Source organism: Cryptomeria japonica, chromosome 4, assembly GCF_030272615.1.
Source record: "Cryptomeria japonica chromosome 4, Sugi_1.0, whole genome shotgun sequence".
Lineage (NCBI taxonomy): Eukaryota > Viridiplantae > Streptophyta > Pinopsida > Cupressales > Cupressaceae > Cryptomeria > Cryptomeria japonica.
In genome coordinates this window covers 236,727,465-236,788,412 of record NC_081408.1, presented here as the reverse complement: position 1 = coordinate 236,788,412, position 60,948 = coordinate 236,727,465, and the positions used below count along the sequence as shown (strand labels likewise).

Below are 60,948 nucleotides of genomic sequence, written 5' to 3'. Positions count from 1 at the left end.
CCCTTTTATTTAAATAATTTTATACTAAAAATAATTTAAAGTTAATATTATGAAAAAATATTTTTAATAAAGATATTATAACGTAATTTTATTTTATTTAGAAAAAATAAAATAAAGTAAATAAACAAAATATTAAGAAAATAAAACTTTTAAAAGCATGTATTACCTTACTTATTAAGAAAGAAAATAAATTTTTACCCTCCACGTGCCTGAAGATGCTTAGGCAATTTGCATGTGAAGTTAACGTGGAGGAGCTAGAAAAAGGTTGAGATATTTGGCTATACCTATTTTACACTTCCAATTACATTGGGGCGGGAAAAAAGAAAAAACTGGAGACTTTTTAACATGGAGTGAAAAGGGGGTGGAGAAGTAGGGCATATGAAAAATGTTTTTATGTGCCAAGTTGATCAAATCCCAAGCCATATATTGAAGCCCACAGAGTGGATTCTCCACGGAAGGAACTGTCTATGACAGATTGCAAGAGGCTTTCATGCATTTGGAGAAGGCATTCAAGAGTTTTTCTTGAGGATATAGGCGATTAATGTATGCTGAGTCTTTCTTTAATTGTTAGTGTAATTCTATTAAGATCCTGGTTGTTTTGTTTGATTTATTTATTTATTTTTAATTGTTCTATTCGGTAACCATTAAAGAATTCCAAATCTTTCATCCTAATCCTCTAAAAAATACTTTCTTGAGCCCAATCGATTGATATGCTTCACTAATAGGTAGGGTTCCATTGTTATTAGTGGATAATTAAGTGAATTCCTTGACCAGAATTCCAAACTCATCCTTAGTTAAGAAAATGACATCAAATTTAGAATGCAAAATCAAGTGGTAGGGTTGTTTAAGTCTCTCCTTTCCTCTCTTCCTGAGTAATACTTGGTAACCTTTTTAAGAGCATTACAGGCATTAATTCTGGCAAACATGCCTGCAGCTCCCTTTTCGTTCAATCTTGAGGTTTAAACCAAGTTGTTTATCACCAAATCAACATCATATAATTTGGTTACTTCACAATACAGATTAGAGATGTGTTAGCAGCACTGAATACTATTAGCATTTTACTTTTTATTTGGACTTTGTTATCCATTGATAGAGCTCATCCTCTATTGTAAATGTCACAAATACAACATAAAAGTTTACTTTAACCATCTAGAATATCATGAAGTTGGTTAAAATTTACCTCAATCAATTTCCTGTACACATTTTAAACAAAAATCCATCCATTTGACAGTGCTAAATGCATTAGTGTCAAAGCTTGAATTGATTTAAGAAAGTAAAATGGGTTTGAGTTGATTTAAGAAAGTAAAATGTTCTTATTTGTTGCTTTTCATTTGAAGAATATTTTAGTTTAGGTGTGAATAAATGGAGAAACTTAAGACAAAGGTGCAAAATTTGAATTGATACTTCATAGAGATTTCCAAATGGATCTGCATCATTGCTCTCTATCAATTCACTCATTTACTTTACTGTACGCTAGAGGGTTTAAAATTAATTTGGTAGCAATGTCCTATTGATTTAAATATGGAGGGCTAACTCTAGGTTTCATTACCACTTTGTTCTGGCCAATGAACTTCACCAACATGTGCGTTTAGTTGATATACACAGTTCTGGAGTGATATTTCTCCCAGCATCACTAGAGAAATCAACCTTTTGAGTATGCGACAACTGCACGTGTTTCTTTAAGGAAACAATATGTTTGAGTTATCTGATTTAAAACATCTTTGCAATTTTCATAGATATCTAAATTTTTTTTTAATCTGTTTTGCTGACAAACCAAAATTCTGGGTGAAGTAGTGTGCAGGCTTGCAGAAAAATCTGCTCGCATATGCTTGAGTTTCTTGCAAAACTATTTCAGTATATTTATTCTTCACCTTTTCCCCTTTCCAAAACATATTGAACTTTTGATTTTGGCCAAGGCATGTGGAATTTATGATGGTTTAGTGCTGTCCTATTTCACGGAAATCAACAAATTGAAAATTGTTTTTATTGAAAATACGTAATTTTAATAGACATAAGAGTATTACAGTGAAATTTAGAGAATCTATTGGTTATTATTACCCCTCCATCAATTTTTAGAAGGGATATATACTTGGGAGATAGAAATTGAAGATGTTAAACCCCCATCTCTTATATCCGGTAGTAACGAGTGGATTGGAGAATTACATTTAGAATTGGAATTGTTTTCTTGGTTAACTACCTAGTAAATACTTTTATCTTGGGACAGATTATTTGAGCTACTACCAGTATAGGCTTGTCTACTACATAATGCATTATCCATCTTTTATAATTTAATGATATTGTAGTGAGATGATTGGCACACTCTATGCTTTAAACATTAATGACATTGATTATATGCATGGGTGTGTTACTTGATCCCACAATATGTTTATCAATAGGCGTGTGCATTACATATACATTACATGAGCATATAGGTATGCTATCTTAATAGTGATTCACATAATGGATTAAATTCCTTCATGCATGTGACCACACCTTGCTAGACCATTTGTAATGGGTCGGGCTTCTCCAGTGGAGTAGCACAGGGAAGCTTATTGCTTTGTGGCAGGGTGGATATCACCTTGATGATTCTCTCTCTCTCTCTCTCTGGTTATGAAGGATGAAAATGGAAGGTGTTCAGTGATGCAAGTGTTAATGAAATTACTATCTTGTGACCTGCTGATTGACATAGTATATAACTCTTATAAATTGTTATTCTGCTCTTGCAAATTCTGAGTGTGTCATCATGAAGTGTGTTGCAGTACTTATAATATAAAATGTATTTTAAAATTATGTCAAATATAGTAAATGCACTCGTGGGAAGGGAACAGAGGAGGGTTTGTAATGCAAGTGTTAGTACATTTTCTCATCATACGAGCTACTGATTAATATACTAGAAGATTCTTATAGATTACTTACCATTCTCTTGCAGATTTGGGTGTAATTCATGATGATATATGTGAGCACTTGTAACATAAAAATATTTGTTTCTTATAGTTATGCTAAGTGTGGCAAAATAGAATTGTACGAATTGTAATGTTTAGAGAATTGTTTTATGAATGTTTTTGAAAAGATATAAAAAATTAGCCAGTAAATAATTTCTTTGAATTTGGATTACATATGCCTTACTCAATAATTACCATAGGTTTTTAGTGATTATGGGGTGGATGTTACATGAAGTTACAATCCATCGGAATGTAGTATGCTTATACATAAGATTTACTCTTAAAAAGCCAAAATAAACTCGCTGTTGTAGATTTTTTTCCATTCATGTTTACATGATCAAACTATGATAATTGATTTGGATGAGTTATTAACTTTCGTTCAACTATATCACAATAAATTATTAGTTTGCCATGTGGAAAAACTCTGTTGTCAATCCATAGAGCTTTACTAGAAGAATCTATCAAGCTCATTGGTTGAAGATCTTTATTACATGGTGGTTTTGGCTAACTTTTGTACCCCTGGTTGATAATGACTAGAAAAAATTAACACATTTTTTTAACTGTTTGTCTTGTGTATCACACTCCCTTGGAAAGATCATGGAAATAATTCTGCTCTAATAAATTTTTTTTTTTTTTTTCCGTTGAACACTATTATGGATTATAAATTTTATACCATCTTTTAATGATATGCTTTCTTGTCATTTTATTATGAGAAACAAAGAAGCCTTCAAAAGAGGAGCTTGTAACGGTTGTTTTTGTGTTGCTGGAGTTAGCTCATTTATTATAAGTGGGCATTTGATTGGATTTTGGTAGAAGGGATTACACTTTTTCCACCAAATGCCATGGGAGGTTAGCAATCTTTGTATATGACTGCATTTTTGTATAGCCAAGAAAGTGGAAAATAGAAGATATAACAAAACTGTGATGAAGTGGGAATATCTACATAGCCATATTAAATTATGTTATAGATTTCTTTTTTTTTTGATGTTATCATATTGGATGCTATAAGGTACCCTATTAAGATGCAAATCCAATATGTAAGATAGAGATAGAAGCATAAGTGTGTTAGCAAAAGTACCCTATACAATAAGATTTTGTGCCTTTATGGGCATGGATCAAATACAGTAGAGAGGTACTTGAGCCATATCAGAAGAGCCATATATCTATTTGTTTTTTTTATTCACTCAGGGTATCCCCGCGACTCAGCCCAGCGACACTACTTTCCCATTATGGGGCGAGCTGAGGCGAGGCTAATTCCTGGAGATGAGCTAAGCAGCCCATCAGCCAAGCCCATCAGTTGAATCCAAGCCTCAGAGTCGAACCCGAGACCAATGGGGAGCAAACCCATGGTCCAAGCCAACTCTGCTACCTGTCCGGGCTGAAGAGGCATATATCTATTACTGTAGCACATGGAACCAATTTCTATTGAAACCTAATTTCAGAGGGCTTCTTTTGTGTTTCTAGAGTTAGCTCAGTTAGAAGTGTGCTTTTGATTGATTTTTGGTAGAATGGATTACATTCTTTTCACCAAATGCCACTGGATAGTGATTTTTGTATGCAGCTGCAAATCTATGTTTTACTCAGACCCTTAGTCCTGTCAACTACCAGGGATCTGAAATTTTGTCCTTTTATAAAGCTTCCACATCAATGTACTCCTTGCCTATCTACTAGCAGAGATCTGAAACTTTGTGAACTTTAGTCCTTTTATGAGAAATGAATACATTAATAGTTAATTTTAATAAAAAAAATTGCAATTAAATATATTGGCCAAGGACATTGGAGTTAATTGTAAACCTAATGTCTTTCTTAAAGAAGTTGAAAAGGATAGTTTAGCATAGTGCTGGCTTTTGTTATAAGGAGTTTAAGTACTTGTAAATGCAGTTGTTGTTTCTTTTTATTTTTAGCTAGGAATTAAGTTATAATTTAATAAAAGTAAAGGTAGTTTTCCAAATATGGGTGAATGGTTTTGTTCTACGTTGCATGGACATGGACATGAGGTATGTATATGGAAATGAGAATCATATTTATAATATGTATTTAACAAACTCTATGTAACACAAGTTTATAAGCTATTGGAGAAGATTTTCATTACTTTAGAAGCAATTGCTTCTACTGCGTTGGATAACTTCAGAGTAGAAGCTAAAAAAATGGTGGTATCCCTTGTTGATATGGAACGGGCATTTGTTCCCCCTCAACACTTCATTTTTTTTTAAAGAAGGTAATTTGCTATGCCAACATGAAAAGCATTAGATATTTAAGGCAATTGGATAATGCATTTTGTCCTCTGTTTTAAAGCCCTAAGAATATGTCTGGCATTGTCAGCAAGTGTGAACTTTGTTTTGAATATTTATTAGCCTGTTAGGCGTATGCATTTTATCATCATTTATGTTATTGTTTTTTTTATATGATGGGGAATGCGAGACGTTGGTGTACAAACAATTTTTGGGATTTTGTAGTTTCATATTCAACCAAGCTATTTCCATTGTAAATCATCTTAAAAAAATCCATGCAAATTCTGTCGTGTTATTTTCCTGTACTACATTATTCTATTTTCAATTTTTTTTCTAAGGGGTTGTGCTGAATTGGTTACATCACTGTGTCCTTATGGGAACTCTTGGACTTATGTGATTGACTTGTAGTGTGATATACATCATGTTGCTATAGGAGCTAATTATTTGTCTCATTTGTTAACATTGTTTCTAATTATCTACAATAATTTTTCTACTTCTTACATGAAATGCAACTAATTAACATTTTAAGATTATTTTTGGAATGGCAATTACGCTAGATAGGCAACGCAGGGAAGAAGAGATGAAAAATCGAGCTTCCAAAAAAGGCCATGATGCAGAGCAATCTTTGCTTAATAGGGTCAGTATTTTTTTGGTATCATATATTGCATGTGTAGGTATGTGCTATTATCTGATACCTAAAACTAATCCATGTTTTTTCTATAGACAACAAGTCCTCAACCTGGTAGCCAACAAACAGGTGGAACCTTAAAATCAATGAAAGATAAGTCCAATCAGGCAGATAAAGATAAGAAGGAAACATCTGTATTGCAAACTGCTGGTCCTGATGGAGAGCTTACAACAGGTATTCAACTATGTGTCTATTGTTAAGTAGGAGGTATTTTCCATTGGTGTGTAAAATTATTATATTTATCAGCATTCAACTGTGTAGTTTTTGAGTCAAACTTATTGACAAGATGTCATGAATAGTGGTTCACATTAACCTATCTCGTATGAGAATGAATAGTCCACTTAGCACTCATTGCACCTAGGTGATTCTCATAGGGATGAAGCATTGAGACTTCTTGGGAGATCAACCTTCCCAACACAAGATCAAAATATGCTTAACCATGGAGTGTACCCCAAGAATAAGCCCACTTAGCTCCCCTCCCATCTGCAAAATCTTCAGCAAGCAAGAGATTATAAGTGTAGTTTTTCTTGAATGTTTTTTATTGGATATCTAAGAAAGAGAGAAGTTCTATTAATGTCCATGGATGACCAAAAGTAGGCTACCTTATTTTTCTACTCCAAAAGTAGGTTATAGGGATACAAGTCTAGTTTTTCTATGATGATTTTTAGTGGATATGGTAAGAAAGAAACAAAGAAATTATATTAATGTCCATGTATGACCAAGTAGGTTAACTGGACTCAAGAGTACAGCAGTTACTACCAACACATGTGGTCAAGAAACTAGTACAAACAGACAAGAAGGGGCAACAAGAACATGCTTTGGAAAACTAGATCTGCATACAAAGTATTTGAGTTCTGATATTTTTACCTCATTTTTGTAAATTTCCCTTAGCAATCTAGTTCTGGTAGGTTGGGGCTTGTTTACCGCATTCTTTATAGAAGTGTGTATTTATGTACAACTGTATGAATCAAAGTAAATTCTCCATCACTCTTGTAATCTGCATTTAGTTTCTTATTATACACTTGAATTTTATTTAAGATTTCTAAATAAGAATGGTGATGTCAGGATATTTGCTGAAGAAAAGTGCAATTTAAACAAATGGTTGGAGTTGGCGGTGGTTTGTCCTGAATGAGAAATCTGGAAAGGTTTGTTGCATTATATATATGCAATAAAATTATCAATTGTTCAAATGGAAGTCATATATCATATGTGAATTGATTTTAACTTTTTATTTGCAGCTTGGTTACACCAGAAAGCCAGAAGAAAGGCATTTTTAGAGGAGTCATTAATTTTTTGGTACAAAATTGCCAAGGAATCTTTTATTGTTAAATAAGAATTTTGCTTTAAAATTTATCAATTTCTGAATGCATAACCAATCGAAAGGCTAAAATATTATATGCATTTAAGTATTTTTCTATGTAGGGTATTGAAAGAACAGTATAATTTATACAAAATGTGTATGTAAAGCTCCCAAATTAAATTTGTTTTCATTCTAGTGGCGGTTGATGATTTCCATCTTTGAAAGCATTGTCAAATTTTTGCTAATTAGTAGTTATAGTTACCTTTAAGTAAGATTTCCTGGTTATGCCAACATGAAGGGAACAATTGGATTTGGAATTGTAGAGTCAAACTACCGGGATTAGTTTTGTGCAAGTGTATATTCTCATATTAGCTCTATTGATCACAGGTGCACTATGATTGTGTGCGTGATCAGTAACTACGGCTATGCCACTCTCTTTCTATTTTTAATTGATTGTTGTGTGTTGTACATTAAAACAATTCCTGCCATGTTTTTCTTAGTTTACTGGTTTGAATGCAAATTTGAGTGCACCAGTAAATTCCAGGAAAATCCATTATGCAGATCTATATTAACATTTAAGTCTACTATGTTTTAATTTCTTGTGATTGTAAGGACTTTTGGTCCTTTCCTGAAGTTCCTCCTGCGATACAAAGATTGTTCTGTAATTGGAATCTTTAAACTTCCTAATCAAATAAGTGTAAAAATTAGACAGGTTGACTCTTTTTCAATAATATTTTTGGTTGTTTATCTATTGCGTAAACTGTGTCTTAAGTATTTGTTTTTCCTGATTGTCTAGGATGCACCGTGTACTTTTTTAATAATTTAATGTCTTTCCTAAGTTTGCTGGCATTTGTTACTGAATGAACATTTTTCATTTTACAGGAATGTATTATCGAGGAGGTAACAGAAGATGGTACTTCTGATTCTCCAGCTCCAGCCAAATCAAGTTCTAAAGACTCAAAGAAGGCAAATGGTGCTCATGCTGTAGCTGTAAGTCTGGCATTCAAAATCACCAACAAGGTTTTATACAAAACAGTACTAAAAGGTGTGTTTCTTTTTGGGGTTCATGTTGCAAACAGGAGATGCACATACATGTAAATTCAATTGGCACCTTGCAGATGCATATACATATAATTCTTCTTTATTGTTGTCTCAGATCACTTACTGTTATAACAACATTCACACAAGCTATTCTTTTCCACTCTCATTCACTGTCATGCTTGCTAGGGTTTATAGATTTTACCCTATCCTTGTTGCTCAGACTGTCTATTAGGCTTGTGATATAGTGCACTTGTAAACCTGATTGTCACAATTTCATAATGACCGTGCCCCCTTGGAGTTTGGTCTTTTGATGCAAAATATTGTCATTGTCTTTTCCTTGCAGCTGCTCATAGAGTGACCTTGATATTGTCTCTTCTCTTTTCTAAATCTGAAAATGATTCTTACCATCTCTTTTCTTCTTAAAAATCTGAAAATGACTTTAATTTCCTTCTATAATGTTTATATTCTTAGTTTCTCCATTAAACTATGGCTTGCTACATTCTCATACTTTAAGCTCCAAAATGCTTCAATCTTTGTGTATTGCTGCCATCAAGTTTAGGACTGTCACAAAAGGCTTTTGAAATCTGAAAATCACTTCTTTTTATGCTGCTCTTAAATCCGAAAATTGTTGTTTTTAAGAGGCTTTTTGAAATCTCAAAATCATTGTTTTTAAGAGGCTCTCAAATTTGAAAAATCACTATCATAAGGGGCTGCTCTCAAATCTGAAAATCACTTTTTTTTATAAAGCTTTTAAATTTGAAAATCACTGTCAAAAGGGGACTGTCAAAAGGGGCTGCTTCAAACTTCGGTGTTTTTTGGGATCACTTTATTGTATCCTTTCTTCAATCTCAATATGCTGCAACTAATCTTTCTTGGTTGTAACATTAGTGTTTTTAATATTTCACTGTCCTTTCCTCACAGGGTTTGAAGTTGCTCATATTTGGATCTTCTTAGCTGTGAGTGCTTTTGTTCTTGAGGACTGCACCTTAATCATAGTCCATCTTCTCTATGAGCATTATGGACTGTGATTTTGTCAGAATCTTGTCTGTAGACTGTGATACTTTTTAGTAATCTCTTCATATGCCCTCTGTGAGCTGCTTTCAATCATGAAATGCTCCCTTTCATGGCTGTTATAACAATCTTATTTGTGTATGCATGCTCACTGCTTTGATGATAGACAGCAACAAGGCTTCTTTGCATGACTGGGAATGTTGTAGCTTTTTGTTATTCAAAGGTTGTAGCCCTCTGATTAGAGTAATCCATCCTCTACTCATGACTGTGTTCCAGTTCTTGTACTATGTCTAATACATTCTTTCACTTTGTATTGACTATCCTCCTGATTGTGTTTGCATATTCTATAGTTATTTGCTTCGTCAAAACAGTAATGAGGTCTTTGATGTTTTGAAGATTCCCTCACTGTCTTCTGAGCATTATGACTGATATTTTTCAGCTATAGACTGCAACTATGGTTTTTACCCTTGTCTTTGTCCCCTTTGTGTTTGGGTGATCATTGACTCATTGATGAATACAAAGATTAAAGGCACTCTAAAATTAAAGGCTTGTCTAGTACATGTCAAAGTGCAAGAATTAGAATTCAAGGAGAAGATAAAAAACATGAGTAGATGGCAAAAAGGTTATGGAATAAGAGTGTTTTTTCCTTTGTCCATTTAAAGTCAAGAATTTTGCTTTGCATGTGTCAAGCACCATGACCCTACGGAAAAAAGATATTAGCGAGTGATAAACTACTTTGCAAACCTTCTGAATTCAATAGAGATTGCCTTCACTTTGTCATTATATGGGAGTCTCAAAATATTGTTCTAAGAGAATGGGAAAGGGTTAGGATAAGAGTCTTCTTGAATTACAAAAGCTTATTGGCAAGCATTGGTTCTAAGAGTGTTCTTAAATGAAAGCAATTTAATTTTGTTAATTTGTTTGACTCTCACATGAACTCACAATTCAACTCTAGTGTGTATGATGGATACCTTATCATTGCTATCATATGAATATTTAAAATTTCCCTTTATTTTAAAATGACTAAAAAAAACATTTATCCTCAAAATGTGTACCCTTGCCTCTTCCTATCCCTATCTTAGAGACTCGGTGAAACTGAAACATAGGTTTATTTTGAATTCCATGGGTTATTGTTTAGTTGTCTTGTAAACCTAATGTCTTTCTTAAAGAAGTTGAAAAGGATAGTTTAGCATAGTGCTTGCTTTTGTTATAAGGAGTTTAAGTACTTGTAAATGCAGTAGTTGTTTCTTTTTATTTTTAGCTAGGAATTAAGTTATAATTTAATAAAAGTAAAGGTAGTTTTCCAAAATGGGTGAATGGTTTTGTCCTACGTTGCATGGACATGGACATGAGGTATGTATATGGAAATGAGAATCATATATTTATAATATGTATTTAACAAACTCTATGTAACACAAGTTTATAAGCTATTGGAGAAGATTTTCATTACTTTAGAAGCAATAAAGACACATGATGGGATTGAAATTCCCCAATTCATTTGTCAAGGATACATGAAAACCACTTATTATTCCCTTCATCAACTTTGATGATGCGATGATTAATTATCTTGCAATAACTTTTTATTTTTATCATTCCCTTCATCTTTGTGTAACAAGGAGAGTGAAAAAAAACCACTTATTGCAGCTTTGAGACTGACAAGAGGCTATCGTGTGCCATGGTTTGTGAGTGTGTGCACATAGTGAATAATGAGTCTCAAGTTAGAGGAAGAACTTACAAACTTCTTCCACATCAAAATCGTGTGCCATGGTTTGTGAGTGTGCACATAGTGAATAATGAGTCTCAAGTTGAGGAAGAACTTACAAACTTCTTCCACATCAAAATTCAATTTATCTGGAAGAAGGTAATGCTTTCTTTGGCACATGCTCTCAAGCAAATAGGATTTCACAAAAGCTAGTTAGTGAACTTGATTTGAAGGCTACAAATCACCTAAATCCATATTCCTTAGGGTAGTTGAAGCAAGTAGGATATATCTCAATCACTAAGAATTGCAAAGTTAACTCTAGATTCAATCCATAATTTAGAAATGAGGTGAATGTGGATGTGTGAGGTATCATCTTTGGAAGTTATCATCTCTACATTGGGGATGTTCTATAGTTTAGGATTTAGGATGAAGAGTAAATATATGTTACATTATATTAGCAAGGACTTCACTCTTAGTCATATGGGTAGGTACAAAATATCCATCATGAGTGCTTTTTAAGCCAAGAGGCTACTCAATTCTACTGGTAAAAAGAGGAAAAGGGAGTGGCTTAAATCAAATTAGTATGTTAGACAAACAAAGAAAAGAAGAAATAATTGTGTTTTCTATTATGATTGTCTTTGATCTTTTATGACAACAAAAACTCTGTCTCTGCTCTATTATATCCCTTTGTATTGTTATGACTGTATTCACTGTGCATAGCTTTCCATCATTGGATTTGCTCTAATCATTGTGGCTTTGACTGATAATACTATCATTATCTTTAATTTGCATTTTGTTGTTCACGAAATGCCCGTACTCTTACCATACCATTGTCTCTGATTTTGCTGCTCTGTGAATTCATGACTGTTTTAGCTTCTTGTATCTCTTTGTTGATGATGGCCTCCTTAACATTGTGTCTTTGATGTCTCCATTAGCTCCATGAATATGTTGCCTTTTCTTACTCTTATGACTACTCATTGCTCTTATATTGATGAACACCCCTTTGTATGTGTGCTTTACTGTGTCAAGAACATGTTGTGGTTTAGACTGGTAAGGGCTGCATTTTAACTATTTTCACTGTTTCAAGGCATGAATGAATCCTCTAAACCTGGGACTACTTTTGCATCTGTTCATAGAAGTGATATTATTGTTCTTTTCAGTGTGCCTAGATCTGTCTTTTGATCTTTTGATATGATCATCTCAATACTACAAACTTAGTGATTTGTCAAACTATTCTCTGCATTACTTCTAACTATTCTTGTGGCAGTGATTTATTCTTTGAACGATATGCTCATTATATCTTTTGACAATCACTATTCCCTGTGAATGCCGGTCTGTACCTGCTTCTCATTGATGACTGCAAAAGACTGCCCTTTGCTTATTTATGATGCTGCTATTGTGAAACCCGATTATGATTGTACTCTTATGAGGGTTTTGAATCTTAGGCAGTAGGCTTATCACTGTATTTAACAATGACTGATGGTAATAACCTTATTGAATGCTCCTTTAAATCAATCAGTCATTGCCAAACATGTTATCTTCTTCTTTTTACTAGCTCACTGTTATGAGTCCATGATGCCTTATGTTGTTGACTATATCCAATGCACTGTTCTTCTCTTTAGTACGATGATCAAACCTTTCCTTGACTGTAACACTTGTTGCATCTATTCATCACTTTCACTGGTTATTTCTTGATCATGATTTGCCTTTGGTGCTGACTATGTTATCTCCTTATATGACTGCTATTTTTGTGTATGTTGATGTCTTTCATTCCTTGGTTATCCCAAGAACTTAATGGCTGTCATATATTGATTCTTGGAAAAGATTTTGAGGCTGATCATTCCTCTTGGGTGACACTCATAATTGTGACAGTTTGACAGTACCACACTCTGTTATTCACAACTTTCATTCCATGCTATATTTGGAAAATCTCTCTGGTAGAGATGTAGAGAACTAGGATTACAAAAACATATCCAAAATATAGCCAGATCCAACGGTTCATTTGAGAGTTATTCCCCTCGTACTGAGACCCATTTTTACTATCATAAAGACTGGTCTGTTAGTAAGGGTTTCATGACAGTTTTCAGAAAAACCAATGGATCTCTCATTACAGAAAACGACATGAGTTCAAACTTGCCTCAAAAGAGAGTTAAGACACCATGGTAACCAATCCAAATGATTAGAAGACCGTTCCAATCCACCTATTGACATGAATAGGCAGAACAAATTGAGAAAACATGTCTAAACCAAGTAATGAACAACAAATCTGCAAATTTAACACAATGTATATTCAAAACTCTATGGAAATACTTTTGACATGAATAGGCAGAACAAATTGAGAAAACATGTCTAAACCAAGTAATGAACAACAAATCTGCAAATTTAACACAATGTATATTCAAAACTCTATGGAAATACTTTACAAAAAATTGGTGATAGAGACATGCCTCCTTTATTCTATTCCTGCCCCTGTTGCAATCCAAACATGGATTTTATGCAATTCAAAACACTTGACTATCTCCTTCTGCAGAAATTACAAGACAGTCAGAAGTGTATATATTCCTATCCTTCCTTGCACTCCCTCTAACTTGTCTCTATCCCTCACATTCAACCGTTACTGACTTTTATAATGTTCTTGGCAGTTTACAACTGCCTTAACCATCCTCAAGGACCGAATTCCCTTGTTTGCAACCTTTTTTTTGCAATTTTAGCAACTTTTGAGAATGTTGCTTTGACAACTTTTTGACATGATTGACATTTTGCTACAAATGGCCTTAGAACTTTGTATAGACACCTTTAACATCTTGGAATGGACCAATTATGACCTTTTACAACACAGTTACCCTTTCATTGGTACATTTACACATTTTGACTCTTTTGTCCAAAATAGGACCTTAATGGACAACTTTGACAATTTCATTACATTGCTTTATCAAATACATCAAAATGACTTTGAATGACTCTTAGTACATCAAGAATGACTTAAGAACTCATAACATTTCATATCGATTTCCTTGTATGCTTGTGTGCTTAGGTGCCTCTACACCAGGAGGTCATCTTGGAATGACTAAAATACACATGGATAAAATCCCACAAAAATGAATAAAAATTGTTCATGAAAGACTTCAATATTTGATACAAATGCATGACTATGTCATACTATTTGCTTGAACTTATATTGAGATTATCTGCTCATTGACTGTGAAGATGCCTCAAGAAGCTTTTTCATCTGCTATATGCCCTGTTACTTTGTCTTTATGATATAGAACTATCATCTAACAACTTGCCTTGCCAATATGACTGCTCTTAATGCTTTGGGTTGTCATCATGCACACCATTAATGGATCGTGTCTTCTTTCTTGAGGTCACTGCTTGCCTGGAATTGTCTTTGCATGCTTTTGTGATTAAGAAATGCTATTGATTGATGGTCATAAAGCTTATTCACTGCTTTAACAGTCTTTCGTTTGTCTTTGGTGGCTTTTTAAAAGCTGATCTAATAGCTCTTACACAAATTTAGGCCTCCTTTCTACCATTGCACACCTCTATCTATGAGAAATATCTCATCATGTATGTGTCTTATATTTAACTGTCTTTGATAAGACTGTCTTTTGGTCTTTTTTATGAATCTTTGCTCCATATTTCTAGAAGACTAACCCTAAAGGGTTTCAAGAAGAAATCTTACAAACTAATTAAAAACTTCCTTTCATTATGACTGTTACAAGCTGTCAACTCAACCTACTTGCCTACTTGCAGTGTCTTGGTTGACTTTGAGTAATGGATTCCATTTGACAATCTGTGTTCTTCCATTTTCTTGTAAAACAGGTCAAATCAGTAACCTTATTTGATAATATTTTAGTTTTTGATGACCCTGAATATGGAAAGAAGTTAGCAGAGGAGATATGGGGCAAAAAACAAAGATGTGAGTCAATCTTGTAACAAGGTGTTTATCATTGTATTGAGACTGATGTTCATCGATATCCTTTTATTCCCTTATTTTGCAGGTTTTCTATGAGGCATTGACTGGACATAGAGTAAGCTGGAAAAAAACCCTTCAATTTCTAAATCAACGATATTCAGAATCAAAGTAGACAAGCAAGAATGATTGTCAACCCTACATTCTACTTATAGATGAGCTTGATCTTCTTGTCACAAGAAATCAATTGGTAATTCTATACTTCGCTGGGTTTTTTTTAATTGTAGATATGGAGAAACCAGCTAGAAATAGAGAATGAATGAGAAGCTTTCTATTTTTAAACCCATAACTCTGCAAGTTACATCAATTGTATTTTTGTTTCCATGTGGACTATTTTTTGTATATGACATAGAATAACCAAATTCTAAAATATCTATTTCTCCTTTTTAGGTTTTATACAATATATTTGATTGGCTGACTAGAGCTCATTCTTAGTTTTTGAATAAGGGAAAACAGGTTTTGATGGACCCCTGAAACCCATTACAACCAAAAGATCAAAAGATATACATTAAAGCGCATCAAAACGCAAAAGATAACAACTTAGAAAAAGACAACTGACAATAAAAAAAACCAACAAACTAGAAACAGCTAACAAAAACAAACAGGATCGAGAGAGGGAGCCCAAAGTTAGGTTAAGTTCTGAAGCATCTCAGCTACTTCCAGCTCCAATTGTTCCTCAATTTTCTTTCTTTGGCTTTGCATCTTTCTGGTGCTCGCACACGTTCTTTTACCAACCCCATTCTCCTTATCCTTAGGGGTATCTTCCTTCGCTTCAATGAAGCCCACCGAAGCCTTATCCCCATGGTCATTCTCAAGCTTATTGATAAGAGCCTTCATACTAGCTGAGGCGGCATTAAGGATCTTATGACTTTGCTCACCAATCTTTTTGAGCGTGTTCTCGACTCCTTCAAGTCTTTTTTCAGTAGCCCCTGCTCTGTTCTCCAAGTTAAGAAAGCTATTCCAATTAGCATTGATGATCTCCTCTGCATTACTAATAGCTTTGGTGAGCTCACTGAGACAATCTAAGAGTTGAATTTACCCGAGCCTATAGCTTTTAAAGTCTCAATTTTTCTGGCTTCCTGGGCTTGCTTGGTGTTAATGCCAAAAATTTCCTTTTGCATCCAATGGAGCACCTTGTTGAAGCTATTTGTGTCGTTATTGATGCAGCGATCTATATCCAGGTGTTGATCTTCTTGGGTCTTGTCTCCAACAGGCTCTAAATTCACCTCAAGACCCACCTCCCCGACATCAGAGCTATGAGCTTCTTTCATGGCCGTGTCCTCCCCCATCAGACCCTTATCCTTAGAGTCAGTTGTGAGAGGTGATCGATTCTTGGTTCCCACGTCCTTAATTTTAGGAGTTTTCCTTTTCTGCTTCTGGCTCGAGAGGATTTGGACCTCCTCGCTCTAGGTATCCATGTCGTTATTAGTCTCATTATCCTCTTCGTACCAGCTATCCTCATCCTCCCCTCTCTGCTTCCTTTTGGCCGACCCTTTATTCTGTAGCTCATGCCTTATTTTTCTTTTTTTTTCTAGCTCGACCCAGCAATTTGGGGGTCATCTTTTGCCTCAGCTTCCATGTCATAGCCATTGTCTTCCTCATCATCCGAGTCGTCGAGATCCTCTTCCAACTGAGAAACCTCAGCTATGTTAAGATGGATGGTAGTGTTCTTGATTTGATTATACAGAATCACCATCAAACCCTTATGTATTGTTGGATTGGTATTGGGGTTGGATATTGCATCCTTGATCCCAGCATTTAGGGCACAGAAAAGATAATATGGAATGAAAATTTTCTCTTTATACCGAAAGTGGTTTAGAATGACAAAATGATAGCTATAAACCCTAGTAAATCTACCATCAAGAGTGAGAAATTCCATAATAGAAAGCAAAACCCTTCGCCAAATTAGCTTAATTACTTTTGGTGAGTAGTAGGTATGGCTGCCCTTAACCAATCTAGCTTTCTCCTTCTCATCCTTTAGAAATTTCTTTACGACAACATTTGAAATCTTCCTATCCCTATAGAACTTGATGTCATCCATCGGAAGACCCGTAGCCTCAGCGGTCATAGTTTCAGTCACCTTGACCTTCCTAATGCCTATGGTCAATGTACCTTTATTCCAACTCTTCTTGAAAATTCTCGTAATTTCGGGTCGTTTCTCTTGCATTCTCTCCATGAAATTAGTCATCTTGGCAGCTTGGAGTACTGCCCAAACTTGAGGACGGTTCCTCCATTTTTCAATAGTGATAGCTTTCATTCTCTTGCGGTTTCCCCCCATAATGCTATTGATGTCTATCAATTATCAATTCCTGCAAATACCTTTCTTCGCAATGAACTTCCTGTGAGAAACCATTAGAAGTCTGTGGAAATTTCTAATACTTCTATTCGATAGGGAAAAAAGCACCCATAAAGCATGCAAAGTGATCCTGCAATTATTACTGTACCTCCTTCTCGTTTGCATACAAAACTGACTCCTGTTGCCACGACCACCGCTATCACCTCGAGGAATGATTTCAAATCCAGCCTTGCTTACCATGAAATCTTTCATAAGTTAAGATATCACGTGCCGCACAAGGGAGCTCCCCCTCGCAATTCCAAATCATGATTTGCTCTCTTCGTAGTGCCTCATTGGCAGCTCAGTCAACACACCTATTGGCCTCTCTATAAACATGGGAAATGTGGCATTTATCAAACCCCTGAAGAAACTCCTTGTCAGAATCTATGATGTTTTTAATTGTCCACGAGGGTTAGTGTTTACCAAGGAGGCAATTAATAATGTTTTTAGAGTCTCCTTCCAACCATAACATTTTGACACCCAAATTATAGGCTAATTTAATAGTTTGGAGGGCGCCCATGGCTTCCGCTAGATGATTAGTCTAAATCCCCAAGGGATAGGCAACCACCCCAGTACAAAAGCCAACACCATTCCGGATAACTCCACCACAACCAGCAGGTCCAGGGTTCCCTTTAGCAGCACCATCAAACTTGGCCTTAAACCAATCATTAGGGGGAAAAGACCAACACCACATACTTCTTTTGATTTGGTTGATGTTGGTGCCCATGTGGGCTAGGATATTCCAGCACTTGAGAACATCAAAGTCCTCTCTATTATTACAACAATGCTCACCCCTAGCCATCACATTCTCAACACAATTATATTTTATCTTGGCCCACACTACTTCAGAGGTATTAATATCATTTCTGAATATTCTGTTATTCCTCTCTTTCCATATACCCCAAAGGATATGAGCAAAGGAAAACTTCCATAGATTTCTAATGGTGGGGTTATTGGTAGTATAGTGCGAGCTTCTGAAACAGTCTTGAATGTCCTCTGGGAAAACCCAATTCAACCCCCAAATTTGAAAAAACATCCCCCAGATAGGAAGGACAAAAGGACAGTGTATAAACATATGGTTCACAGATTCCTCATTATTAAGACAAAGATAGCATCTGTTAGGGATACAAAAGCCCCTCTTTCTCAAATTATTAGTAGTTAGAATCTTATTTTGCAAAAGAATCCATAAAAAGATATTGATTTTAGGAGTCAAACCTAGAAACCATGCCTTAGCCTAGCAAGGAGTAGGGTCTTGGGATTGAGCCAACAAAAAGACAACGGATGAGACCTAATAAGTCCCTGAAGAGGTCCCGCTCCACACCATGTGGTCTTCCCTTCTGGTATTTAAGATAGCATGGTTGATCACTAAGTTTTCTTGCTTTAGGTTGGGATCAGTTGAGTCGAGGTCCACCCACTTTTGATCTTTTCAGTATTCAACCTAGCACCGAATTTCTCCTTATAATTCTGGATGAGCATCTGAGAGGCACCCTTATTAAGAGGGGCTCCTCCAATCCGAGCATCATCCCAAAAATACACTTTCCTGCCATCACCTATGGCCCATACATTGCCTAAACTAACAACACCTTTAGCCTGGATAACGCTTTTCCAAATGAAAGAGCCACTTGGTATCTGATCAGATACAAGGAAATTTTCAATGGTGGGAACCTCCCGTAAGTACTTAGCCTTCCAAATATCATTCCATTCTCCTTTTCCTTGATAGGTTCTACATATTTGTTTGGCAAGAAGAGTTATGTTCAAGGTTTTGATGTTCCTTAAACCCAGACCCCCCTTCTTTTGGGGTTTACACACATTATCCCAGGCAATTAGAGTCATTCTCTTCTTCTCCTCAACCCCAGACCAAAGGAAGGCTTTCTAAATTTTCTCAATAGCTTCAACAACTTTTCCAAGGATTTTGAAGAGGCTTAAAGCATACACCGGAAGACTCTAGAGAGAAGATTTTAAAAGTTGGATTTTCCAGCTTGACTAGGAAGGGTACCTTTCCACCCAGCCAACTTTCTACTGAATCTATCCATAAGACTATCCCAGAACAGCTCCGAAGGTTTCATACTCAAAGGGAGACCAAGGTAGATAGAAGGAGGCTTACCAATTTGGCGCCCAAGGATCTGGGCCATCCTCATCTATTTGTCCTCCAGGGTGTTGAAGAAGAAAATGGAGCTTTTCTCCTAGTTGATAGTTTGACCCGAGGTTGAACTATAAGTATTGAGAAGGTTCTTCAAATTGGACACTTCTTTGATAGATGAAGTACCCATTAAGATGGTATCATCTACAAATTGTTGATGGGTACAGGCTCTAAAACGAGAAGAGGGGGAGATACCACAAAGAAGCCCTAGAGAAACATATTTGCTATTAAATCTACCCAGACATTCAGCCATAATGATGAAGAGAATAGGGGATATGGGATCCCCTTGCCTGATGCCTCTAGAAGTTTTGAAGAAGGGGGAAGGCACACCATTCACAATAACAGAGAAAGAAGGGGTCGAGATGAGTTGATCAATCATCTGAATAAACCTAGCACCAAAGTCGAAAGCACCAAGCACCTTACCCAATAAGCTCCAGTCAACACGGTCATAGGCTTTTTATAGATCCAACTTCATTAGAAAGCTTTGTTTTTTCGAATCCACCAACGAGTGAATGTTTTCATGGATATCAATGATAGAGTCAAGGATTTGTCTGCCAGGAACAAATCCAATCTGTTGGGGCAAAATGATCAAAGGAAGATTCCTTAGCAGTCTACCAGTCACCACCTTAGAGATGATTTTATAGAAACAGTTGCATAAGCTTATAGGACGAAATTTATCCATAGAGTCAGCCACCGAGCATGTGGGGATCAGAACCAAGAAAGTAGCATCGAGTTCCTTTAAGATAATTCTAGCCCCAAAAAACTCCTGCACACCTTTAACCACATAAGTTTTGAGGATGTCCCAAAAGGCTTGAAAGAAGAACAACGGAAATCCATCCGAGCTCGGGGCTTTATTACCATCAAAAGAAAAAACCTATTTTCTAACTTCCTCCTCAGAAGGGATGGCCACCAAAGCCTTGTTCTGAACCTCATTAATGATTGAAGGAATGTTCTCTAGGAGGGCACTCTGGGAGTGACCATTCAGACCACTATCCGCGAAGAGAAGGGAGATGAAAAAGTTTTTGGCTTCCTTCCCAATCTCATCGTCTTTCCTCGTTTCAATTCCCCCAATTCTCAGCTTAGAGATTCTATTTGCAGCCTTGTGTTTCATAGCAGTCATATGGAAGAATCCGGTGTTTATGTCCTCAGATTTAAGCCATAGAGATCTAGACCTTTGTTTCCATAATTCTTCTTCTCTTCTGATAACCTTATGGTACTTCACAAGCACTTCATTTTCCTCCCTAATTGATACTTCATTGTATCCACTAGTTTAGATTTTATCCTGCATTTCATTGAGTTCTAGTTAGGTTTTGGACTTGGCAGCAAATAGATCCCCAAAAATCTCCTTGTTCCATTTTTTAATATTGTCTTTCACGTTCCTTAATTTTTTAGCCATTCTATACATAGCAGTACCTTTGACATCAATAGACCACCACATCTCAATGACCTTCTCAAGGTTAGGGTGGTCCAACCACATCCTTTCAAATCTAAACGGGAAGTTTCTTTTAACAATTGTATCAACAACAAAAACCATAGGGAAGTGGTCAGAACCAATCCTAGAGATGGTCGATAGGGAGCAGTGATAATGGTTAAACCACTCATTAGAAATAAGGGCCCTATCAAGTCTGGCTTGAATAAGATCTTCCCCCGTCCTCTTGTTCGTGTCACGGAGAGGGGTGTTGAAATCCCTCGTAACAATCCACATATCCTCCTTATAAAGAACCCGAATGGCTTCCAGCTTCTTCCAGAATTTACTTCTGCCTAGTCTATTATTAGGGGCCTAAATATTGGTAAGGAGTGAAGAGGTGTCATCCCCTATGTGCTGAAACCTGATAAAAGCCAAATTGCTATCCTTCTTGACAGGCTCCCTAGAAACTCGCCTTAGATTCCAGAAAATGGCAATGCCCCTAGAAGCACCATTAGAGCTACCACCAAAAACTTCCCCATCCTTAAAAATCTTTATCTTTTCTACTTTATCTTGTGTCATTTTAGTTTCTTGGATAATAACAATGTCTGGTTTATGTTCTCTGACTAAATTTCTTAGAACATCCTGTTTATGTGGACTATTCAATCCACGAATATTCCATGAAATCATTTTCATTTTCTAACTAGGGAACATACCTCATGGATGGTCAATTGAGTACCATCCGCTATATTCTTGCTTGCCTCTTGATCTCTGATCTCTCTTGCTTTTTTCCTCCCAGGAGGAGAGGGGTTAAAACCCGTGTCGGCTTTGGTCCGGTTTCTTGTCTTGACTGAATTAGCCCGAGGGGTATATTTTGGCCCTTTTTTTCCCCCTCTTTCGATCCGCTAGTTCACTTGTCTGGGAATCTTCCTCCTGAGTATTCTGGGTGGTTCTTCTGGTCAACATCTTCAACCTTAGCCCACTTAGCACTTATATTAAGCGGTGAGATCGTTGGTGACTTTTGGAAGGTGGATTTCACCATCTCCACCGATTGTTGAGATTCTGATGACAAGATTCCTCCAAGTATCAAACACTTACGAGCTTCCTCATAGCCAGTTCTAGGGTTGTCTTTGGTGGTGTTTTCCATAATGTGATTCAAATCTGCTTCCTCCTTGTCCTGTAACACCACCTGTATTTCTCCATCTTCCAGGTTATCACTTCGTTGATCTTCCTGATTGATAGCTTGTTGTTTGCTATCGTCTTTTCCTATTTGATCCTCTTTACTATCTTCAAGCAAAGGTATTTCTGGGTTTTCCACATTAATATTATCTTGTTGTTCTACCGTGTCAGGGATGATGACACTCTAGGCCTCTTCAATCACTTTTTGTTTTTCAGAGCTCTCAGGTTGCTTATTGCATTGCCTTTTCTTTCTTTTCTTTCTCTTTGATAACCTGAAGAGAGCATTTCCTTGCTGTATGTCTCGATTTTTTGTAATAAAAACAAGTGAAAGGGACACTTTCATATTCCATTGGTTGGATCCATTTTCCCAATCTGGAGTTAATCTCAATGGATAGGGGAATGTCTGTGCCTTGCATAACTCCCACACAGATCCTAGCAAAGGTAAGTCTTCTTCTAGCAACTGTGATAGGATCCATAGAAAGGAGTTCACCAAAGGAACTAGCAATTCCTTTAAAGACATCTTCCACCCAAAACTTTAAGGGAAGGTTCGAGACTTTGACCCAAACTGGAGCTTGTACAGGAAAGGATTCATTTGGGTCCATCTTAAGCGTCCATTTTTACAAAGCGAGCTTTGATTTACCGATCAGCCAAGGGCCATCACAAAGCACCCTTGACATTTCTTCCTTACATGAGAAAGCTATAGATAGCGCCCCTTTGGACATAGCAGTGATCTCCACTTGACCTTTAAGCTGCCATTTGCGTTTAGCAAATGCCCTAACAATATCAATATTTGGCCTCAACCCAAAATTTTTCCAACCAGTTTCATTGCCATAAGGTTAATATTATGCTCAATAACAGGGTCTGGAATTTCAATAGCAAATCGACCTTTTTCTGGGTCTGAGATGTTACGAACTGGAGGGAGCAAGGACTTTCCACTCGGTTTAACACCAAATAGAGAAGTCCAAGACCGACCGTTGTCCCTTCGAACAAGCCCTTGCCTTGGTATGTCTCCAGCACGTTATTTTCCATTTTCTCCATCAGGATCGATAGGCTTGTCGCCTACTTGTGGGTCCCCATCCACTGGGTCCTTTCCATTCGGCTCAGAGGAATCCGGGTAGTCCTTGGAATTGTCCTTTCCTTTCTCCTGTTGGTTCGCCTATCCATTGCAGGGTTTCCCTCCCTGCCCTGAATTCAAATCTCCCTTCTCTCGCTCCTGCCTGGTTCGCCTGCACATATGTAGTATTGTTATATATTAGAGCCCATTCTTAGTTGATAGTCATTGATAAACAAATTTCAAACTATTACTTGCACCTACAACATAGATCATAATAAAAGCACTGTATTTAATTTGGATTGCTGAGATGTTGATTGTTATTTGGAATTTATAATAGGTATAGTAAACACAATCTGCCAAAGAAATTGCTTCCATGTATAGAAAGTCTTATGGGAATGAAAGGATTGTGCTTTGGCCCCTATTCTTATTAGCAGCCGCAGGAGATTATTTCTAGTCGTCTAAATGAAATTGAGGCATTTGAAAAACAGGTTGTTGAATTTGTTTTACGGAAGGTATGCATATAGTAATGAATTTATTATTGATACACTCTGCATAATAGGATTAAGAGCTTTGCTAGGTTTTTGTAAGAGATAAGTTGCTTAAACTAATGCAATTTTTTCTTGTTGTATCATCAAAACATATTTTAAATAGTTTCTTTCCAATTGAACTTTTGGATAAACATGTATTGCACGTTGCAATAGTTTTTGGAGATGCTCGTTGAGCATTGGAGCTATATAGAAGTACTACAGAGCTTGCCAAATTTAGAGTCCAACAGTTGGATGCTCCTTAATTTGCTATCCTGTTGCAGATTATCTCCCCCTTTGTGGATGTTGGAGATCCTCCTCTTGTGAGCTCGAGCTCTTGGTTTTTGGCTTCTTGACTGTTGGGTTGATTGGGTCTCTGTTTTGGGCTGCATCTACATGGTTGATGCTTTTTGTTCTCAACTGTTACTTGTATCGGGGTTGGTAACGATCTTCATGTATTCGGCTTCTATATGTATTGGGGGACTTTTTGTATCTTGACTTGTGGGGCCTCTCATATGTAATGGGTTTGTTGACATTTTGGGAAGCATTAGGCTTTTCTTTTATGGGCTACAACCAGAGGTTTTCTTTCGGATTCTTTCTTGTCGGTATGCCCTTTTGAATATGGTTGTAAATAAATTAAAATTAATAAAAGTTTAATGGCTTTGCCGTTTTTTATCGAAAAAAAAAGATTAAATTAATGACTCAATATATGACTAAATAAATGACCAGATAACAACAATCAATGACTAAATTAATGACTAAATTAATGATTAAATATATGACTTAATTAGTGACTAAATATATGGCTAAATTAGTGACTACCATGGCTAAATAAATGACCAGATAACAACAATCAATGATTAAATTAATGATTAAATATATGACTAAATTAGTGACTAAATTAGCGACTATCATGACTAAATCAATGACTAGGTAACAACAATATATGACTAAATTAGTGATCAAATATATGACTAAACTAGTGACTAAATAAATTACCAAATAGATCAATCAAAACAATCAGTGGCCATGCGACTAAACTGATGTATGACTGGCAGTAAACTACCAGTGGTCATGTGATCAAATTTAGTCATTTATCTACAATTTTTGGTAGTTTATTTAGTCATATAATTACAACAAATCTAGTCATTTTAAAAGAGTGTGAAAGGAGGTGAAGAAAAAGAAAAGTGAAAAGAATTTCTTTAATTTTGACTTGAATGAATCTTCTTAGGATGAAGTAGATGTTTTTGGTGTGACCTTGGCAACACATGCATTGGAAGATGTGTGGTTAATAAATTTAGGTTTTTTTTTCCACATGACCTCACACATAGGTTGAAGTTTGAAGAGTTTGATTGTGCGAAGGTGTATTTGAGTGATTATTATCATCTGAAGGTTGTTTCTTGTGGATGAGTCAAGATTCAATATTTTTGAAAGTAAAGTGAAGGAGATTGATGCTATACTACATATCTCTAGTTTGGCACAAAACCTATTGTCAATTAGCAAGATGATTGATGTGGGTATGCATGTTGTTTTATCTAGTGGTGTATGCAAGATAACAAGAGGCTTTTTGATGCTTGATAAGGGTGTTTGTATAGGAACCTTCTATAAGCTAGATGCATATACAGTTCAATGTACTAATGCTTCTATGAAGTCTAAGAAAAGGGCTTTGGATTCCTCGTGAAAACCATCAGATCAAGAAGAGAACAAGATTGTTGTTTCTACATATGATGGGCATGCTTTCTAGGTACCTAAGGGTGCAAATGCTTTGGAGATGAATCTCCCAACTGAGAAGAAAATGTTATGGCACTAAATAATTGGTTGTATTACTGAGAAGGGTCTTAGAGTTCTAAAAATTAAGAACCTTGTTAGTTGATAATTGAAATCTTGAGTTTGACATTTGTGAACATTGTGTTTATGGCTAACAACACCATGTTTCTTTCTACTCTAGTTCTTATAAGTCTTTTGGGGTGTTTTGATTATATTAATTCAAATATGTTTAGTCCTACTAAAGTTTCATCAATATCTAGATCTATGTACTTTGTCTCTTTCATATATGATTATAGTACAAGGACATTTTTGTATTTCCTTGAAAGTAAATACTGAACTTTTTAGTCGATTTAAGAAATTTAAATCCTTGGTTGAAAACCATACTAAGAGAAGAATTAAGTGGTTATGGACTAAAAATGGTAGTGAGTTTTGTTCGTAATAATTTGAGAGGTTTGGTAAGGACCATGGGGTTGATAGACACAAAAAAACTCCGTACACCCTATAGTAAAATGGAGTTGTGTAGAGGATGAAAAAATGCTAATGGAGAGGGCTAGGAGTATGCTAAGTGGTTTAGGGTTTTAATAGAAGTTATAGGCTAAATTTCTAGCCACTACTCGTTATTTTAATAATAGAACCCCTACTTTCAGTGCTTGTTGAGATGAAACCCATGGAGGCTAGGTCTAGTAAGAAGCTCTTATTGAGACATCTTAGAGTCTTTATTTGTGAGGTATACGAACATGGGTCATGTGGGAAAAGATAAAAAATGGAGAACAAGGTGGTTTAATGCATCTTTATGGCCTACAACCTTGATGAGAAAGGCTACAAGATTTGGGATCTAGTTATATAGAATATTCTCTAAGGTAGAAGTGTGATTATTTGTGAGATGAAACCTTCTACTATTGATTTGTAGCTAGAGAATTAAGAGAAATTGAAAATGGGGGTAGTTTAGGTACCATCTACTATGATAAGAAATGAATAATGCACTCTTATTGGACTTGATATTGAGGAGATCTCAAGTAGCCCTGAAAATTCTAAAAAAGAGAAACAACCTTAGTCTCGACAATTGAGGAGGTATACCTGTGATAGGAAGTAGCTTGATAGATATGGTCATTCACTAGAAAGGTTTGGATATTTCTTTTATTCTAGTTGCATATTTTCTTTGATTGCTAAAACTAATGAGCCTAGGATTGTTAGACAGGCTCTGGATATGCATGATGCAGATTCCTAGATGTAAGTCATAAATGAATCTATGGTTGCATTGAAGAACAATGCTACATGGGATATGATACCTTTTTCTGAAGGACAGACACCATTTGGATTTGAGCGGGTGTTCAAGAATAAATTGGTTATAGATGGACATGTTGAGAAGTATAAAGCGTTCTTGGTCATAAAGTGGTATACTCAGGTAGATGGAATTTATTAAGGTGAAATATTATCTCTTGTGGGTTAGTGCAGAATCATGGGGCCCAAAAAGTGGCGATGTGAAAAAAATAACTTTTTCCACTCGCTTAAAAATGCGAAAATCTGTGTTGACTTTTTGCTTGGCCTGGGTGTCAGTACACCTTGGCATGGTAAACACCTAAGCAAATCGGATTTTCGATAAAATCGGATATCCGAGAATATCAGATATCCAAGAATATTAGATATTCGATTAAATCGGATATCCAAGAATATCAGATATTCGATTTTTATAGGTAATTTTAAATTAAAAAATAAAATAATTTAACTATAAAAATCAGATATCGGATTTTATCGGATATCCGATTTCTCTGAGACAATAAAAGTGGATTGTGACAACCCGTGGGTTATTTGTCACCCACGAGCTACGCGAATTCTATCAAATCCTATATCCAGTTGGACCTGATATCCGATTTTGTGACCCAAATTTGCAAAAAAATCCAATAAAAGGTAGGATTTTAATTGTTTTTCATCATTTTCATTCAATTTTTTGCATTTTTTTAAAATGTTTTTTTTTTCATTCAAAATATGTTTTTTTCATTTAAACTAGGTTTTTTTAAATCAAATACAAAATTGTTCAAATTTGTTAACTAATTTCAATTGTTTACATTCAATTAGGTAAAAAATGGGGGATAACAGTGAAAACATTGATCAACCGCGACAACGAAACCCTCTTGCACAAAACCCTCCTTTGCCATTCCCCCCTCAATTCAGGATTTAATTGCACAAAATTTGAACCAATTGAGGGGGATTACAAATGTCTATTGTAGGATCTCTCGCTTGAACCCAATGTTTGATCCCCTCATGTCCATCATAAAGAGTATAGAAATCGTCACTGAGGAGCACAATGTTGCTCTTTTGTGGCAAGATTCTATGAGGGAACAATATGTGGATGGCTTGTCCTATAAGGAGATCAAGGATCTCGAGATATCCAAAGCTGCTATCGCTGCATTGTTTGTGAATCCTCGCACTGGTCAACCCGTAGACCCCCCCCAAAAAAAGCTTTCTATTAAATGGTGCACAAATGATGATGTTGTGAACAACTTTTGGGATCGTTGGTGGATGGTTTTCGATAAACCACCCAACAACAATCTTGATGTCCCCTTCTACTTCGTTAAAAATTTGTATGTTGAGTTTATTTTAAGAAAACATGTGAACTACTTTAACGTCCAAACTTTCTAGGGTGTGGGTTTAGGTATGCCCCAAAATAGACCTGGGGCAATCAGAGTATTCCAGGGCCCATATGTCCCCCCTCCTCCTGTTGATTCCCCACCTCCAATGCAACATCCATATATCATCTATGAGGTGACATCGCAAACCATATCGGCTATTCACTCTTTGAGTAGCCTTTTGGTTTCTCAGGATGGGATAGTAGCTCAGCCTTTTTTTGATGGTAGAGGTGCATTTGGTGGCGCTGACATGTCCTCCTCGACTCCACGCATTTGTGTGCCCCATAGTTGTGTCATGTGTGGGCAACTATGCTTGGGTCCAGTTGGACAACCTGTTGATCCTCCTGCGCACACTATAGATTATGAGGTGCATGAGATGCACGATGCACCAGATGTTATGACAGGGACTGGAGGATACCTTGGAGAGTCCTCGCATGCTAGAGGCGAGGAGGCACCTTCATCATACATTGATGATGTAGTAGTAAGATTTGTATTTTCACAGTTCATTTTATATTTTAAATGAATATTTATAATCTAGATAATATTAAGTACTAATTTTTATTTACACGGTCTATTTAATAGTTGATGATAGAGGAGGAGTTGACACAGATCCAGGAGGGCACCTTGATGACCATTTCATTTGGCCTTGATAGCTTTACGATACATATATTATTTCACCTAGTCATTTGTATTTTATTGTACATACATTCTCATCATTTATATTGGTATTAATTTGATTATGTAGTAACTTGCATGTATATCTTATTTTACTCTTGTGGGGCACAAGTAGCGTGAATGTGGGGTTGTGTGATTCGAGATCTGGTAGTGCAGCTGGAGACAAGGGAAAGGTAATTGAATGCAAATATGATTGAAGGAATAGTTTAAATAACTTATAATGATTATACACGTCTAGACATAGATTGATAGCTTCACATACTTATTGTGTATATGTACAGAAAATTGTTGGCTTCACATCCTTGTTGACATGTGTGTTTGTTTTTTCTTGCGCAGGATCCTTCAGAGCCTAGCAGTGCGGTGAAGAGGATCGATTTTGATGATCCATCAGTAGCTTAGGATGTTATAGATAGTTTTGGGATGCTTACATGTCTAGTTGGCATGTATATTTTGTATGGACATACATTCACGTATATAGACATACATTTTGTTTGAGTTGTCGTTGATGTCATATTTCTATATGGACATACACTTGTAATCATTTGACATTTTCATATATACAAAAGTTGATATTTGATCATATAAATTGTTGCTCATGTGTGCATGGTGTTATCCTTTTAAACTTTAATCTTCAATCCAATAATTAACAATGGTTAATAATAGTTATTTAATGAACAATACAATTCATTTCATTTCATCGTAAGTGTTGTTTGTATAATCTTCAGATTATATATAATTCATTTCATCTAAATCCTAAGTGTTAAATTTGGTTGCCTTCGACAACTTCACCAAATTTAATGACCTCCTTTCTCATTAGGCCTCCATGAGGTCAAATTTGGAAGACAAGTATTTTGATGGATTCTCAATGTAAATAAGGTTAAATATAATCATTTTTTATGTAATAAGGTCATCTAGACCAATATTTGTTATGTCTAGTCATAGGTTACTCATATTGGCAAAATCCCTCAAGATTGTTCTGCTCATCATCATCTCGTTCTGCTCGTCGTGACCACAAATTGTCAGTTCTGACATGTTCAGTTAGTCATTCTTACCCTATGCATGCTCCTATTTTCCCCCCCACTCGGTTGAGCATTCGGGGTCATACCCTACTGGCGTCATCCTTTGAGCACCCTAAGTGCTAAAGAAGTCAAATTTTGACGGGCCCTAACTCGAAATCTGTGGCACCTGTGAATGATCCGTTTGAACCTATAGGGCTACGAGAGGGGTCCCTACAAAATCCTAAGACGGTTTTTCAAGATTCCCTATGGTTTTATTAGGGCAACATTTTTTCAGTTGACGAAAAAATCGTCAGTCTCATTCAATCAAATGTTGTTGCGTGACCAATTTCTTGTTCGGCTCGTCGTGATCACGAACCATTGGTTCCGACATGTCTAGTTAGGAATTATTACTCTATACATTCTCCTATTTTCCCCCCCTGCCCACCCACATGGTTGAATGCTCAGGGTCCTACCCTACCGGCATCGTCCCATGAGCACCCTATGTGCTAAAAATTGTTAAACTTTGACGGGCCCTAACTCGGAATTCGTGGCACCTACGAACAATCTGTTTGAACCTACAGGGCCATGAGAGGGGTCCCTACAAAAGCTTATCTCAGTTTTTCAAGATTCCCTACAGTTTTATTAGGGCATCATTTTTTTAGTTGGCGAAAAAATCGTCACTCTTATCCAATCAAATGTTGTCGCGTGGCCAATTTCTCATTCAGCTTGTCATGATCATGAACCGTCGGTTTCAAAATGTCTAATTAGGCATTATTACCCTATGCATGCTCCTATTTCTTCCGCCCAACTCGGTCGAACGCTTGGGGTCATACCCTACAGGCGTCGTCCCTTGAACCCTAAGTGCTAAAAATTGTCAAACTTTGACGAGCCCTAACTCAAAATCCGTGGCACCTTCGAACAATCAGTTTGAACCTACAAGGCCACGAGAGGGGTCCCTACAAAAGCCTATCTCGGTTTTTCAAGATTCCCTATGGTTTTATTAGGGTAACATTTTTTCAGTTGGCAAAAAAATTGTCAATCTCATTCAATAAAATGTTGTCGCGTGGCCAATTTCTTGTTCTGCTCATTGTGATCATGAACCATCAGTTCCAACATGTCTAGTTAGGCATTATTACCTTATGCATACTCATATTTCCTCCCCCCACTCGGTTGAATACTCGAGGTCATACCCTACCGGTGTCGTCCCTTGAGCACCCAAAGTGCTAAAAATTGTCAAACTTTGACGGACCCTAACTCGGAATTCAAGGCACCTGTGAATGATCTATTTGAACCTACGGGGCCACGAGAGGGGTCCCTACAAAATTTTATCTCATTTTTTCAAGATTCCCTACGGTTTTATTAGGGTAACATTTTTTTAGTTGGCAAAAAAATTGTCAATCTCATTCAATCAAATGTTGTCGCGTGACCAATTTCTCGTTCTGCTCGTCGTGATGATGAATCGTCGGTTTTGACATGTTTAGTTAGGCATTATTACCCTATGCATGCTCTTATTCCCCCCCCCATTCGGTCGAACGCTCAGGGTCATACCCTGCCGGTGTTGTCCCTTGAGCACCCTAAGTGCTAAAAATAGTCAAACTTTGATAGGCCCTAACTTAGAATCGGTGGCACTTGTGAATGATTTGTTTGAATCTAGGGGGCCATGAGAGGGGTCCCTACAAAAGCCTATCTCAGTTTTTCAAGATTCCCTACGGTTTTATTAGGGCAACATTTTTTTCGTTGGTGAAAAAATCGTCAGTCTCATTCAATCAAATGTTGTCGCGTGGCCAATTTCTCATTTTTCTCATTGTGATCACGAACCATCAATTTCAACATGTTCAATTAGGCATTATTACCCTATGCATTCTCTTATTTGCCCCCCGTCCCCCCCCCCACTCGGTCGAACGCTTAGGGTCATACCCTACAGTCGTCGTCCCTTGAGCACCCTAAGTGCTAAAAATTGTCAAACTTTGACTGGCCCTAACTCGGAATCTGTGGTACCTGCAAACGATCTATTTGAACCTACAGGGCCATGAAAGGGCTCCCTACAAAAGCCTATCTCAGTTTTTCAAGATTCCCTATGGTTTTATTAGGGCAACATTTTATCAGTTGGCGAAAAATCCGTCAGTCTCATTCAATGAACGAATATTTCCATGTATTGTATACACATAATTACCATTAAACTTGCATGTGACATCCATGAACGAATATGCAAACATGATTTTTCATCATTATCAATACAACTACACCAATGCACTCATGTATAAATACATTGTATATCATCAATATAACTAAACCAGTTTGCTCATGGACACCGTATATCATCATAAAAAAGTTACATCAATTCACATCCATATACAAATACAACATCCCACTTCATCTGCATCAGACATCCTCATGTCCTAAGAGAAAAGCCTATGTAGAGCAATGCCTCCATATAAATGAAGACCAAAATAAACAACCTTTTTATGCAAAATGAATGTGCTATAAGAAACAAATTATAACACAATACAAATTATTTTGTGAAATTATAAATAGATCATTTGAAACATTTTAAAGACGTACAAGATTTTATAATTACAAAACTTACTAGTTTCTCTACAAAGTCTACAAGCATAACTTTGAAGATAGAAACATGTTGATTAAAGCCCTTCTCACTGCATTTCTCTGCATGGTTGAAGATGATGGTAGATATTGTCATTTCTAAATGGCAATACATTCACTTGACATAGTGTGTGAAAGTTTACAAAATTTAATCACATTGACAAAGTGAGGGATTTAGTGTTTACACACAAAATTTATCTCATTAATACACACAGAGCATACAGTGTTGTGTTTGGCTGTAAATTTTTGCAGTTCTTGAAAAGAAAACTTAAAAAGTAGCTAAATATTGATAACCCCAGAGAATATGTACCATTACCAAGAGTAAACTAGTCAACGACGAATGATCTAGCATGAACCTGTATTTTTAAGAATTGTTAGTCTACACATAAAATGCATGCATGAACATAAAGGCTTTATGATAATCACTTCAATTGAAATGCATGATAATACATGAAAAGGTGGGATTATATACCATAAAAATACATCCCTTCGAATTATATCAAGAGAACCCATGACTATGTTGACGCAAAAATCATAATGGGGTAGTGTTTTATATTATCAAAAAGACCTGCATGAGCATAAGGTTTTGCGATAATTATATCATCAAAAATTATCAAATAGTGTTGTCTATTATTAAAAATTGTAAATCTCATCAAATGCATGATAATAAGCCGTGTTGCAAAAATAGGTCCCTTCAAATTATAACGAGTGTACCCGCTATGTGCATGCAAAAATTGTGTTGCAAAAAAAAAACATTCACCAATAGACCTGCATTTTGAACACATCCTTAATATAAACGTAACAAACTTTAACATTAAGGTTTTATGATCATTGTTTGAAATGAAATGCATGATAAAAAAAGTAAGGCACCATTAAAGACCTACTACTCAAGTATGCCCGAAGGGTCATCTTTTTACTTCAGAGTATCCAGTATTGCTTCATGATCAACAATAGTCATTGTCCATAGGTCTTTGGACTTTGGTTTTGCTTGTTGCTTCAACAACTTGACATTTGTACCTATAATAAGGTGTGAATACATGAGAATGGTTTTGTGTCTCTCATAATCTTCAAATCCAGGTATGCCATTCTTTCTAATCATGTATGTTCGCAACCAAGTTCCCACAATGACAACTGAACCTGTAGGATATGTGAATCCATAATCATCTGTCACTGGTTTTATTAGCTTCTATTTTCCTTGTACACATCGTGCCAACCAATATTTTGACCTCTCTTCATTCCCTTGCGGTGCAACAACTGTGAAAACATTTCCTGGTTGTACAAGATCTAATAGATGGTCATACTCAAGTGAACTTTCCATGTCATCATTTGACAAGCATATTGTTTGAGATAAAGGAATTAGATATTGTGGAACCCATGTATCAACCCACTCACTTGACTCGCATTGATCCCAATCACACCGAACACAACTCTGACAAAAACAAGTCAACGCTCGTGTCCAAATGGTCCGTGTATTTGCGTCTGAGCTGAGAAATGAATGCATCTTTGAAGAATCTTTAATTGTTTGACAATCCAATTTGTATCCCACTGTGCCCTCTTCAACCAACCAAAAGAATCTAGTCATTGCTAAATCAAGAGTACCTCCATGTGACAATGTTGAACTACACCAATCAACAATAGAAAGTGCATCAGAGAAATTTGCACCTGAAATTCTCAGTTGCTCCTTACCTAGATCTCTCTTCAAACATGCACCTGCTCCATCATGCTCCCCCTTCCCATGCCCTTCCTTAAAAAAACACCAAATATGAGGTATACACCTCTCTACATGCATTATACTCAACCAATAAAACATACGGGCATTCTTGAATTGACCCGTACATTTATCTGACAATATGATATGTCGGTCAATTGCAATATCTTTCTCATGCAAGAACTCAAAAAAAATTCTCGAAAGAATGTTGCACATATTCGGAGGAGTGTGATCTATTATCACTCATATAAAAATGACACTCCTTGATTATCTTCCTGTCCTCTTCTGTACTATTAGGAGCATGTCTATATGTAATGTAAACAAAAATAGCAATCTGGATTGAATTCTAGTACAAAGACTATACCTCATTATGTGGTTGCAATGTATAGTTCTCTGCAAAATCAACCACCGATACAATAGTGCCAATCGAGAAAGAGTTCTTACACATCCTGAACTATTGATCCAACCACTGAGACCTATGGGTGTGCCTTGCATACTTGTAGAAAAGATTTTCCTTAAAATCCAAAATAAAATAAGCAAAACTCACTTTTCTTGAGAGTAATTCGCATCCAAAACCTTCACCTCCACTCTTCAAAGTATATTTCATTGTCTCATATCTTTTTTTCTCAACATAATTCTTTCCAAACTCATGTTTGTTGCCCTCATGAAAACATGAAACAAACTTTGACAACTCACCATATTGTGAGCACTTCTCATTCAAATAATCATTTATATAGAAATAGCAACCATCATCTCTAAGGCATAAAAATAGATCTTGCAAGTCTCTTGATGATCTCAGAAATAGCATTGCACCACACTCCTGCAACATCTCATTAGTATGCATCATAGAACGAATATGGCATAAAAGTTCATGGTACATTGAAAACTCCACATGGTACTTGCAACAATAAGTATTATGAATCTTAAGAGGTACACAATAAAATGGCTTCAAAGATTCAAAGGCCCTTTGTGATATTTGCAAAGTTGGATGTACTTCACAATTTTTTTCGTACAACATTGTTTGGATTGATTCCAAGAAATGTTTGAGATGCGGTGTGCATTCTCGATTGCTGATTCTTAATTTCAAAACATCCTTTATATTGGGTGATACTCTATAATTAGAGTGCCAAAATTGTTGAATCTCCTCCTTCACGTTGTCAATCAACTTTCTATCAACATGTGGAAGCCTCCCACCAAAAGGCCATGTATCATGTTGAAGTGGATCGTCAAGTCTTTGTCTTCATGCAAGTGCTCTATCCAAATTTTTACGGTTTATGTTCAAATCAACACAAGTTTGTCTCATTTGACAAGCCCTCCTCAATTGATGGCTTACTAAGGAGGTTGTAATCACTCTTCGAGCGACTCTCTTATCTCTTTCCTTGGTATTCTTTCCAATAGAATTGAGAGCATCAAATAGATTTTTGGCAATAATAGAATTTCTCTCCATCTTCTTGTTCATATGAATCTTCAATTTGTTTAGCAATGGTCTCATCTTTATGATCTTTAGCAATTGAACAAAAAGTTGGCATTGCTCGGTCAATGTCTTATTGCTAAAATTTTGGTCAAAAAGTTGTGTAGACCCACAATCGAATGGTTCTTGTTGACCTCTTGCCTTCAAGATTCGCAATAATGTTCTCAACAATTTCAAGTAACCATTTTGGGGTTCTTTAAGGTCTTGGATTTGGAATTTGTCTTTCATCCATGAGAGGGTCTTCATTCATGAAGTAATTAGGTGTTACATATTGTTCACTTGGCTGAGCAATTCCAGTTCCAATGTCAATTTTTTTCCAAATTTTCACCTCCAATGTCAAAATTTTCCACATGTTCACCTCCTATGTCAAAATTTTCTACATTTTCACCTCCAATGTCAAAACATTTCATATTTACACCAAAATTATGGACACCTTCATTGTCAACTCCCAAATTTTTAGTTTCCATTATCACATCATGTTGAGCATTTTCATTATCACTTTCAACATTTTCAACATGTTCAACATTTTCACTTTCAAAATCTACATTTTCATTTTCAATAACTTGTTCAACATTTTCAAATTCAATTTCCTCTTCACTTGAAGTAACATTAGCAATATTTAACATACCTTGTCTTCTCCTCCTATGACCTTCTCTATCTCTTTCTCTATACACTTCAATTTGGTCATTTGAAAGCTTTCTTTTGCGTTTAGACTTATGACGACTACTACTCCCCATTTACCTCCACAAAGATGCTCCTAAATGATTGATAATGTAAGATTTGACTTTAAGAATCTCTCAAAAGCACAAATTTGTCTCAACATGTCTGAAAACCTGTGATTCTCAACAAAAACTAGAATGTGAAGAATGTGGGCCATTGGAATCCACAAAATGGCCCACAAGGCTCTTTTTTATTTACAAAAATCGGATATCCAATTTTAATGCATAAATTTGGGGTCCCAAAAATAGTTCCCGTTGCTACCTTTTTTTTTACTATTGCTACATTAATGGCAGTGGCAGAAATCGGTTATCCGATTTTAGTACTAATAATTTAGAGAGAGAGAGATTAGGGGAGGTGGAGAGAGAGAGAGATTAGGGGAGAGAGGGGGGAGGTGGTAGGGAGAGAGGGAGATTAGGGGAGAGAGAGAGAGAGAGAGATTACGGGAGGGTGGGGGAGAGAGAGATTACGGGAGGGTGGGGGAGAGAGAGAGAGAGAGAGAGAGAGAGAGAGAGAGGAGGGGGTAGGGGAGAGATAGATTAGGGGAGAGGGAGATAGAGATTAGGGGAAAGGGGGAGAGAGAGAAATATTAGGGGAGAGGGGGAGAGAAAGATTAGGGGAGAGGGGTCATATGACCCCTTAGGACCCATAATGACCCAATATGGTGTCATAAAGGGTCATATTGTGTCCTAAGGGGTCATATGGTGTCTTAAAGGGGTAATAGGACACAATATGACCCATAACGACACAATTTGGTGTCGTAAGGGGTCATATGGTGTCCTAAGGGGTCATAGGACACAATATGACACCATAGGACCCATAATGACCCAATATGGTGTCATAAGGGGTCATATGTTGTCCTTAGGGGTCATATGGTGTCTTAAAGGGGTCATATGACACAACATGACCCAATGACACAATTTGGTGTCGTAAGGGGTCATATGGTGTCCTAAGGGGTCATAGGACACAATATGACCCCTTAGGACACCATAGGACCCAAAACGACCCAATATGGTGTCATAAGGGGTCATATGTTGTCCTTAGGGGTCATATGGTATCCCATGACCCCTTAGGACACCATATGACCTCTAACGACACCATATGGTGTCATAAGGGGTCATATGACCCATAACAACACTGTATAGAGTCGTAAAGGGTCATATGGTGTCTTAAAGGGGTCATATTACACAATATGGACCTTTAAGGAACAATATGACTTATAATGACATAATTTGGTGTCGTAAGGGGTCATATGGTGTCCTAAGGGTTCATGGGACACAATATGACCCATTAGGACACCATAGGATCCATAAGGACTCAATATGGTGTCATAAGGGGTCATATGTTGTCCTTAGGGGTCATATGGTATCCCATGATCCCTTAGAACACCATATGGCCCATAAGCACACCATATGGTGTCATTAGGGGTCATATGACCCATAATGACACCGTATAGAGTCATAAAGGGTCATATTGTGTCCTAAGGGGTCATATGGTGTCTTAAAAGGGTCGTATGACACAATATGACTCCTTAGGACACAATATGACCCATAACAACACAATTTGGTGTTGTAAGGGGTCATATGGTGTCTTCAGGGGTTGTAGGACACAATATGACCCCTTAGACACCATAGGACCCATAACGACCCAATATGGTGTCATTAGGGGTTATATGTTGTCCTTAGGGGTCATATGTTGTCCCATGGCCCTTTAGGACACCATATGACCCCTAACGAAAGCATATGATGTCATAAGGGGTTGTAAAGGGTCATATTGTGTCTTAAGGGGTCATATGGTGTCTTAAAGGGGTCATATGACACAATATGACCACTTAGGATATAATATGATGCATGACGACACAATTTGGTGTCGTAATGGGTCATATGATGTCTTAAGAGGTCTTACGATATAATATGACCCCTTAGGACACCATAGGACCCATAATGACCCAATATGGTGTCATAACGGGTCATATGTTGTGCTTAGGGGTCATATGGTGCCCCATGACCCCTTAGGACACCATATGACCCCTAACGACACCATATGGTGTCATAAGTGGTCATATGATCCATAATGACACCGTATAGAGTCGTAAAGGGTCATATTGTGTCCTAAGGGGTCATATGGTGTCTTAAAGGGGTCATGCCACAATATGATCCCTTAGGACAAAATATGACTCCTTAAAACAAAATATGATCCATAACGACACGATTTGGTATCGTAAGGGGTCATATGCTGTCCTAAGGGGTCGTAGAACATAATATGATCCTGTAAGACACCATAGGACCCATAATGACCCCATATGGTGTCATAAGGGGTCATATGTTGTTCTTAGGGGTCATATGGTATCTAATGACCCCTTAGGACACCATATGACCCCTAACGACACCATATAGAGCTGTAAAGGGTCATATTGTGTTTTAAGGGGTCATATGGTGTCTTAAAGGGTCATGTATGACACAATATGACCCCTTAGGATAAAATATAACTCATAATGACACAATTTGGTGTCGTAAAGGGTCATATGGTGTCCTAAGGAGTCTTAGGACACATTATGACCCCTTATGACACCATAGGACCCATAAAGATCCAATATGGTGTCATAAGGGGTCATATGTTGTCCTTAGGGGTCATATGGTATCTCATGACCCCTTAGGACACCATATGACCCCTCACGACACCATATGGTGTCATAAGGGGTCATATGACCCATAAAGACACCGTATAGAGTCGTAAAGGGTCATATCGTGTCCTAAGGGGTCATATGGAGTCTTAAAGGAGTCATATGACACAATATGACCTCTTAGGACACAATATGACCCATAACAACACAATTTGGTGTTGTAAGGGGTCATATGGTGTCCTAAGGGGTTGTAGGACACAATATGACCCCATAAGACCCATAAAAACCCAATATGTTGTCCTTAGGGGTCATATGTTGTCCTTAGGGGTCATATGGTATCCCATGACCCCTTAGGACACCATATGAACCCTAACGACACCATATGGTGTCATAAGGGGTCATATGACCCATAACGACACCACATAGAGTCGTAAAGGGTCATATTGTGTCCTAATGGGTCATATGGTGTCTTAAAGGGGTCATATGACACAATTTGACCCCTTAGGACACAATATGACCCATAATGACACGATTTGGTGTCATAAGGGGTCATATGGTGTTCTTGATAACTCAATGATGAACGGATAGTACCAAACCGGTACTGAGAGGGGGGTGAATTAGTACAGACAAAAACACAATGCTAAACCGGTTTGTCAGCAGACACTGTGCTTTGATAGACAAACAGTAACACCGGTCTTAAACAAAGTACAATCGACAAAACCCAAAATAATTGAGACAAACATAAACTGGTTGACACTTATCTTTTCATACAATCTAATGCTTCATTTCCATTTCACCCTAGTGCATGAATAGGTAATCTATCATCAAAGATATATAAACAACTAGATTAACATGATTTACCTTCAGACACAAATCACTCAAACCATCACATGAATAACACCACACATGACACACAAATTTTTCACGTGGAAACCCAACTGGGAAAAACCACGGTGGGGATGAATATTCACAAGCTGTTTTTGAACTCTTTAGAAGTCTGCTCTGTTAGGAGCTTTGTCCGGTTAAAGACTGATACAATAGGTTCTGTTAGGAACCGACCCTGTTAGGGATCACCCGGTTAAGGGATGGCTAGAATACCCGGTTAAGAGTTAAACCCTGTTAAAGGTTACCTTGTTAGAGGATTTCAAGAACTCAATGGTTTTGAGTCACTTTGTTAAAGGATTTACAGTAAGCCGGTTAAAGCTACCCTGTTAAGGGATTTCTCAACTATTGAGGTGGTTAGAGATCAACAAGTATTACAATGATCTGGTAACAACACTCAATGCCAATGCAGATCCGCTTTAGCTCCTCTTCACCTTCTGCACTTACACTCTGTAGGTATCACTTCTCTCTTCTGGTCTAGCAAGAATCATGTATCCCTTCACTTGGATACACACACACAACTTTTGGCAACAACCTCAGAAAGAAACACAACATCGACCTTATAGGAAACAGATGTGTTGGTAGCATAAACACTAAACCCTAAACCTATTAGGTTAAGGAATTCAAACGGTTCAATCCTGACCGTTGAGCACATTGTATTAAATACAATAGTCTTGATCCAATCTCAAGACGTTCTCCATCGTTCGTTTTCCACCAATTTATGGCGGCTGATAACCCATTACGCATTATCACCGTTTACAGACTTCGCACATTCCCGAGGTAGATAGGAACAATCTCCTTCATGCAAGATCCTTCACACGCACAAGGCTGTCGTGGCAACACGATTTGTTCTTCGTTACAATGCTAACTCATCACACAAAGTCACCGATTGAGTCAGACAGGCTTGAGCGACTTCAACCGAAAACCCTGAAGTTGAGACTACCAACCAGTAGTCATACAAAGCTTCCATGTGTTGGTTCCCATAACCACATGCCGATTCAGCTTAAACAAACACACCGCTTCACTTTGACACATATACCGGTTCACAGTGTTATACCGGTTCTTACATATACTGGTTCTTGGTAACATACCGGTTCTCACATATACCGGTTCTCTCCTCTTTAGCATATTGACATCAATGACAACATACAATGTCATCATGTCCTCATACCGGTTCACATAATGCCAATAGTCCTAAGGTGTCAGAGGACACACACAATATGACCCCTTAGGACAAAATAAGACCCATACCGATCCAATATGGTATCATAAGGGGTCATATGTTGTCCTTAGGGGTCATATGGTATCCCATGATACTTTAGGACACCATATGACTCCTAACGACACCATATGGTGTCATAAGGGGTCATATCACCTATAACGACACCATATAGAGTCGTAAAGAGTCATATTGTGTCCTAAGGGGTCATATGGTGTCTTAAAGAGGTCATATGACACAATATGGCTCCTTAGGTAACAATATGACCCATAACGACACAATTTGGTGTTGTAAGGGGTCATATGGTGTCCAAAGGGGTCATAAGACACAATATGACCCCTTATGACACCATGGGACCCATAACGACCCAATATGGTGTCATAAGGGATCATATGGTATCCCATCACAATATGACCCGTTATGACACCATAGGACCCATAACGACCCAATATGGTGTCATAAGGGGTCATATGGTATCCCATGACCCCTTAGGACACCATATGACCCCTAACGACATCATATGGTTTCATAAGGGGTCATATGACCCATAACGACACCATATGGTGTCATAAGGGGTCATATGACCCATAACAAAAATGTATAGAGTCATAAAGGGTCATATTGTGTCCTAAGGAGTCATATGGTGTCTTAAAGGGGTCATATGACACAATATGACCCTTTAGAACACAATATGACCCATAACAATACAATTTGGTGTCGTAAGGGGTGATATGGTATCCTAATGGGTGATATGACATAATATGACCCCTTAGGACACCATAGGACCCATAGCGAACCAATATGGTGTCATAAGGGGTCATATGTTGTCCTTAGGGGTCATATGATATCTCATGACCCCTTAGGACACCATATGACCCCTAATGACATCATATGGTGTCATAAGGGGTCATAGTGTGTCATAAGGTGGCAAAATGAACCATTATTACAATATAAAAAGCCGTGCCAATATTGCTTACAAAAATTTGAATTTGACACAATATGACCCCTTAGGACACAATATGACCCCTTCCCCCTCCCCTCTCTCTCTCTCCCTTCCTCCCTTCCCCCTCCCTCTCTCTTTCCCCCCTCCACCCCTCTCCCCTAATCTCTCTCCCTTCCCCCTATCTTTCTCTCTCTCCATCTCTCTCTCCCTCCCCATCTCTCTCTCTCTCTCCCTTCCCCTCTCTCTCTCTCTCTCTCTCTCTCTCTCTCTCTCTCTCTCTTCCGTAATCTCTCTATCTCTCTATCTGTGCAAATTTAGTTATTGAATTTACTTACTAAAATCGGATATCTGATTTTTGTTGTACAAATTTCAAATCTGAAATTTTGGCTTGAGTTTTCTTTGGGATTTGGCTTGGAAGTGACAAGCCTAGATAGTCAACTAAAAAAACATGTTTTTTAGCATTCCTTGATTTTGCCGACTTTACACTGGTGGCTGACAACTTTTTTATAGCCAAAAATGATAAAACAAAATGGGTTTTTTAAGGAAGTTCTCAAATTTCCAACAATATAAGGCTTGTCTTATTTCGACTTTAATAAATAATAATTATTTATTTTCTAATTGAATTTTGACAAAAGTCCTGATTGATAGACTAATTGAAAAACACTCATAACTTTCGAACGGTATAACATTTTTTGAATCCAAAACATGCGTCACATCCTATGCTTCGTCTACTATAGGGAATTTTAAAAAAAAAAATTGAATTTCATAAGGTTTTGACCAGGTTAAGGTGGTCAGACGTAGGAGTTTCTGAATTTCTGAAAAGCTGTAGTAAAAAAATCATAAATAATTATTTACTTTATAAAAAATTATAAAAAAATATGTATCACATACGGACATGAGTCTAATACTTATATTATAAATCTTATAAAAAAATATTATGATTTGATCGTGATTAGGGTGGTCATACATATACCTACTTCTTATCTTTTTCTTGAAATTTTAGTACCATTGCATTAAATGAAATTTTCATCAAATAGGATTTTTTTTTTCCAAAAAATAGCTAGTAGCTTAGAAACTACATTCAATTCTCTATAGATTCTCTTCTTACATATTTTAAAAATAATGTTCACAACTTATTCAAATTTTCATGTCAAGTTGCATAACTTTGATTTTCTGAAATTTCATTGCCATTTTAGGGCTTGTTTTGGCACACCATGATCCTGCACATACCCTGTACAAAGGATTAAGGAAGTTGTAGGTGGTATTAAGAGTGCTGGAGGAAAATTTGAAGAAGATATCATTGTTAGTAAGATGCTTAGAACTCTCTTACCACAATATGCTATTAGGATATTTGCAATACAAAAATTGAGATCCGTTTCTAAAGATAAAGTTTCTGTTGATTCCCTTATTGGTAAATTGACTGCGTTTGAATTAAACAAATTTGATAATAGTGTTTCTAAGCCATCTGAATCTACTTTTAAGGATTTTGTAACCAATACATCTGTGAAAAAAGCAAAGGATATTTGTCATAATCATGACTGCAGGTCTAGTCATAGCGGTAGCAGAGGAGATGGTGATGATGAAGATCATCTGATGGAACTTGAGGCACTATTAGCTAAAATATTTCCTAGAGGCACCGGTAAGTACAAAGGTAAACTTCATCTGAAGTGTTTTTCTTGCAATAAGATTGGACACATTGCTACAAATTGTCCTAATGGTGATAAAAATGAAAAGTTCAGGAAATTTAAAGGAAAAGGAAAAAAACATTGCTATGTTGTAGTGGATGAAGGTGTGATAGATGAGGAATCCGAGGAAGAGGACAATGAGGAAATTGTCTTTGTTGTTGTGAAGGAAGATTTGACTGATGAAAATTATTTGGTATCACACATAGATAGCAGTGATGAATGGATAATAGATAGTGGTTAATCACACCACATGACCGATGATAGAAACAAGTTCTTATCTCTTGAAGAATTTGATGGCGGTATGGTAAGGTTTGGTAACAACTCACCTTGCATGGTTAAAGGTAAAGGATCTATTTGATTGAATGAAAAAAGTAATGCAGATGATTTCTTTTGGGTAGATGGATTAAAACATAACTTACTGAGTGTTGGACAATTAAATGATAAAGGATATCTCCATGAATTTAAGAGTGGAGTGTGCAAGATCTTTGGAAGTAAAGGAGAGTTGATTGCTACTGGAAAGCAGACTAGAGGTAATCTTTTTCATTTGAATACTAATGTGAACAGTTGTTTAGTGGCTAAGATTGAAGACAACTGGTTATGGCACAAGAGGTTTTGTCATGTGGACTTTGACAATTTGATAAAGGTTAGCAAATCAAGTAGTGTGAGAGGTATGCCCCAGGTGAAACCAGACAATGTGTTGTGTAAGGACTGTTAGATGGGTAAGATGACTTTTGTATCTTTTAAGAGTAAAACTTTTCTTCAGAGCATATCCTTGATTTAGTTCACACTGATCTATGTGGTCCTATGAGGAACAAAAGCTATTATGATGATAAGTACTTTATGATTTTTACTGATGATTTTTTAAAGATGACTTGGGTAACTTCTCTGAGAGAAAAGTCTAAGGCTCTTAGTAAATTCAAGGAATTTAAAGCTTTAATTGAAAAGAAAACTGGGAGGAGTTTGAAATGTCTGATATCTGACCGAGGAGGTGAGTTCACTTCTGATGAGTTTGTGAAGTTTTTTGATGACCAGGGAATTAAGAGGCAAATGTCAGCACCCAGAACTCCACAACAAAATGGAATTGCTGAGAGAAGGAATAGAACAATTGTGGAACCTATTAGAACAATATTGATACAAGGTGTAGTACCTAAGATGTTTTGGAGGGAAACAATTAATACAACTGTTTATACTTTGAATCGGGTACTTGTTAAGAAAGGTAATGATAAAACACCTTATGAACTTTGGAATGGTAAGATTCCTAATGTCAGTTACTTTAAAATATTTGGGAGTAAATGTTTTATTAAGAGAGATGATATTACTAGAAAATTTGATTCTAAGTGTGATGAAGGGATATTTCTTGGATACTCTACCAAAATTAAAGCATTCAAATGTTATAACAAGATAACTAAGAAGATAGTTGAAAGTGTAAATTTTAAGGTTGATGAATTCTTTGAGAAACCTGATGAGACCAACAAATCTGAGCTTGAAAATGATGAGGAAAACCTTGTGTTTATAGAACCGGAAGTGCAGAAGAATGATGAACAAAACAATTCAGAAATAGGTGCTCAACCGGTAAATGAAGAAAGCAATGAAGAAGATGATGAACATGAAGCATAAGGCATAGCACTGGAATCGGTAATACCAAGGTATGTCAGATTAAATCATTCAAAAAACCAAATTATAGGAGATAAGAATGCTGGTGTACAAACCAGAAAGAAAATCAGAGAAAACTCTTGTTTGACTTCTACTATTAAGCCTAAAACAGTAAGAGAAGCATTGAAGGATGATGACTGCATTAATGCTATGAGTGAGGAATTGGATTAGATAGAGAAAACCAGGACTTGGACACTTGTTCCTAGATTGGAGGACGAGAATTTTATAGGTACAAAATGGGTTTTCAAAAACAAGCTAAATGAAGATGGCAAGGTTGTAAGGAATAAATAAAGACTTGTATGCAAAGACTATGCAAAAGAAGAAGGAGAAGACTATGGTGAAACCTTTGCACCAGTGGAAAGATTGGAAGTTGTAAGAATGTTAGTTGCCTTTGTTGCTTTTAAAGGATTTAAGGTTTATCAGATGGATGTTAAATCAACTTTTCTGAATGGTATCCTAGAAGAAGAAGTATATATAGAACAACCAGATGGATTTGCATTAAGTGAAGATGAAAATATGGTTTGGAAATTACACAAGGCACTATATGGTTTGAAGCAAGCACCAAGAGCATGGTTTGAAAGATTTCATACATATTTGATCAAGATAGGATTCCAGTGTACTAGTGAGGATAGTAACATATATTTAAAGACTAATGGAGACAAAATATTGATAGCAGAAGTTGTTGTTGATGATATAATTTTTGGTGGTGATGATGATTTATGTATGGCTTTTTCCGAGGAAATGAAGAAAGAATTTGAAATGTCTCTTATTAAATTTTTCATTGGCTTGTAGGTCCAACAACTAGATGGTGGAATTTTTATCTGTTAGACTAAATATGTAAAAGAAGTATTGAAATCTTTTGGCATGGAATATTGCAAGCTAGTTGGTACTCCGATGGTGACAGGTTGTAAATTGTCTAAACATGATGATTCACCCTTTGTAGATGAAAAAGAATACAGGTCCATGATTGGTAAGTTGCATTATGTTGTTCATAGTAGACTGGATATTGCACATGCTATTGGATTGGTTGCTAGATTTCAGAAAGATCCCAAGGAGACTCACTTGGTAGTGGTGAAAAGGATATTTAGATATCTGAAAGGCACAATGGATTATGGCTTATGGTATCCTTATAGAGATGACTTTTCTTTGAAAGTGTTTATTGATGCAGACTAGGCAGGGAATGTTGATGACCGAAAAAGCACTGCGAGTGGAGATTTTTTTCTTGGAGGTATATTGGTTGCTTGGACAAGTAAAAAAAAAACATGTATATCACAGTCAACAGTTGAAATAGAATATGTTACAACATCTATGAATTGTACACAGGCAATCTGGATGAGACATGTGTTGGAAGGTTTTAAGCAAGACACGTCTAAATCGGTGATTATTTATTGTGACAATACTAGTGCTATTAATATTTCAAAATATCATTTGTAACTTGCAAGGACAAAGTATATAGAACTGAAATATCACTTTCTGAAGGAAAGAGTACAGGAGAAGCAAGTCAGAATGGAATATGTGACAAGCAAAGAGAAGTTAGAAGACATCTTCACTAAACCTTTGTCGAATACAATCTTTGAGTATCTCAAAGGTAAATTAGGGGTCAGACCCCTACATAAGATCAAGTAAGATGCATGAGATGCATCAATCCAGTGGGCTTAATGAATATTTTTCATTGTGGATTGATGAAATGTTGGCTACTCCATAGGGGGAGCAACTTAGATGAGATTTGCAGAGATGTTGGAGACATCAACATCAGGAATGGAGACTAGAGATGCATTTGCACCTTTGGAATTGCTGTCAAAGGGGAAGAAGAACTGTAAGAGAAAGGGGGAGAAATAATATGATCCGGAGGAGAAGAATTAGAGCAGGTGAAGTAGTGCAACAGACAAATGGAGTCCAACAAAAGAAGAGCAAGTGAAGGCAGAGAATTTCATAGTTGACAGTTGAATATGTTGGTGTTGTCGTCAATGCCAAAGGGGGAGATTGTTAGCATGATTGGCATAACTGATGCTGATAGAGAATGTTGATGAACAGGTAAAGGACTGTTGGTAATGATATAGTGATGAAGAGATTGAGATTATTGGCTTAATGACTTTGATCAGTTATTTGTGTTGTCATTGATGATAAACTATGTGGCAATTATGTTTTTCATGTTTATTTTGTCATCTAAGTCTTTTTCGTCTACCGTAAATGCCTTATCAGTAATAAAGACAACGAACTGGGAATTAGGACATTAACCGGTAAACGTGGAAATGTTTTGATTGGTTTTGGAGATTGGTGATGAGTCAAGTGTTGAGGTTTGGAACATGTATTTATATCATTGTAATGTATCTTTGACCGGAAACACATCATGCTTTGATTATCGAAAATCGTGTTTATGATTTTTGTTGTATTTTCTGTAGGGTTTAAGAACCGGTATTCAATTCTTATAATGGGTAATGATTTTGACTTCGACGGTGCATTACATTATGTTTGTAAGCTGGTGATGAGATGGCTGAAACCGCATGAAGTGTTTGAATGATGTTTTGGTGCAATCAAAGAGCGAATTTCTTGGGAATGTGTGAAGTGCTTAGCAAAATGAGCTAAGGGTTTGAAAGTGTATCAAATCGAGGTGCGGTGATCATTCAACGACTGTAATTGATTTGTAATTGATTGTAATGATCCATTTGATGATCTATTATGAGTTGTAAATATCTGTGATGATCTATGTTATAAGTCTTAGGGTTTTGTAACCGACTAAGATGTAAAGGTTATTTAGGTTGGTATAGTTGATGTTTGTTGTGTCGGTGATTTGAGAGAAGAGTGTGAAGACGAACCAGTGTAGTGTATCTACAAGAGTGTAGCAGAGTGGAGCTAAATTTTATCTAAACAAGCAAGCAGTTAGTGTTATTTTTGAATCATTCATATGTTGTTCCCTAACAGTTGCAACAGACAAAATCCCTTAACCGGGTAGGTTCTGACAGGCCTTAAATTTAAATTCTTTAACCAGGTAGCTCAACATCTGAGTCTCAAATCCTCTTGAGAGGTTTCTTCTAATAGGGTAAAGCTCCTAACAAGGTTCATCATAGAAATCGCTTAACTAGGTGACTCCTAACAGGGTCTGCTCCTAGCAAGGCATCATTGTAAGCTCCTAACTAGGCTAGGCTGCTAACAGGCCGCATTCCGAAAGAGTGCACCATTTTTGTGGGTACCAATTCCCACCATGGTTTTTCCCTATTTGAGTTTCCAAGTGAAAATTTTGGTGTTCATGTGGTGAATGTTTTTGATGTGTTGATTTGATTTGCTTTGAGTTTATGCATGTTGATGAACACTTAATGAGTAGTTCTGATAAATCAGTTTAACATTTGGATATCAATGTTTACCGGTATTGGTAAATAGTTTGTTACTGGTTTGCAATTGATTTGGTGAAGTTTTATAAGTTTAAGTTTTAGTTTTGAATTGTTGTTAATACTGATTCACCCCCCTCAGTATTAACCAGATCCTCTTGGATTAATAGTATGAAATGACATAAACATGACAAAACCCTAACACATAGACATTCTTGCAAATGAATGATGTAATTATGCTCCAATCGATGGATGAAGAATATGTAACCTTGAAGAATGATTGATGATGAATGCTTGGATGCTTGATGTAGTCGCGTTGCCTTCTCCACCTGGTTGCCTTAATGCTTTTTGTTATTCTTCCAAATGAGAGGGAAATATCTCCTTATATACTTGCCTATTGTTAAACTTATCAATTTTTTGACATAGGCTGACATGGAGGATTTAATTCCTACTCAAATTTGAGATAGGGCCTAGGGGCCAAAATATATCCTAATTAGGGAGGACCAAGGCATGGTGCCATGGTCCTACCCTAATTTAGGCCAAGAACAAGGAGTTGTGCAAGTTACAAGATGCAAATATAGAGCTTGGTTGCATAAGGGAGGCATAAATAGGTCCCGATCAAGCATGGGGATGAGACCGGTAAGGTGAGGCCCCAAGATACGGTCAAAATTGCAAGGGGTGTAATTTTAGGATGCTGCATTATTATTATCTTCATCTTTATTATTATTATTATTATTACTATTACTTTCATCATTATTGTTTTCAGTATTGTCATTAACTTGGTCACCATTTTTTCCATATTTTTAATTTTATTTCTATTCTTTTGGTTCCTACCTGTAAAGCGAAAAATCACGAGCGAACCCTAGGTGTTCCCCTCACCACTCCGAGGAGAGGGGAAGGAGGTCACTAGGGTTGACGGTTTTCACTTAGGGGAGACTTTACATTCAAAAGAGGGGTTGAAACCCACAAGATCCAATCCCACACAATGCAAGATTGGATTCTAAATGAGTTTCAAGGGTTAAGACAGCAAGGCTACCCTCTTTTGTAAAGAATGTAGATAGAAGGATTAAGCTAGGAATGCATAGAAAGTGAGAAAGATTCGCTTATAAACAGAGATAGGGATATAGGATGAAGCTGTGGACCTGGAATTAGTAGTAAAATGTCGAGACGGCGTTGTCCTGCAAATTTGAGCGAAAGTTGATGGGACGATGGTGCCCGGCGTGCACATGGTCCTCCGAAAAATCCGTGAAACGAAAGGGGATCTGTTCGTCTCTGCACAAGGATTCCAGATCTTCAATTACAGTCGCGTACCTGCAACCTACACACAGAAAAGCGAAGACGATTGGGGGGTTAGGGATTAGGGGTTTGCCCTTAGGTCAAACCCCGGTTTTGGAATTAACCAAGAAATGAGAAATGCTGTAAATGTAAATGATTGTAATGTAAAACAAGTACTAGTACCTTGTTGTAAGAATGTTTGTATTCTTACATGCGAAGGTGTAAATGTTGTTGTATGTTGTATGTTGTATGTGATCTCCTCTTCAATGGTTGAATCCTTGTCTTGAATGCAACACTTAGCCTTGAATGGAGACTTAGAATGATCAATTGCTTGAAGGAATGCTTGAATGCTTGAATATCATTTCCGTGTCTTGTACACATATGTCCTTCCTCCTTTCTTTCTACCCAAATGGGAGAGGAAAATGTAGTTTATATACTTGTCAATTAGGGTTAAAAGACTGATTTTTTCGACCTTAGGCCGACCAGGAAACATTATTTTCCAATTTGCAAACTAAAAGACCCGAAGCCCCAAAAGAGACCGGGCCCAAAAATAGGGCCAGGGACCAGGGCGCTGGGCGCCATGGTCCCACCTCCAGGGACAGCAGGGTGCAAGGAGGATCAGGCCAGAGTGCTGAAAAATGCAGTTTTTGATGTCATGAACAAGTTTCGGGGTCTCCATTTAGGTTCAGTGTTGCATCGCCATCGTGAAGACCCAAATGCAGTCGAAATTGCAAGTGTCGCAATTTTAGGACGCTACATTTAGCCCCCACTTTAGCGGGAGTATAAGCGTATGCTCATACTTCCGATAAAGTACAAGGAAACAATATTGAAAGACTTTCACCACGTCAAGGAGGCAAGATACACCAAGCCCCCAGTGGACTAAGGATCTTACGACTTCGATTGACAAAGTAAAAGGGAAGGTCACGAGGGAGAACCATGACTGTCAGTAGTAAGGTTCCCTCACTATGAGTCATGTAAGAAAAATACCAAAAATTTTCAAGGCAAAGCTAAGTTCGCCAAGAAATTTTCAAGTATCCTGAAGGGATAGACGGGGTGTATGCCCCCCTACGTTAAAGGGATCGCACACGCCTCAATGGGGGTGATTGCTTTAAGGTAGTGATAGACATAAGAAATGAGAAGGAAAAGGAGCACGTTATCACAAAGATTTAGCCCCCAAGTGTGAGATAAACCCAAGGATAATAGACACAAAACAAAAAGCACGAGGTGACTTCGCTTTCCTCGGGGTCAGTATGCTGTATGATAATTCATGTATATCATATGTATGTATGCATAATTGCTCTTCATTCCCCAATCAAGGAAGGTCACCTAGAAGAAGGGAACACATGTGTCTTTTGAGTCAACATGAGAGAGACCAAAAGAGATCTCAATGCTTTGCATCGTCCTCAAGTAGACAACACTAAGGACAACAAATAGAAGAATGAGAATAACACATAAAAGAAGTAACAAAAGAGAGGAGGAGAGAGTCTGCTATGCTAATGAAACTAGTCTAGCACGTCATCTACCCACCGATCTTGCTGATCAATGTTTCGGGAAGGCAGGGAACACGCTAGAGGAGGAACATCCAACACAGCAGATGGAGCTCACAAGATCCAAACAAGGGCTATGTTTATGTTCCAAGCCACGTTGTTCTTGTCTAGGAGCTAGGATAAGTGCTTTAGAAAATTCGTTAGATAAATGGTTATCAATATCAACAAATTCATATTCACTATCAGAAGCAAGAGGAGTAACATTTTCATCTATATCATCATCAAGATTTATAAAAATAGGATCTTTAACTCGCATAGGATCAAGACCATCATGCATCTTATGTTTAGGAGATTTCGGAGAAAATGGAATAATGTTTGTTGAAGGTGTTTTTGGGGATTGCAAAGTTTGAGAAGCAGCTGCTTGAGCTCTAGGACGACGCTTTCGTCGGCGTTCACGTGCAGAACGATTTCGTCTAGTCTTAGTAGGAAGTGGAGAAGATTGAGGAGGAGGAATGTTCTCATCCTTATTATTTGGGTGTTTAGGTTGTGGTCTCTTAGGTTGAATAATAGGAAAAGAGGAAGGTCTCTTCTCTCCATAAGAGGAAGGAGGAGGAACTACTCCATATAAAGGAGGAATATTTGGTTTAGGAAGAAGACCAAGTCCATCATGACGAGGAGGTATAGGTCTACTTTTAGAAAGTTTATTAGGCATATACATAGTCACATCCATAGGGATGGGTTGGGAATCTTCTTGAGGAAGGACATTAGTTTTATCTTTCAAAGGAAGAACTTCCTTCTCAAGAACGATAGGAGTATCAAGTTTGGGTGTTCTAGGTTCACTTAGAGATAGGATCATATCTGTTTTCCACTTTTGATAAGATTTGAAAAGATGATCACTTTGCGGAGGAAGAGATAAGAATTGTTTAGGCCAAAAGTAATCAATAGGAACGCTAGAAGTTCTTTCAGCTGGTTTAAAGAGACTATGATTGACAGTAACAACTTCACCATTATGGGGAAATTTCAAACACTTATGAATAGGAGAAGCAATAGCTTTCATGGAAGATAGCCAAGGATAGCCTAGCTTCACATGAAATTGTTCGGATGAAGGAATAATAGCAAAGTTCACATCAAGGGATTTGTTATGGACTTCAATAGGTAATGTAATAGAACCAATTGCAGGAGAAGAAAATGCATCAAATAATTTCACAATCACATCTGTTTTGTCATAGATCACTTGATTCAATTGCAAAGTAAGAAGAAATTCTTCAGTAATAACATTAACCATGCACGAAGGATCAATAAGCACTCCACAGCAAGATGTATTCTTGACTTTTGCAACTATGTATAAAGGACCATCAGGTGCCCTGATAGTTTCACTAGAATCAAATGTGATGGAAGGTTCTTTAGGGTTTTCTTGCTGCTCTACAAAGTTAATCACATTCGGAGTCATAGACACAAGACCATCAGATGAGAAAGAAGAATCATTAGCCTCAATTGCATTAGAGGTATGAGAAGGTAATGGATCAGTAAAAATCTGAAGATTTTGGTTAGGAGGAGCTACAGATGTGTTGCCTTTATCATTCACTCCTGAAACAAAGATAGTATTATTATCAATCAAATCTTGAATTTTACCCTTTAAAGCAAAACATTTTTCAGTATCATGCCCAGGTTGACGATGAAATTGACAAAAAGATTTGTTATCAAAATAGGGTGAATTAATCTTTGTAGGATCAATTTGCCTTATAGGAGGGAGAGTAAGCACATTTTGTTCCAATAACTTATTCATAATACTATGCAATGATTCATTCAAAGGAGTAAACTTTCTTTCTTTCTTGAAAAACTTAGAAATAGGAGGCACACCTGATGCTGCATTCACATTGTTGTTAATGATATTTTCATTGAATTTAATGGACTCTCTGTTCGGTTTAAACTTCCCAAATGGTTGTTGACTACTATCACCCTTATCACTCGGAGCCATAGGATTTGCTTGTTCCATTTGACTCACAGTCAGTTGATAATTGTGAAGAGTTGCACACAATTGTTGGAAAGAAGTAAACTCAGAAAACAGAAGTTTGTCTTGAATATCTTTTTGTAAATTAGAAATAAAGATTCTTTGAATATCATTGTCAGGTACTGTAAAAGAAATTTGAGAATACAAATGCTTATATCTACCAATGAAATCAGTCACTTTTTCTTTAACACCTTGTTTACAATGCATTAAATCAATCAAAGTAACTTTAGGACTTATATTGTTTTGAAATTGTTGAATGAAAGCATTTGCAAGTTGTTCAAAAGAAGTAATAGAATAAGAAGGCAACGAGCAATACCATTGCAGGGCTTTATCTCTTAATGTCCTAGTAAACAATTTTGCAAGCAACCTTTGGTCATAAGCAAAATCGGTACATATTGTTTGAAAAGTCTTAACATGTGTTAGAGGATCACCTTTACCATCATAAAGCTCCAAATGCGGGATTTCAACATGTTTAGGAGGAATAGCTTGAACAATGTCAAGAGAAAGTGGGCTTGCAACATCAAATGTGGGCACACTAAACTTAGATTGATTCATAGAGACAATTTGTTGCTATAAAGAAGAGACAGTTTGTGCAAGATTGTTAATAGTCGCTTCAGTCGAAGAGTTCATATTAGACGTGTTAGATTGGGATGGAGGTATTATGTTATTGAAAGAAGGTATTGATTGAGAGTAAGGTGGTGGGACACTATGATAGTTAGCCATAGGAGAGGATTGGAAAGGAGGAACACTACAAGGAGGAATGGAATGGTTAAATGAATTGCCCCCTTGCGCTAGGTTCATTTGTGGAGATGTAATAGGGACACTCATTGAAGGAATGAATGAAGAAGTTGGATTGAATGAAGGAAGAGGGTTAATTGAAGAGGAAGGATTGCCCCCATGACTGGTGATCATAGGCGGAATGTCTTGTATAGAGGTAGTCATTATGTTTGATGTAAAGGTAGGTATGCTAGCAATAGAATTTGTTAGAGGAATAGAATGATTGACTTGAATGGGAGGTTGTGTATAACCTAAAGTTTCAGCACAACTCTTCATAGGCATCACATTCGAATCCACAATGTGTGCTATACCACGCAAAATATCAATTCCATTCTTATCACTTTGAACCATACGTTTTAGACCCTCAATTAATGAAAGAGCTTGACTATCGGGATACTCTTGAGACATCCATTGCTGAAAATCATCAAATTGGTTATCCAATTTCGAAAGTTGTTCTACAGAAACCTCATGGAGAGCTTCTTCATCATTAGGAGGATTAGAGGAGTTACCCATGTCCTCGTTAAAAAGGCCATTCAAATTAGGTTCCATCTCCTCAGTAATTAAACCTTGGAAAGACTTAATTCTAAGGCTTCGTCTAACAGGAATAGTGTAAGTAGGGCTTATTGTTGTAAAACTCATGCACTAGAGAGAGAGAGAAGATTTTGAATTTAGAGGTAGCAAATTTCAATAAAGTCAGCCAATCTCCTATATTTAAGCTGTTAAATGCAATCACGACAATCTCCCAAAATTTCAAAAAAAATGTCAGGGACCGTGGCGCTCGGAGTGCACACGGTCTTCGCAACTTTTTTCGAAATTTGCAGGGATGAAAGTTATGATGATTTTAGAGCTAATCTGAAAAAATTGAGTGATTTTACGATCTGTAGATAGGCCAAATTAAAGTTGCAATCTCAAAATTGAACCCTACCAAGATTGTTGGAAAATGCAAAATTTGAATTTTGAAAAAGAGATGGAAACTGAAATTTTGAATTTTATGATTTTAGAGGGAATACCAAAAGCAATGCAAGTTTTGAATTTTAAAAGTTGACTTAATTTCACGCAAAAATTCAATTTTGAAAGCGGAAATCAAAGTTGGTGTAATTAAACACTTAATTTCAAAAGTCACAAATTGCAAGAATTTGAATAAAGCACTGAAATTTCAAATGAAAGCCAACACACTTTTCAGATTTAGGACAGTAAGAACACAATTTTGACACAAAATTTCAATTTCAACAATTTTTGAATGATTAGGAGCCTTAATCCAAGCAATCACAAGACCAACTTTGACTTTAATTTTGAAAGTGTTGTAATTGATAAAATCAGCCAAAATTCTGGATTTTAGCAGAAAAATACAGTAAGATCTAACTCCCGAAATTTCGGAAAAAATGTTGGGGACGATGGCGCTCGGGGTGCACACGGTCCTCGCAACTTTTTTCCAAATTTTTAGGGATGAAAGATATTATGATTTTGTTGCAGAATCCAAAGTTAAAGCCGATTTGGAGATGTTTTGATCAGTGAAATTATCAGCCAAAGGTTGAATCAAGGAGGTTTTAAAAATTAGGGTTTTGACACTTAACCACTTAATTTTCAAAATTAAAGCACAGATATGATTTGATAATTTGCAGTAGAAGGGTAGATCTGAAACAAGCATTAACAATTAAACATTTCACAAGCTCAATTACTAAAAAAAAATGTGTAGGGGAAAAAGCGAGACTAGGTTAACATGCCCTAATCCTACCTTTTGATACACATTACGGAATACGAAAGAGCCTAGAGATATCGCACAATTGGCTACTTCTTTTTGTGAAAGAGAGAGCCACGGGATATCTATTAGGATTTCTATTCCCTTGTTGAAATTGTAAGATCAAGTAATGCAAGTTCAAACCCTAATCCCAAAATGCAAGTATGAACTAATAACAAGATTGCAGAATTGAGATTAAAAAATGAACAGCTGTAAATACAAGGATGAAATAAGAATGCAGATGTGTACCCGGAGTCAAAATCGGACTGGAAATGTTCGGGACGGGAACGCGGGCGCCACTGTCCTGAAAACTGCACCGGAAACTATCGTTCTGCAGTCTAAAACACTGTCGGAAAGCTGTCTATCCGGAGGACCAGGGCGCCCAGCGCCCCTGTCCTGGCAGGACCAGGGCGCCCAGCGCCCCTGTCCCAGTCTTCTGCTCTGCAATTTGATGCAGAGTGCTGTCTCGACCTGTTCTCTCCAGATCTGTATCTTGCGGCGTCGTCTGATTCCCGAAAACCTGCAATGATATCTGAAAAAGGGTGTATGGGCGGCTATATAGGGTTTTGCCTTAGTTAAACCCCCGCTTCGGTGATTTCCACCTCCATGAATAGCCAAGTTGTATTGTAAAATGTATTGTGTGTGCAGACCTAGTGTGTGTGCAAGGTCCTAAAATGCAAGAAAGAAAACTAGAGCAACCTAGAAAGTAAACCCTAATTGCTTGTAAATGATAATGTAAATGCTCTAAATCAAGATGCAAAGTGATCTAAAGCATGAATAAATGATATATTGAAGCTTATGCAAAGACATGAAAACAACATGAAATCATACCCAACCCTCAAGGGAGGAGTACAAGCCAATCTTCAGTGGGTAATCTCCTATTGTTCTTCAATGTCTTCCAAGCCCTAAGTGAAAGAATGAAATTGATAGATGCTTGATAGAAGGATGTTGAATGTTGTTGAAGTCTTCAAAGATCTGCTCTTTCGCTGCATATGAAGTCCCCGAAAACCAAAAATCGGATCCCTTCAAATGAAGAAAGAGAGCTCTTATGTAGGAAACCCTAGATCGTAAATTCATTTTTTGGTCGACCTAGAGATTGAATATCCCGCCAATTTCTTGGGGTTAAGCTTTATTTTATGATTGGATCGTGCTCCCAAAATTTCGAGAAAAATGTCCGGGACCATGTGCACTCCAGGCGCCATGGTCCCGACAACTTTTCACCAAATTTTCAGGGCCGTCGGATATGATGATTTTAGAGAGAATCCCGAAGTTACAGGTGATTTCGAGATGTTTTGACCCCGAAACCAAGCCCCCAAGTTCGAAATAGGACTTAATTAGGGTTTTTGATTAAGTGGTGTATTGGAGGAATAAAATGCGAAGGGCACGCTTTAGCGAAAGGGCCCAACTTTATGATGCAAAGGACGATGAAATAGGACTTTAGACCTAATTAATTTGATTAATTAAGTGCTTAAGGAGAAATGCAATGCAGAATGTAAAATGCACTAAGGCGGGTGCTAAACTAGGTGTGAAATTGTACCACCCTAGCGAGTGCGTACAATTTACAACGCTACAAGAAAATTTAGGGTTTTTATGCAAAAGATCAAACATGGAAATGTAATCAACGCATCCAATTTTCAGATCTAACCATGAATAATCAGAAAGGATGTTCACGTCGGGTTCACCAAAATGTAAAGCGGAAAATCGCGAGCGAACCCTAGGTGTTCCCCCCACCACTCCAAGGAGAGGGGAAGGAGGTCACTAGGGTTGACGGTTTTCACTTAAGGGAGACTTTACATTCAAAAGAGGGGTTGAAACCCACAAGATCCAATCCCACACAATGCAAGATTGGATTCTAAATGAGTTTCAAGGGTTAAGACAGCAAGGCTACCCTCTTTTGTAAAGAATGTAGATAGAAGGATTAAGCTAGGAATGCATAGAAAGTGAGAAAGATTCGCTTATAAACAGAGATAGGGATATAGGATGAAGCTGCGGACCTGGAATTAGGAGTAAAATGTCGAGACGACGCTGTCCTGCAAATTTGAGCGAAAGTTGATGGGACGATGGCGCCCGGCATGCACACGGTCCTTCGAAAAATCGGCAAAACGAAGGGGGATCTGTTCGTCTCTGCACAAGGATTCCAGATCTTCAATTACAGCCGCGTACCTGCAACCTACACACAGAAAAGCAAAGACGATTGGGGGGTTAGGGATTAGGGGTTTGCCCTTAGGTCAAACCCCGGTTTTGGAATTAACCAAGAAATGAGAAATGCTATAAATGTAAATGATTGTAATGTAAAACAAGTACTAGTACCTTGTTGTAAGAATGTTTGTATTCTTACATGTGAAGGTGTAAATGTTGTTGTATGTTGTATGTTGTATGTGATCTCCTCTTCAATGGTTGAATCCTTGTCTTGAATGCAACACTTAGCCTTGAATGGAGACTTCGAATGATCAATTGCTTGAAGGAATGCTTGAATGCTTGAATATTGTTTCCGCGTCTTGTACACATATGTCCTTCCTCCTTTCTTTCTACCCAAATGGGAGAGGAAAATGTAGTTTATATACTTGTCAATTAGGGTTAAAAGACTGATTTTTTCGACCTTAGGCCGACCAGGAAACATTATTTTCCAATTTGCAAACTAAAAGACCCGAAGCCCCAAAAGAGACCGGGCCCAAAAATAGGGCCAGGGACCAGGGCGCTGGGCGCCATGGTCCCACCTCCAGGGACAGCAGGGTGCAAGGAGGATCAGGCCAGGGTGCTGAAAAATGCAGTTTTTGATGTCATGAACAAGTTTCGGGGTCTCCATTCAGGTTCAGTGTTGCATCGCCATCGTGAAGACGCAAATGCAGTCAAAATTGCAAGTGTCGCAATTTTAGGATGCTACACTACCTTAATTGGTGTGCAACTTCTCTCTCCTTCCTATCCTTCCTATATTTACTTGAATAGAACTGCAACAATCCAATTTTCTACTCCTTGAACTTTCTATCATTCTATGATGGATCACAAAGTGTGATCCAAATGTTGATGCAAACAAACGCACAATCAAAATCAGAAGAAAACATAATTATGAAATATTTTTTCAATATCTCTTGTTATTTGGAAATTGATCTAGATCTATAAGACTATGACCTTCCAACCATATATTTAAGGCATCATACAAAAGACTTTTCAAAAAAAAATTTTAAATGTCTCCTTCGTATGACGTAAATATATGGTTGAACATTTATAAGTATTCTGAATTTCATTTAATGGGTTGTGGGGTCTAGATGAAGTAGCACAAATTGTTGTAGTTTGTTTGTACTAAGTTCTAATACATTTAGTGTTGATGCAGTGGGCTATTACTTCAGCACTCAAAACATGAGCGCTCTATACTTTTTGACAACAAAAATACATATTCGGGGTAAATGTGAGCGGTACGGTTCAACATAGAATATTAAATCAGATTACAAAAAATTATAATTAGTATTTTTTAAATATAAAACACACCATTGTTAGCAGTAAGAATAAATTACATGTGTATATCTAATTTTGCCCTGAAAGAATTGGACGGTTTGTTCTAGCACTCTTTCTTGTCATGAGCTTCGCCGCTGTTGTAGTCCGTTGCTAAATAATAGAGCCTATCGACTATTATTAGCAATGGAAGTTCCTGTAAAACTTTTCATGTTAATTTTGACAAATTTAAACAGAAAAGCGTAAACGCACTTGGTACATTATATGCCGACAAGTATTTTCTAGGCGTGAGACTCCTAGATGATGATGCTCCCTCTTCTACTCTTTTTGTCTGCACTGCCTGCTCATATGGCAAAGACTTCTAATAATTCTGATGAACAAGCTCTGATTGGTTTCAAGGCTGCTCTCTCTGTTGATCCATATAATTCTTTGTCCGATTGGTCTCCCAACCACAACTTTTGCAATTGGACTAGTGTTACATGCTCTTCTCGTCGACAGAGTGTGGTGTCGTTGAATCTCACAGGTAAGAGATTACATATATGAAGAACAATTCGTATTATAAGAGAGAGTTGAAAGATTAGATAAGATTAGAGTTATGTTTCTTGATATTTCTAGAGTTTCTCAATTCCCAAAAGATATCTCCTCCTTATTTGAAAATAATATAAACTAAAGAAATACCAATCTTGATAGTAATGGAAGTTATACATCTACATCCTAATTATATACTTTTATGATTGAAAATTATTTTTAAAAAGAATTACCTCAAGAAGGACCAAACATAATGTAAATAGTTGAAAGATGAGATGAAGTTAGAAGTATACATTTGTTTCTTAAAACATGTGAACAATTTTCCCACCTTTAAGAAACCCAAGAAATACCAATTCTAATACCCAACAATGTTTGGCTAGATTCACATCTAACTCTATTTTTTTTGTTTTGAATTAGTTCTTTGATAGTTGTAATATTTCATATTTTGCTGGCCAAAATTTTGGAAATGTAAGCTTTACATGTAATTTAGTGCAGAAGTATAACTATGCAATGTTAAAAATGATTAGTAATCAAATAAATAATAGAAACTAAATTCTTACAAAAGGATAATCGATCTTCTTTATTATCTTGCTCTTTCATCATTCTTTTTACAAATGGATATAATTATATAGAAACAAAATTTATTCTAGAATTAGTTTTTGTTTTTTTTGGTTAGTCTTCATTCATGAAGAAGTTGAGAAAGTACAACTTTTGAGATCTCAAGAGCATCTGCAAGCAAAATACCCATCACAAGAGAAGATTGGAGATAGAACACAAAAAAGGCTCTAAAGAAAAAAAATATCATTCAGAGAGGGAATGAAAAAGAAAATTACAATACAATCCTAATGACGGGAGAATATGAAACCCTAAAGATGTGCAACCTGTCGTGCCTGTGAAGTGTATACCTCCAGCTACAACACAAAACACTCAATAGATCATTACAAGCATGGCTAGCAAATTTTAAAAAAAGAAAGATAAAACCATGGCTAATCGATCTATTGTCTCCTAATAAATGCGAGTGTAAATATGCTCTCAGATCTAGATAAGCAAATTCCAGTGACTTGACTACATCTAGATGGAGAATTTAAGATGATAATGATGCAATTTAAGCTAGAAAAGAGCATGATTAAGCTACATGATTCAACAATTATGCTAAAAAATAAGCTAGATCTAAGAATGCAATTGCCTATAATAACAATGCTCAAATGATATGCTAAGATCAATATGCCTATAGTAACAATGGCTGAAATGCAAATGAGATG

The 60,948-nt window shown here is 36.9% G+C and overlaps 1 protein-coding gene across 14 annotated transcripts; it reads left to right on the top strand.

Annotated features, from left to right (window-relative positions):
- The first annotated feature begins 311 nt into the window (after positions 1-311).
- On the top strand, positions 312-29,102 carry LOC131064797 (dynamin-2A). 14 transcript variants are annotated; one of them, XR_009372294.1, is made up of 10 exons: positions 312-543; positions 5,735-5,810; positions 5,897-6,035; positions 6,927-7,006; positions 7,100-7,157; positions 8,044-8,206; positions 14,738-14,834; positions 14,917-15,078; positions 23,810-28,767; positions 28,931-29,102. XR_009372294.1 is itself a non-coding variant. In XM_059219749.1 (7 exons), the coding sequence occupies exons 4-7, from the start codon at positions 6,990-6,992 to the stop codon at positions 14,849-14,851; spliced, it is 297 nt and encodes a 98-aa protein (XP_059075732.1). In that variant the 5' UTR covers positions 312-543; positions 5,735-5,810; positions 5,897-6,035; positions 6,927-6,989; the 3' UTR covers positions 14,852-14,910. The 14 variants fall into 14 exon arrangements, 4 of the variants coding, with proteins under 4 accessions (XP_059075732.1, XP_057855053.1, XP_059075734.1 ...); XR_009372296.1 differs by having other exon boundaries at positions 8,044-8,151; positions 14,917-28,767; XR_009372292.1 differs by having other exon boundaries at positions 14,917-28,767.
- The last annotated feature ends 31,846 nt before the right edge of the window (positions 29,103-60,948 follow it).

What these genes read in the sequence shown, in the direction of transcription:
- LOC131064797 (XM_059219749.1), top strand. An exon ending in GAGGAGTCATTAATTTTTTG is followed by an intron (nt 7,158 to 8,043) that starts GTACAAAATTGC and finishes TTCATTTTACAG; the next exon opens with GAATGTATTATCGAGGAGGT. An exon ending in ATGGTGCTCATGCTGTAGCT is followed by an intron (nt 8,152 to 14,737) that starts GTAAGTCTGGCA and finishes CTTGTAAAACAG; the next exon opens with GTCAAATCAGTAACCTTATT.